Source organism: Dreissena polymorpha, chromosome 7 (genome assembly GCF_020536995.1).
Source record: "Dreissena polymorpha isolate Duluth1 chromosome 7, UMN_Dpol_1.0, whole genome shotgun sequence".
In the NCBI taxonomy this organism is placed as follows: domain Eukaryota; kingdom Metazoa; phylum Mollusca; class Bivalvia; order Myida; family Dreissenidae; genus Dreissena; species Dreissena polymorpha.
In genome coordinates this window covers 83,589,545-83,661,633 of record NC_068361.1, presented here as the reverse complement: position 1 = coordinate 83,661,633, position 72,089 = coordinate 83,589,545, and the positions used below count along the sequence as shown (strand labels likewise).

At 35.5% G+C, this 72,089-nt stretch overlaps 1 protein-coding gene across 1 annotated transcript; it reads right to left on the bottom strand.

Moving 5' to 3' along the window:
* Window positions 1-20,159: 20,159 nt before the first annotated feature.
* LOC127839885 (5'-3' exoribonuclease 1-like) lies at window positions 20,160-71,809 on the bottom strand. Its single transcript, XM_052368277.1, has 22 exons — window positions 71,541-71,809; window positions 68,951-69,210; window positions 57,523-57,590; window positions 55,611-55,674; window positions 54,830-54,979; window positions 54,287-54,404; window positions 53,051-53,140; window positions 52,199-52,355; window positions 50,752-50,871; window positions 45,574-45,743; window positions 44,164-44,284; window positions 38,331-38,527; window positions 37,326-37,451; window positions 36,796-36,870; window positions 35,504-35,597; window positions 33,350-33,556; window positions 31,957-32,099; window positions 28,712-28,843; window positions 26,567-26,702; window positions 25,967-26,038; window positions 23,214-23,416; window positions 20,160-20,280 (listed from the first exon to the last, which is right to left on the bottom strand). The coding sequence occupies exons 1-22, from the start codon at window positions 71,807-71,809 to the stop codon at window positions 20,160-20,162; spliced, it is 3,093 nt and encodes a 1,030-aa protein (XP_052224237.1).
* Between the last annotated feature and the right edge of the window lie 280 nt (window positions 71,810-72,089).

Below are 72,089 nucleotides of genomic sequence, written 5' to 3'. Positions count from 1 at the left end.
CATTTTGGACGCTATATTGGTTATTTTAGTATGAAAACAAGCGATTTGTAAAAGTTTGGTATTATATCCTTATTTCAAAAGATTTAGAAGAGTTATACTTTTAAAGAAATAATCTTATAAGTGCTCATAGTATCAAAATAGACGCCATATTGGACGCCATCTTGGATTCTGAGGTTTCCCGGATGGGAATTTTCGGGAACTTTGTGATTTCAGAATCTACAAGCTATGACCTTTCAGAAAATATAAGTTTCAAATCTGTTCCAATTTTGTCTGGGTATACCCTTCCACAGCCTCTACTATAAAGTGATATTTTATAATGGCATACAGTATATGATGAGAACACATGAAAGCATATTATAATCATATTATATAAATGGTTCAATTCACAACTCTGTAAATACTGAGTTTTAGCTTCTTTGTTTCTGGTCTTTAACGTTCATGTATTGTATTTGTTATAGAGGGCACTCCCTCCTAGACATACATAAATATACTGATGTGCTTTTCAAAAATGAAATGAATTATAACCAAAGCAAACGTATGTGTGCTTTTCGTTAATGAACCCAAAGTTAATATCTGGGGCTTATTGTTATAACATCATTTTTGCAATGAATTTTTGAGCTGAACATTAACATGTTCTTAATCTATATCTATATTGATATTGAGAACATGCGCAGACTTTATGGTCCACGGTGGAATTGAACTTAAGGTGTGTGACTGTTGTTCAAGCTTTCTCACCTTTACATGATAGATAATGCTGATTTATTTTAAAATTCCATGATGCAAAATAAAATAATGGTCAAACATTATCATATACTTTCACTTCATACACTTAAAAGAGAATATGCACACTCTTCCACTGTCCACAGTGAATGTGAACTTAAACTTAGCACACAGATTGTGCATGCGCTACATCGTTTCTTGCTCAAAAGATATGTACCAGATACCAACTTGTACTTGCACTGTGTCTAATATAAAAGGAACAATAAGTGTCTAATGTGCCTTGCACCAAATGGAGAAAGACGGTTGTTACTAGCAAAACCTCATCTTGATAGATTATTTTGCCAACTTATTACAAAATCCCATCAAGTACATAATTAAAGACCAGGTACAAAATATGGACAAGCAACAACAGCTAATCAATATGTAATATCCCTTAATATGGGGGATAAAATCAAGACAGGGAACGATTAAAGAATAGTTTGTTCTTTAATATTAATAAGAATGTTTCATTTTTTTCTTGGTGTAATTTATTTTTAGTTAGAATAACTTGAAGAAAATAATAGATATTATGGATGTTATGACAAAAAGGACACTGGACTGCACATATCTTGTCTGCTTCCCCATCTTGGAAGTTTTTAATTACTAAGCAAGTTTTTAGCTTTGTGAGATAGTTTTTTCATGCACATGCAGGTCCATAGGTAAAGAATTATTTTCAATCTTTAATTCAAACAAATGCAAGTGTAATTCATATCATTGTAATATTTTAAAATTTTGACAACCTATTTTATGGTAAAATTTAAGCTTTCACTGTTATATGTGACCTTGACCTTTTAGGTTGGGAGACGGTTGTTACACATGACTAGCAGTCGCAAAATGGGGGAAACTTGTGATAAATTGTTTTTTAATTGCATGATGCATTTAGAAGATATAGTCCTGACAAGTTGTTTGATGGCCAATTTTACCTTTGAAATTAAAGTTTGACCTGACTTTGAGAAGAGAAAGATTTTACATAAATGCATTTTTGGTAAGATACTTTAATATGGCATGATGATTGCCCAAGTTACAGATGGGAATACCTGTTATATGGCAAACGTTTACCTTTGGCCTATATATGCTAGTTTCACATTTTAGGTAATGTTTCCTTTGACCTTTAAGTGCTAGTTTCACATTTGAGGTAATGTTACCTCTGACTGATAAGTGCTAGTTTCACATTTGAGGTAATGTTACCTTTGACCTATAAGTGCTAGTTTCACATTTGAGGTAATATGATGGGTGTTGCCAGCAACCATCTAACTCCTGATATAGATCATATTAAAATTGAATGATGAAAGACATAGTAAGAGTCTGGAAAGTTGTCTAATGGGAATTTGAATTTAAACCTCTAAGTGTACCTTGGCCGCCGAGGTAGAGGACAGTTGTTACACTGTGACACGCAGTCTTCTCCTAGTGGTCATAAGTAATGATTTTTACATTGTATAGCTTAACCATTTTCCACTCAGAAACACATTTTGACACATTTGAAGTCCTTTAGAAAATCAAATTAAATTTAAGTCCTTTCTTAATAAATTCAAATTTGAAAGGCTTCATTTCCAACCCTTAGATACTGATGAGCAGCAAACAGCATTAAACCTGAACAGTCTGCCAGTTACTCTCAGGCTGTTCTGGTTTTATGCTTTTTGCACATAGCCATTTTCACTATGCTTCCGAGTGGGAAAGGGTTCACAACAAAGTTCAAGTCTTAACAAGCTGTTTTATCTCCAGATTTGACATTTGACCTACATAATATAAAAATATTATAAAATGTATATATTATAAAAATGTCTTTTTGTTATGCATAATGCATAATAAATATTTTTTTGATGCATTTTAACCTTTATGAGTGTTGGTGAATGCAATTACAAAGTCCAAAGTTCAATAATTATGGAAAACATGTGTATTTACTTCTTTAATAACATGTTCCTGACATTTTTCACGACACAAATGTTAAATTTAAAACAGCAATACACACTTTTAAGTAACTCACATAAATACATGTATACTTCTGTTCACATTCTATTAAAGAAAAGAAATTGGTTAAAATGAAAGGTAAAACATCTCATCCACATATTGTGAACAAGGCTCAATAAAAATTCATAATAATGTCAGACCTTCAAATACAAAAGCTCGGTTCTTTAAATGTCCAACATTAATGATAAGGAAAAACAATCTTGACATGGTACTTACAATTGTAGAAACAAATAGTGGGGGACATATTGTTTTTGCCCTGTCTGTCTGTTGGTCTGTCTGTCTGCGCCAACTTTAACATTTTGCAATAACTTTTGCTATATTGAAGATAGCAACTACTATTTGGCATGCATGTGTTTCTCATGAAGCTGCACATTTTGAGTGGTGAAAGGTCAAGGTCAAGGTCATCCTTCAAGGTCAGAGGTCAAATATATGTGGCCAAAATCGCTCATTTTATGAATACTTTTGCAATATTAAAGATAGCAACTTGATATTTGGCATGCATGTGTATCTCATGGAGCTGCACATTTTGAGTGGTGAAAGGTCAAGGTCAAGGTCATCCTTCAAGGTCAGAGGTCAATTACATGTGGCCAAAATCGCTCATTTTATGAATACTTTTGCAATATTGAAGATAGCAACTTGATATTTGGCATGCATGTGCATCTCATGGAGCTGCTCATTTTGAGTGGTGAAAGGTCAAGGTCAAGGTCATCCTTCAAGGTCAGAGGTAAAATATATGTGGCCCAAATCGCTTATTTTATGAATACTTTTGCAATATTGAAGATAGCAACTTGATATTTGGCATGCATGTGTATCTCATGGAGCTGCACATTTTGAGTGGTGAAAGGTCAAGGTCATCCTTCACAAGGTCAAGGTCATCCTACAATGTCAAACATCATATAGGGGGACATTGTGTTTCACAAACACATCTTGTTTAGAAATAAAGACAAATTTACCATTGTTTATTACACAATGTCTTTGACTTTTAATGTGCATAATTATAAAGCATGGGGGCATAAGATCATGTTTTAAATGATACAAATTAGAATGACAAATTGGTTGATAAACATTATTCAGTGTCACAAGACTAACATATTTTTTTGCAAACAAATGTAGATAATTCTTTACTATGCTCTTTGTCTCTTGCAAAATCTGCAGTTTGTCATAAGTTTGTGCTCAATACATGCTTTATACGGGTAACTGTTTAGGTTTTATCCGTTAAACCTTTTGAACCTAAAGAAATAACAATAGAAAAGAATTTTAAAAACAATACTTATATTCATACATTTTTCATAGGTTCAAGTATACATATAAGAATTTCATACAGAGTATGTTAGATGAAGCACTTTATTAGTTTTAGTTAAAACATATTTATTTTAGCTCGATTGCATCGAAAACCTAGGGCTTATATAAACGCTCTCGAGTCCGTTTCCTGGATCTACACGGTGAGGATCGAACCCGTAACCTCCCGGTCGCTAGGCGGACACCATACACCACGGCGACCTGCAATAAACAGTTTATTGAATTAAAAGTGCAGACTCTACTGAGATGGGTTGTTCAAACTAAATCGTAAAAATGTTATAAAGAAACTAAAAACTATTACATTTATGTCAAGATGCCTACTTTTACTACATATACAAAAACCACAATAAACAAGCACTTATTTAACAAACATATTTGTGTTTAATCCAACATTACTCACAATCTCAATATATTACTTTAAAATGTGTTTGGGCTATCTACATTTTTACAGATAATTGCACAGTTGGATTGGTCAAAAGTTTTCTATCTAACAATATTAAGAAGTGAAACTACAGCTGCTGGACCATTATTTTTCTTGAATGAAGCCCTTATAGTTTAAGCTAGCAGATGATAACTTCAGCAACATTGATTGTTTGCAGCTATTTTTAGCAATATATTAAGCACTGTTTCAGTGAATAAATGTATTAAGCTCACGATAACGTAACAATGTGTTACCATAAATTATCATGTGTTGTATTTGTTGCTATGGTTGTCAACTGTTTGCACAGTTTTATAAAGGTGTTAACAATTAATACAGGCAACAAGCTAAAAAATTAGAGTAGGTAGGTAAACAGTAGATGGTCAACTATTGATTCTGAAACTGAAATAATATTCAAAATATATTGATGCTATCATGGATCATCAGTTCTAAATAGATGCTATCAAAACACGGATTCTAGATGACACAATACGCTCCGTGATCAAAACCAGTAAACCAGCAAATTTCGATTAATCCGAATAAAAACTCTATACAAAAACAATATCTGAACCAGAGCACCGCATGACGGGTGCCACGCTCGGCTTCAAAAGCTTGTCAGAATATTTTTTTTAGAGGTCACAGTGACCTTGACCTTTGACCTAGTGACCCAAAATGGGTGTGGCGTGTAGAACTCATCAAGGCGCATCTACATATGATGTTTCAAAGTTGTAGGTGGAAGCACTTTGATTTTAGAGCGAATGTAGAGGTTTATGTTAATGTTTTATATTAGAGGTCACAGTGACCTTGACCTTTGACCTAGTGACTTAAAAATGGGTGTGGCTTGAAGAACTCATCAAGGTGCATCTACATATGAAGTCTCAAAGTTGTAGGTGGAAGCACTTTGATTTTAGAGCCAATGTTAAGGTTTTAGCATGACGCCTACGTCGGACGTTGGACGACGAGATGGCTATGACAATACCTCATGTTTTCTCCGAAAACAGCTGAGCTAAAAATCATATATAATTGTTCTAGGGCAGGTTTGATTAGGTTTGACTGGTAAACCTGGAACCATCATGTTTTCAATCATTATGAATGTTAATTCTCCTAATCTGCTGCATTACCAAAGTTTTCCGGCAGCCTTCATTTTGACTTCTTGGCAGACTTTCCAGCAGAAGAGGGGGCTGGTCTCTCCTTGGGTGTTTTTGGTGGGGTTGTCTGCTCCTGTGTATGCGAGTCCTGGCGAGCAGATGTCACAGATCTGGGGCAGCTGTCCTGACTGTTTGATGCTCCACCACTGCAGGCCCCACTTACACCATTCACATTAAAATAAGTATTTGGGCTGCTTTCAGTATCTTCTTTCAAGCAACTGTCATCGGTTACAGATTCTTTTCTGATTTTTGGAAGAGTTTGTTTCCGAGTTACCTTTAAACAAATGGAATTAAAGGGGCCTTTTCACAGATTTTGGCATATTGGTTCTTAAAAGCTCCAGTAAAAAATCAAGAATAAAATTTAAAAAAGGGGAAAAAAAGTAGCCGCCACCAGGGCTCGAACCAGTGACCCCGGAGTCCTGGAGTAAAACCAATTAGACCGCTTGGCCATCCTGCCAATTATATATGTGGGGCGTATTTTATACTTTATATAAGCAATCTTCGTAGTTTCACAAAAGTAAACGACAGCAACAGAATCTCCAAATTATTCAATTATTTCGCGTTGCAAAGCTTTTTAATTTTCAGGTTTTTAAATCGTCAAAAATGCATATAATGGCTATATTAGACCATGGTAAATGTTCAGTATTACTGTTTCCCTACAAAAATCCTGAATAAAACGAAAATTTAAGATTATGAAACAACCTTGAAGTAGTCGTTGTTTGACCATCTGCTGCCACCGCGACCTCCGCCCCCTCGGCTCCCTCCACGGCCTCTACCACCTACAGACACGATAACAACCATCATCATCAGTTTATCATCACAGCATAGAATAATCACTATTATCACCAGTAAATCATTAACACATTACCATTTACATCAGCACATCAAGGAATATCAGAATCACTGTTTAAATTGGGATGGATTCGCTGGACCATCAAACAAGCAAATAAACAGTCCGCCCAGCATAAGATAAGCTGGGATTTTTCTCACTCATTTTATTTTTTGTTTAATTCATCCACAATATTTACCTCTGTATCCACCACCATCATCATATCCTCCCCCACCATAACCGCCCCCGTAGCTGCCACCACCTGAGCTGTAGTCACCACCACCACCTCCGTAACCACCGCCTCTACTGCTGTTACCATTGCCATATGACTGAAATAGACAAAAGTGTAAAAAATAATGAGTGCTTTTTCAACATATATCAGGTAAACTGTGGTAAAATTGTGCTTTCATCTTAAGGAGAAAATTACTAGATAGTAACTGTCCCCCAGTACGAAGTTGGTGTCGGGCTGTAACATACATCATCCTGTTATGCATAATTTGTTTAGTTTGTAATCATTTCAAAGCTACCGTATGTGAATCTAAACCTACAGTTACAATGAAATAACACTCATCACAAAGCCACAAACTTCAACTGATTTGGTGTGAGTGATTTCAATAAACTATCTATTATCTGTATCGTAAGACATATTGCAATTGTGGCATCAAAGTGACATGAAAGAGCTAAAAGGTTTGATCTATGCCAAAACATAGAAATCAAACCAGAAATTGTGCCTTCCACTTCCTTACAATGGAAAACAGCATTTCAATCGCTTCATTTTAGGAGTTTGTGTGCTACTTACAAAAGGCCCGAATCAAACGGACCCGATCCCAAACCGAAATTGTACTTAATCCCAATTTTATAAACGTCTAACAATGTATGACACTAATTTATACGATTTTAATATTAGTGTCATGATGTGTAAATATTTCATTCTTTTGATAAAAAAATCCAAATTTGGCCCATTGACCAATTTGACCATAAAAATCAAAACTTACCATTATATCAATTAAAACAATCCATTTTGACTCCTTTTCCCAATATGACTCGACAAAAAAACTGCAATCATTTTTGCTAAATCAATATCAATACAAGACAAAGTTCCACTTCAACGCTCGCACAACAAAATACAATAACTATGTATGAAGATGAAAATCGGAAGGTCACCCTTTATGTACCAGTCCTCTCATGAACCACCCCTTTATGTACCACTATCTGACCCTTTATGTACCATATATATAATATATAGAGATATATAATATATGGTTTAATATGAATGTGTGTTAACAATGAAATGTATTTTGTGACATATTATTTATGAATTTAGACTAATATATTGTCATAGATTATATTTTATGCCAGATTGTGTGTCAGTGATTGTCTTAGAATAATTTATTAGCCCCAGTAGTAATGAATGATTCATATTCTTACCTTAAATTGAAATAAATTACAAAAATCCATTTGACACTATCTTATCCTGACTAAGTCAAACTAAAATGTTTGTATTTCCTATTGTACAAGGGCTGTTTGTAAAACATGCATGCCCCCCATATGGGCTCTCCGTTGTAGTGACAGCCATTGTGTGAATATGTTTTTTGTCACTGTGACCTTGACCTTTGATCTAGTGACCTGAAAATCTATAGGGGTCATCTGCCAGTCATAATCAATGTACCTATGAAGTTTCATGATCCTAGCCATAAGCGTTCTTGAGTTATCATCCAGAAACCATTTTACTATTTCGGGTCACCGTGACCTTGACCTTTGACCTAGTGACCTGAAAATCAATAGGGGTCATCTGCGAGTCATGATCAATCTACCTATCAAGTTTCAGGATCCTAGGAATAAGCGTTCTTCAGTTATCATCTGGAAACCATTTAACTATTTCGGGTCACCGTGAACTTGACCTTTGACCTAGTGACCTCAAAATGGATAGAAGTCATCTGCGAGTCATGATCAATGTACCTATAAAGTTTCATGATCCTAGGCATAAGCGTTCTTGAGTTATCATCCGGAAACCATTTTACTATTTCGGGCCACCATGACCTTGATCTTTGACCTAGTGACCTCAAAATCAATAGGGGTCACTTGCGAGTCATGATCAATGTACCTATGAAATTTTATGATCGTAGCCATTAGCGTTCTTGAGTTATCATCCGGAAACCATTTTACTATTTCAGATCACTGTGACCTTGACCTTTGACCTAGTGACCTGAAAATCAATAAGGGTCAAGTGCGAGTCATGATCAATCCACCTGTCAAGTTTCATGATCCTAGGCATAAGCGTTCTTGAATTATCATCCGGAAACCATTTTACTATTTCAGGTCACCATGACCTTGACCTTTGACCTGAAAAGCAATATGGGTCATCTGCCAGCCATTATCAATCTACCTACGAAGTTTCATGATCCTAGGCATAAGCGTTCTTGAGTTATCATCCGGAAACCATTTTACTATTTCAGGTCACTGTGACATTGACCTTTGACCTAGTGACCTGAAAATCTATAGGGGTCATCTGCAAGTCATGATCAATCTACCTATCAAGTTTCATGATCCTAGCCATAAGCGTTCTTGAGTTATCATCCGGAAACCATTTTACTATTTCGGGTCACCGTGACCTTGACCTTTTACCTAGTGACTCAAAATCAAAAGGGGTCACTTGCGAGTCATGATCAATGTACCTATGAAGTTTTATGATCGTAGCCATTAGCGTTCTTGAGTTATCATCCGGAAACCATTTTACTATTTCAGATCACTGTGACCTTGACCTTTGACCTAGTGACCTGAAAATCAATAAGGGTCAAGTGCGAGTCATGATCAATCCACCTGTCAAGTTTCATGATCCTAGGCATAAGCGTTCTTGAATTATCATCCGGAAACCATTTTACTATTTCAGGTCACCATGACCTTGACCTTTGACCTGAAAAGCAATATGGGTCATCTGCCAGCCATTATCAATCTACCTACGAAGTTTCATGATCCTAGGCATAAGCGTTCTTGAGTTATCATCCGGAAACCATTTTACTATTTCAGGTCACTGTGACATTGACCTTTGACCTAGTGACCTGAAAATCTATAGGGGTCATCTGCAAGTCATGATCAATCTACCTATCAAGTTTCATGATCCTAGCCATAAGCGTTCTTGAGTTATCATCCGGAAACCATTTTACTATTTCGGGTCACCGTGACCTTGACCTTTTACCTAGTGACTCAAAATCAAAAGGGGTCATCTGCGAGTCATGATCAATGTACCTATGAAGTTTAATGATCATAGGCCCAAGCGTTCTTGAGTTATCATCCGGAAACCACCTGGAGGAAGGACCGACAGACCGACTGACAGACCGACATGAGCAAAGCAATATACCCCCTCTTCTTCGAAGGGGGGGGGGGCATAATTAAGATAACCATGACATTCAGCCACTGTTAACCACACACTCTCTAACAACTACTGTGAATAGCCGAAAGGTATATATATATATATATATATATATATATATATATATATATATATATATATATATATATATATATATATATATATATATATATATATATATATATATATATATATATATGAATGTTCAAAAATTGAAAAAAAATTAGTAGATAATGGTTGCATATACCAAAGCGTTAAGAATTAATAATACAATTCATTAGAGTTAGAGATTGTTCTAGGAGGTATGCCATGAAACAATCCAGCTTTTAGTAACAAATTACCCTTGTTGGAGTCAACAGTCGGCAGCTATACAGGTAAAAGACGCCATATGAAAAACATAAGCTTTGTCAAAATATAGCTGCTGGCTGTTAACTCCTGTGATTGAAAACCTGTGAAAGCTGCAATGTCTTTGTTCTATAGGATCTATTTAATCCACCTTAGGAAAATAAGACACACACAATAATGCACTTTTTACTATATAATACATTTATTAACACTGTCTAGTTATTTAAATATTTCACACACTACTATACTTTTGATATATAGCATCACGGACTCTAGATTACACGGATATGAAACGGGACCGTTACGCCAAATATCTTGTTGTGTCTAAGTCACGTGACCGTGTCGTAACTATCGATCTTCTATCGAAGCGCCGAGGTTATAAATTTGATGTACCCACTCACGTATTTTGTTAAATTATAGTTTCATTTCTCGGCCGATTTTGACAAATTATATATCATTACAAAGCTTACGTAACGTAGTTTTCAGATATATAAATATATATTAAGTTTTTCTTCTGATTTCGGCAGCCCGGCGAGTTATAACTTTAACTTTTGCAAATAACATACCGTTTTGGAGTTTTAGAATCTAGATTTACGGTTGACATGTTCGTACTTTATACATAATTGTAGCGTTTATATTTGGAGTTCAGTTTTAAAAATAACATCTTGCTTAGGAGAATAGAATTCTGTATACGATAGAAAAAAAAATTGTTTAAAACGAAAGTAATTAAGGAATGAAGGCGGGAAAATGTAGCGCGCGTTCCTTACGCACTGAACTGATGCTGCGGTCTTGGCGATTATGCATTTGTTTAGATACCGGCCATTGAATTTCCTTTGCCATGATTATTATATTTTTTATGAAATATATTGAAATATTTTGTTCTAGAGACATATCCATAAAGCTAAGTATTAATGAAGCTTAATAAATTTACGATTTCATCTCTTGATTATAACACAGAAAGGGTGTTAATTTTATGATGAAACAGCGTATACAAATGTATAGCGGACCCTCTTGATATTTTTCGGCTTTGCATACTTCAAATATAATGGGTGTCAAAACATTCATCGTTTGTTGTTTATTATCAAAAAGGTAATTATGTAAAATTATATGAAAGGTTATTAACCATAAATTATCAATTAATTAAAATTATTTAAAGATTCTTGAAAATCACCGTCAACTGTTTATGCATGTATATTGAAATATCTTTATAAGTTAACAGAGTTATAAATATATAGAATTCTAAATTAAAACTCTGTATTATTTGTATTTTTCGGAAAGATTATTTAACCCTGTTGTGGTCAAATGAGAATGCTGTTTTTAATTATGTTGTTCCGTACACTACCATACACTCTTTATAGGACTACGAAATGACGGAGTTTTTTTACCGGTACCCGCTAAATACGTTAAATGTGAAGTATTAGATTTTTTAAAGGTTTAAAATGTACATGTATAGGTATTAAGCACTTATAATTATTGTGATTTAGCTGGCTGACATCTATACAGTATTTAGTTTATGGCAATCTGTATGGGCAGATGACTATAAATGTTTTCAATACGCTACATATCTTATAAACGCAAAATTTAGTATTTGGCGTTACATTACTCCAAGAAATGACCACTAATACCACGAGAAGACATGGAGGTATCATAAAAAGTGTAAACTGACCAGACATTGCCACCTGTGGTTAGGGACCAATATACAAGTATAGGTCCCTGCTGTGGCGTATGACACCATAGTGTTATTTAGTATTGGTCGGCACAGTATCTGATCATAACGAGATAATTGGCTTGTGCTGAACACAGGGGCAATAAAACCACAGATCTATCAATAAACAAGATAATTGAGATATCTTTTATTGAACACCGCGATAAAAATGCTCAAACCATGGACTCTAGATTACACGGATAAAAAACATGGCAACATTCTCAGAATCATCACTGCTATATGTGTAATCACCTAACAATTCGTCTTAAAATAATTTATATATTTGAGTTGAAGACGATGTACTGTTGTTTAAAGCCTCTATAAAGGTGAAGATACGCAATTATTTACAGATTTTTAAATATTTGTTTCATATTTTATTTATAAAGGTTATCGAAAAACAATATATACATGCTATTGGACATAATATTAAAAAATGAGCAATACAACTTGTTTTGAGCTCAAAATAAAGTGTCCTCCAAGTCAATTGTGTTTACAAACAATCAGTTTATTTACATCGCTGTTTACTCGCGAAAGAGAAAGTGAAAGTGACTCAGGTCACCAAAAATATAACGATGACTTTTAAGGTTTTCCGGTATCACTGACAAAGTAGGTCTTTTCTAAATGGTTAAAACGTTTGTAGTGATCTAATAAGTTACTTTCTGCTGGTAAAAAGTTGTTAAAATGGAATTAAAATTGATTTTTTTTCGGCTATTTTTAGCATATGTCAACGCTCTGAGGCTACACATCACGTTAGTTGCAAAAATGTAAACATTTCTTCCAATTATGAAACGGGTTTATCTTCCATAATTCTTGACAACATTGTACCTAAGCTGTGTTATTAGCAGTTTTTATGCAAGAGTAACTGAAATCCGGTAAAAATAAGACCATTTGATAATGCCTTATAATTGGATTTGTGACCTTTATAGAGCCTTTAAGTCTGAATAAACTATCTGTCTGCCTGTCTAAATCCAAGCCATCATCGTCCCGGTGAAAAAAAATCTGATTTTCAATAGTTGGACATGATGCCCTGATGTCAAAATACGAAATGACCCGCGTAACACGGACCGTGATTTTCAAGAATCTTTAATAAATTGATAATTTAAGGTAAATAACATTTCAAATAATTATACATAATTACCTTGTTGATAATAAACAGCAAACGATGAATGTTTTTGACACCCATTTTATTTCAAGTATGCATGCAAAACCGAATAATATCGAGAGGGTCCGCTATATACGCTGTTTCATCATAAATTTTACACCCTTTCTGTGTTATAAACAAGAGCTGAAATCGTTAATTTATTAAGATTAATTTATAATAAGCTTTATTGATATGTTTCGTGAACAAAATACTACAATATATTCCCTAAAAAATATAATAAGATGGCAAAAGAAATTAAATGGCCGGTTTCTAAACAAAAGCATAATCGCCAAGACCGTAGCATCAGTTCAGTGCGTTAGGAACGCGCGCTACATTTTCCCGCCTTCATTCCTTAATTACTTTCGTTTTTAAACAAATTTTTTTTCTATCGTATACAGAATTCTATTCTCCTAAGCAAGATGTAATTTTTAAAACTGAACTCCAAATATAAACGCTACAAATTGGTATTAAGTACGAACATGTCAACCGTAAATCTAGATTCTAAAACTCCAAAACGGTATGATATTTGCAAAAGTTTAAGTTATAACTCGCCGGGCTGTCGAAATCAGAAGAAAAACTTAATATATATTGATATATCTGTTTACTATGTAACGTAAGCTTTCTAATGATATATAATTTGTCAAAATCGGCCGAGAAATGAAACTATAATTTAACAAAAGACGTGAGTGGGTACATCAAAATGTATAACCTCGGCACTTCGCTGTACGCTAATCGTAAAAGATCGATAGCCACAACACGTTAAAACGCGCGGTGGTAAAACATAAAATGTGTATTTCTTGTGTTTAACTCGCTATAAATCCATTAATAACAACGGGAATATACTAAAAGTTATATTTTTTTGAAAGAGGAATTAATAAGCAACAAGATAACGTATAAACCAATAAAATCGGATGAATAGGTCTTGCATAAGATTGAATTTACTACAGTAAGGGTCAAATACTCGATTCATCTCCTGTCAATATACACTCCGTGATAGCATTAAACAACTATTTTCCATTGTTTCTTTAAAAAAAAAAATCCATGTATATCCTTTCCCTATGAAACAAACAAGGTACAAAATTGTCACACAACCGGGTTTTCAGTTGAAAAAAGTCTGATTGTGATCTTGACCTTGGAGATATTGATGTTATTCTTTCGCGAGACACACCGTCTAATGATGGTGAACAAATGTGCCAAATAATTTTAAAATCTGACAATTAACGACAAAGTTATGGCCCAGACAAGCTCATTTATGGCCATTTTTGACCTTCAAACTCAAATTGTGACCTTGACCCTTAAGATATTGACGTAATTTTGTCGCGTGACACGCCGTCTAATAATGGTGAACAAATGAGCCAAATGATTTTAAAATCTGAAAATGAACGACAAAGTTATGGCCCGGACAAGCTTGTTCTGCCCGCCAGCCCGCCCGCCAACATTCGCCAATCTAATAACCAGTTTTTTTTCTTTGAAAAACCTGGTTAAAAACTTAACTAAACTGCTGGTCTATCAAAGCTTATTCTAACAGCTCTTTAAATGTCGAACACCTATTCATGAAATCAATTTGCTGCAGCATGGTAAAATTAATGCTCTTTCAACAGCCTGATATTAATGTAAACAATCTGGCAACACAATATTTTTTATAAACTTCATGGTAACAATTTTCCATCAGAACAGTCTTGAAAGATAACTTCATGAAAAAGGAGTCTGAAACTGAATTATGTTAAAAATAGGGTAACATTTCATAAGTCACCTCCATAAAGAGTAAACCTAATCCCCCAGCCACTTCCTCCCCCCCCCCCCCCCCAAAAAAAAAAAAAGCTTAAATTAAGTCGAAAGAAACCAGAATGTCACAAGTACTGAATTTTAATTAAATGTTTATGTCATTAAATAGTACACAGTATTTAAAAAAATCTGAAAGTGCCAAAGCAGTTATCTGTCACAGTACCCATGTAATTATAAAAGCATATGCATGGATGATTATGAGTATATATGTACATGTATTGACGCAATAATAACTTACCTACAATTAAAAAGTAGTGCCAACGTCAAATATGCAAAGTCTTTAAGATGAATGGCGATGACTACAGCATGTTTTTTGCAAATAAAATACCCGGAAACAAAATGCCGACTGTAAATTTACACAGAATTTTGCAAAAGTTAAATTTGAAAAGTAGTCAAAATGAATGACAATAAATACGGTATGTATTATGCAAATAAAATATCCGGAAATAAAATGACAACTGTAAATTTCCTAAATAAGTAAATAAAAATATAGCAGGACATAAAATGCCGATAAAAAACAACAACAAGAGGGCCATGATGGCCCTGAATCGCTCACCTGACTAACCTTGCAACATCAACTTAAATTCTATCTGATCCATATACAATCCCAAGCCAGATTTCATTAATTAATAAATTCTGACAAAATTTCATTAAGACATGATGAAAACTGTGACCTTTCATCTACACAAGGTTTTACTAGAATTGGCCCGGTGACCTAATGTTTGACCCCAGATGACCCTTATACGATCCAAAATCAGATATTATTAAGATTAACATTCTGACCAAATTTCATAAACATCTGAAGAAAACTGTGACCTCTAATGTCAACACAAGGTTTTTCTATTATTTGACCTAGTGACTTAGATTTTGACCCCAGATGATCTAAATACAATCCCAACCCAGATTTCACCAAGATAAACATTCTGACCAAAATTTCATAAAGATTGGATGAAAACTGTGACATCTATTGTCTACACAAGGGTTTTCAATTATTTGACCTTATGATCTAGATTTTTACCCCAGATGACCCAAATACAATCCCAACCCAAATTTCATCAACAAACATTCTGACCAAATTTCATAAAGATATGATGAAAACTGTAACCTCTATTGTCAACACAAGGTTTTTCTATTATTTGACCTAGTGACCTAGTTTTTGACCCATGATGACCCAAATACAATCACAACCCAGAACATATCAAGATAAACATTCTGACCAAAGTTCATAAAGATTGGATGAAAACTGTGACCTCTGTTGTCTACACAAGGTTTTTCTATTATTTGAAATAGCATCTCCAGCTAAAAAGTGTTTATACAATAATGATTGTTTGCATATATTATGAAAGTACTCATTGAAAAAACGCAGAACACTTTGAATTTTTCAAATATCTCTAATACATCTAAAGTTATGAGATTTTAAAGTTTCGAATTTTCCCCAAACTTTTGCCAATTTTTTGGTCTCTAGAAGACTGATTTCGCAGGAATTCGCCGCACAGACACAGATGATATTTTAGTGTAAACAAGCAAATTCACCCGCCATGATATCCCCCGCCATTATACTCTTGGACACAAAAGATACAGCTACGGAGACACAAAAAAAAGGATTTTTTTCAAGATACAAAGGGCCATAACTCTGTTATTATCCGATGGTGTTCAATGCCATTTGGCGTGCATCATCCTCTTATCCACATATATACTCATACCAAGTTTCAATTCAACCCGCCAAAGCACTTCCAAGATATGGCTCCAGACACAAAAGTGCCGGACAGAAGGACGGAAAGACAGACGGACGGACAACGCCAAACAAAATCCCTCCACTTAGGCGAGGGATAATTATTAATTTTTTTGTATTTATTGAGATATCTTCATGAAACGTGGTATGCGTATGTTAAATGACATGCTCCTTTAATTTTTAAGGTCCATTTTTCTCTATCTGCAAGTGCAAATATTTTTTCCTATAAAAACCATTCATGTCATTTTTGTTGTTGTTATTTCAAATTAATAACTGTATGTCGCATAACTTTAATATCATTCCCAAACTGCTTTTGTCTATTTAAATTTTTACATAAAAGTTAACATATAAAACATGTCAAAATAAGTAAAATCATTAAACAAACAAACATGTGGTTGAACAGAATACATTTATTGCCACAAAGTGACCACCTGACCTAGTTTTTGACCCATATTCAAACTTGACCTAGAAATCATCTAGATGCAACTTCTGACCAAGTTTGGTGAAGATCGGATAAAAACAACTTGAAATAGAGGGCGGACACTTAATACGAACTGACAGACAGACCGACAGACAAGTTCACTCCTATATACACCATAAAACTTCGTTTGTGGGGGTATAATTAAGCTGTTTAATCTGTTTGTATAACTTTAGTCCTTTATCAACAATTCTTATTGAGTTACTAGAAACACAGTGAAAACATGTATAAATATTAATAAACAAGAGCTGTCCCCATTGGAAGACATATTCCCCCCAAAAAATGCTTTTTCAAAACCTATACGCAGATTTGAAACCTGAACGCGGACCCTAAGTTCAAGGTCAAAGGGGTCAAAATTTGTGTGCCTATGGAAAGGCTTTGTCCATATACACATGCATACCAAATATGAAGGTAACATCTGCATCGACATAGAAATTATGAGCATTTTTTGAAACCTGAACACAAAAGTTTGACAAACAGACAGAATGACGGATAGTGCGACTGCTACATGTATATGCCATCTTACCAACGCATAAAACAAGAGCTGTCAGAGGACAACTCGCTCGACTATTCGAGTTCTTGACAGTGTTATACATGTGTAAGCCATCATGGGGAAATTGTTCATATTCAATAATTTATTGGACGATCTTTCAAAAGTAAAAAAAAGGAAAAAAAAAGTGTGGGGTTTAATGTGGAATGTGGTCATTTATAAGACAATCTTTCAAAAATAAAAAAAGGAAAAAAAAAATTTGGGGGGGGGGGGGGAAAGGGGGGTATAATGTGGGGTGTGGTCATTTATTTGATGATATTTAATAAATAAAACAAGGGACAAAATTGTCACAAAACCAGGTTTTCATTGTGAAAAAAAATCTGATAAAGGGAGAAAACTCAAACTGAACTTTTGAAATGACCAAAAAAAATTAACCCCCTTTGTAAGTTTTTTTTTTTTTTTAAATCTATTTTTAGTCGTGGCGACCTTGACATTGGAGATATTGACGTGATTCTTTCGTGGGACACACCGTCCCATGATGGTGAACAAATGTGCCAAATGATTTTAAAATCTCACAATGAATGACATAGTTATGGCCAGGACAAGCTCATTTATGGCCATTTTTGACCTTTGAACTCAAAGTGTGACCTTGACCTTGGAGATATCGACGTAATTATTTCGCGCGACACACCGTCCAATGATGGTGAACAAATGTGCCAAATGATTTTAAAATCTGACGATGAACGACATAGTTATGGCTCGGACAAGCTCATTTATGGCCATTTTTGACCTTTGAACTCAAAGTGTGACCTTGACCTTGGAGATATCGACGTAATTATTTCGCGCGACACACCGTCCAATGATGGTGAACAAATGTGCCAAATGATTTTAAAATCTGACAATGAACGACATAGTTATGGCCCGGACAAGCTTATTCCGCCAGCCCGCCAGCCCGCCCAGCCAGCCAGCCAGCCCGCCAGCCCGCCCGCATTCGCCAATCTAATAACCAGTTTTTTCCTTCGGAAAACCTGGTTAAAAAGGAAAAAACACAATGCCCCCTACTGCGCCGCTTTGAAATAAAATTTATATTTATCATTTGGCAGGTATAGAAATCAGCTCCCTTAAAAGCTTATTACTTCCCTTGGATTTTGTCCAATCCAACCAGGGGGTGTGTGTGTGTGGGGGGGGGGGTAACATCACTGACAACCAAGGTCTGTGGTTTAACAAAGAGATCAAAGCCAGAGTTCATAATGTACCTATAGACAAAAGTTCATAGGTATGTAATCAATCCTACCTTTCACAAATTAGTACAATAAAGAAATTATAATTATATCATTAAAAAAATAACCTTTAACAAATCATTCGAGTAATCAATAATCTAAATAATAAATCTGTACAGTTACTGTGAAAAGAAGTTAAATTCTTGGTAAGGAAATATATAATATGAGATTTATAATTATATAAATTACTTCCCTTGAAAATAATTGTCTCTAACAAATCTCTATTTTTAGTAGCAAATAATTAAAAGCCACTCTCTATTTTAGTCGCAAATAATAAAAAGCCACTACTGTGACTGTAGATTCACCACCCAAAATGTGCAGCTCCATGAGATACACATGCATGCCAAATATCAAGTTGCTATGTTCAATATTGAATCAATATCTCCATTTAAAGCTTATTACTTCCCTTGGATTTGTATTTTTGACCTTAGACCTTGAAGGATGACCATGACCTTGACCTTTTACCACAATGTGTTTGTCAGAAAGACAATGCCGCCTACTGGGCTGGTTTGATTTATTTACAACAAGGTACAAAATTGTCACAAAACCAGGTTTTCGGTTGAAAAAAGTCCATTTATGGCCATTTTTGACCTTCAAACTCAAATTGTGACCTTGACCTTGGAGATATCAGATTTCGCGCGACACACCGTCTAATGATGGTGGAGAAATGTGCTAAATGATTTTAAAATCTGACAATGAACGACAAAGTTATGGCCATGACAAGCTTATTCATGCCCATTTTTGACCTTCAAACTCAAATTGTGACCTTGACCTTGGAGATATTGATGTAATTCTTTCGCGCAACACACCGTCTAATGATGGTAAACAAATGTGCCAAATGATTTTAAAATCTGACAATGAAAGACAAAGCTATGGTCCGGACAAGCTTTTTCCGCCAGCCCGCCCGCCGACATTCGCCAATCTAATAACCAGTTTTTTTCTTCGAAAAACTTGGTTAAAAATATAAACGTTGGTAGGTCAGATAATTATGTCCATTTAAAGCTTATAAGTTCCCTTGGATTTGTTTTTTTGACCCTGTGACCTTGTTTTTGACCCGGCATCACCTATATTCAAACTTGACCTAGATATTGTCTAGATACAACTTCTGACCAAGTTTGGTAAAGATCGGATGACAATTGCTTGACTTATTGAGCGTAAACTAATCCCGATGGACAGACTGACTGACTAACGGACGGTGCGATTTTAATATGCTACCTATGTTCTGGGGGCATAAAAAGGGACCTTTACTCCATTTGTGTCAAATCTCTAAGCCACAATATGGAGCTGCACAACTTGAAGTGGTGGATTACATATTCACAAAGTTTAATCACTATTGCCCCAATAGTGGGGACAGAAAAACTGCAAATCCAGACTAAAAACCACACTCTTGAAAAATAGAATACCAACCTTGTTTACGGGCCAAGAATATTGTCTCTGGCCAGTTGCTCTGTACGAGCCCCGACCTGTATTCCCTTCATTGTTACCTCCCCTGTTGTCACGATATCCTGATCTACCTGGCTGGATCTGCTGACCCTGAGAACGATTTACACTTGTATCATCGTATGCATTTTGGGCAGGGGCCTCTGATATATTGCCTGGTTTGGAACCATTATTGCGCTGGCCATGAGACAGATTCAGAAGAGCTGATGGTGGCATTCTGTAGCCCCTCATAGAAGAATTCCTGTGATTTGAAAGAATTAATTTTAAACAAGCAAATTCGTTGAATTGATATCCCCCTCCAATACACTTATGAATACAAACCGTTGTCTGGACAGATGGACAACGCCAACATGCATCATCCTCTTATCCATATATATACTACTACCAAGTTTCAATGAAATACGTCAAAGCACTTCCAAGATATGGCTCCAGACACACAAAAAAAAGCATTTTTTCAAGATACAAAGGGCCATAACTCCGTTATTATCCGATGGCGTACAATGCAATTTGGCGTGCATCATCCTCTTATCCATATATATACTCATACCAATGAAATCGGCCTAAGCACTTTCAAGATATTGCTTCGGCCACATTTTTTTTTCAAGATACAAAGGGCCATTTCTTCGTTATTAACAGATGGTGTACAATGCCACTTGGCGTGCATCATCCTCTTATACATATATATATATACTCCTACCAAGTTTCAATGAAATTGGCCAAAGCACTTCCAAGATATGGCTCCGGACACAAAAGTGCCGTACAGACGGACGGAAATATGGAAAGACGGAAAGAAGGACAACGCCTTTGGCGGGGGATAACTATACCATTTAAGTTTTTATTGTGCCAGGAAATATACAGCAAATAGCGCAATATATTTTTATATCATGCAAGTAATGAATATTTTCAGGAAATAAAACTTAAATGTAGACCTTTACATAATTATTTAAAAATAACAACTTTCGGCAAGTTCTCAAGAAAAAATGTATAAGTTATAAAATGTTTATATTGTTTTAATAATATATTAAACATGAGCTATCACCATAGGATGAAATATGCCCCCCAAGAATGCTTTGATAGCAGTAAAGAGCCTTTTTCAAAACTTAAATGCAGATTTCGAAACCTAAATGTGGACCCTAAGTTCAAGGTCAAGGTCAAAGGGGTCAAAATTTGTGTGCACATGGAAAGGCCTTGTCCTTGTACACATGCATACCAAATATGCAGGTTTCATCTGAAGCGACATAGAAGTTATGAGCAATTTTTCGAAACTAAATGCAAAGTGTGATGGACAGACAGACACAAGGACGGATAGTGCGATCACTATATGCCCTCTTTCGGGTGCATAACAATTGTTTGTTGGCCTATGCATATCCAGCGTTGCTGGTATTAGGTAGGTAAGCAAATTTATATATATATATATATAAATATATATATATCAGGGATCATATTTTCTCGCAACATCAATCGGTCCAGATATAAATGGGGAAAAGTATCCGAAAATGTGTATCCGAAATCATGACAAATTACGTTAAAATATATACAATTGATTTTGCCATTCATGAAGGTGGTATAATACATGTACAAGTAAAATTCCTTTAGGCATTTTTTTTTAAAACGGAACGAGCTTTCTCAACTGGTTTTATCATTTGGTATTTCATTGTTGTTTCGTGTGCTGTTTTATCAGACTTTTTTCATCGATGTCAATATTATTAATCTGTGTAAGTCTATACTGATGTTTTAAATTGTTGTCGACTCGATAATACCTTACAAACATGCACTGAACCAAACAAATGTTTGTGCGTAGGTTGGCTACTGACAACAACAAACCAAATAATTAAGAAATAATTTGTTGTCAAATAACCCGCGTCCGATAGTTAAGATGCGCAGGGATTTAAACACGAGAGCGAAGCATTTGAAACCACGCATATAATTTTCCGGTCGTGAGTTATTCAACAACAAAGTATAAAGTACACGAATTATTTCGATTCTAACACGGTTTTACTAAAGATTTATTCAATGTATATTGTTTTTCTTGTGTACTATTTTCTGTGAAGTTCCGCCCATAAAAATAACTTTCGGCTGTTCTGTCGATCAGATCCGCGACTTTCATTCATAATTATATTACAGGATTAATACGCTGGTGGAAAATGTATCGGCATGTTTTGTTTAGTTACAACGCGTGCATTCAGACGCGTCTTTTCGGATGCGTCTTTAATCTGCTGTACACAAGTTTTTGATTCTTGGTCTGACGTGCAATAAACCGGTCCTGACCGGATTAGAGACTGCAGCGAATGGTTTATCACACCTAATCGAGATAAGAATGTCATTAGGGTGTGTTAGCATGTACACTGTGTAATCGATTCATGACATGGGAATTTTAATAGCAAACAAAATCGGACCGACTGTTTGGGATTTCCAATCGGTCTTTCAAGACTCCAATCGGTCTAGGACCGACAAAACCGAAAAAAATATGATCCCTGATATATATATATATATATATATAAATATATACATATATAAAAGACATCGATTCTGATACTGTAATAAAGTGAATTTGGAATAGAAACCATCTCAACATTAAATCACTTCATTTATTTGAAATCTGTGGAATTCAATTTACTATACACAGATTGATCTTAGTCAAATTAGACATTAGACATCGATCAAATTATGAGAAAAAGACATCCAAGATACTTTGAGGTAAACACTGAAGATTCTATGTTTTTACAACATTATTACTATGATATTCCCCACTTCTGTTATTGTTCATGCAGGATGCCTTTCGTCATTTAAAGCGTGCTTACATAACCATTTTTTTAAAGGATAGTCTAAGACACTGACATTATGCATTAACATGTGGCCTATAACAAGCAAGCATCTAGACAAAATAGTTTACTAATAACATTTGTCCCAAAGAAAAGATATTTTTAATGCTGGCCCTATTTTATCGAATGATCAAATGATGCCATGGTATAATTTTTTTCAAAGTCAAGTTTAAAATGTTCTGAACAAATAGTATGGTGTTGTACCTGATAGCGATACCACCAGCAAAATCTTCATCAAACAGCACGTCGTACATTATGTTCACTTCCACCTCTGCTAAATAAATGCCCACAACCGTACCACGGAGTCCAAAAGGTACTGTGAATCCCTGGCGCGTGTTTACGACCCGATCAAACAGCTCGTAGGTGGCGCTGGAGTCAGGAATCAGAGCCCCACTTGTAATCATCGGCTACAACAGATGTGTGGGGGATTGCCATTTGAACAGCTGACACTATTTTGTAAAAGCAACATTCAATCTCAAGTGAAACACCAAGTTATCCTAATTTTATTAATATTATTCCGATTGCCTTTAAAAAAAAAAGGCAATCTGTCTGTTACTAGTTTGTGTAGTAAACAGTTAACTATTTGGTTTAAATATCAGTATAACTTTATACTAAGATTACATAAATATTTGTTATTCTCTCATAATTTCTTATAAGGAGAGGAAATATAATTGATTAGCACATATGATATTTTTGACACTTTCAATATTTGTGGTGACCAAGACCATAACTTGGGTTATGGGTTATGGTTATGAGTTGAAATGGATTTGTCCTTTCTAGGCCTATAGCTGTTCTGCTGATTCACCTATTAGTTCTTAATTATAAGCGAAGGGTTCAAATATCCTGTTTTTTGTTACCAAACCATTGATGCGTACATTCTTATTTATACTGGCATAACATAAATGCATTTCCATGATTCAAGTAATACTAATACATTTTGAATATTGTCGCACAATTTCAGAAATTATCAAAGGCATTTTAAGTTATAAAATCCATGTGTGTATTTTGAAGTTTTGTTTGGACTCTGTATGCACCCAAAAGCAACATACTCAACCATGTCGAGTAACCTTTGTAATGCAGAACACTAAATGCAACACAAGCTTTAAATACAACTTAACAAAAACACAATAACAGGATATTGATTCTCAAAGTTGACATTAAGCGTGATGAGTTCAAGCTCCAATCCGCAATAACAATGTAAGAGTGTCCATGTCATGTGCGTTGTGTCAAGTTGATGTCCCAACCAAAAAAAGGTGGAAGTAATACCTGAGCGGTTCACAGAAAACCAAATCACTGTTTTTAGTATCAAATGTGTTTTTTTACATTTTTCTTGACAATTTCAATCCTTTTAGGATATATTTATAAAAGGGGCCTTTTCACAAATTTTGGCATTTTTTGAAGTTTGTCATTAAATGCTTTATATTGATAAATATAAACATTGGATCTTAAAAGCTCAAGTAAAAAATCAAGAATAAAATTAAAACAAGGAAAAAAAGTAGCCGGTACCAGGGCTCGAACCAGTGACCCCCGGAGTCCTGGAGTTAGTCTGAAGTAAAAACGCTTTAGCCCTCTCGGCTATTCTGCCGAGTACACACTGTTGAAGTATTTTATACCTTATATAAGCAATCTTCGTAGTTTCGTAAATTTAAACGACAACAACAGAACTCTCCAAATTATTCAATCGTTTCGCGTTGCAACGCTTTATAATTTTTAGGTTTTCAAATAGTCAAAAGATACATATAATGGCTATATTAGACTATGGTAAATGTTCAGTAATACTGTTTCCTCACAAATATCAACTAAAACGAAAATTTGCGAATCTGAAACAACTTTTTTTCAATTTTGTCAATTTACCAAACCGTGAAAAGATCCATTTAATGGAAAAGCAATTTCCGTTTTAAAAACGTCAGTTCTCCTTTAAGTTAATTAAAATGCAATAAGTGTATAGGACATCCATATGATCCAAAGATAAAATGAAGGTTGAATCTTGGTGTTTATAATTGAAATTTTGAATATCTTTAATACAGGAAACAAATATTTAAATATGGTTTCACGATTCATTTCCATCCCTAAAATGGGATTTTAACAAATTTTTGACTTTACATTACCATTTATCAATATAATGGGCACATAATTATTTGATTACAACAATGTATTTGAGAGTGACAAGCCTGGCAGTCAACTGTTTTGAGTCTAATGTATTTGATTTTTATCCAACACTTGTTTTATATTCTCTGAAAACTTGCATGTGCAAGGTTTGTGTGAGTGAATGCTACAATAGTAGATAACAGGTAGTCCTGATATGGTGCAGTACTTCATAAAACAAAACGTCGCCACAGGGCATGGATGGAGCCTCATTCAGCTTTTGTGTAATGCAATTATGACATGACAAAATAATGGCTTAAACTGGAAATTTTACCTTAGATTTGCTAGTGTGACGTTGACATTTGAGCTTAGGAAACAAGTGCTCCATATGATATATTGTCTTATCATTGTGCATTAAAATCCATTAAAATGTTGCAAAGTTATGGCTAAGACAGGCAACTGCTCATAGAGGAAGAAACAGACAGACAGACAGACATTGAAACGGCTATACACCAGTGATACACCTTGTTAATATGTAATCTGATTTTTATGAGATGGAAAGCTTGCCAGATGCGTCCTACATCGCAGTAACAACTACAAACAAGAACAAGTAATGCTTTACTTGAACCCTGAAACTAGATTACTAAAATTACCTGATACAAAGATGAGGCTTCACTTGAACCCTGAGTCTAGATCACTAAACTTACCCGATACAGACGGTGAGGCTTCACTTGAACCCTGAGTCTAGATCACAAAACTTACCCGATACAGACGGTGAGGCTTCACTTGAACCCTGAGTCTAGATCACAAAACTTACCCGATACAGAAGATGAGGCTTTACTTAAACCCTGAGACTAGATCACTAAACTTACCTTATACAGAAGGTGAGGCTCCACTGTCACAATCCTCATTTCAATCCACCACTGGCGTAGTCTGTTTATCTCCTGCAATTAACCACCAAAATTAATAATTAATGATAAAATTATTGAGTAAACTTGTATCAGTTATAAAAATGTTTTTCACCCACTTGTGGTAATATAAACAAGCCTATAGAGACAACTTTGTAACAGGAAAGTGTTGTTGTCTGCGTTTTAGCTGCAAAATGAAACGCATAATTCAAGCATTACCATTATAAAGCTCATGTTAGGATTTGCAATAATATAACACTCTAAATTTACGTTTTGAAAAAACTGTTTTGGTGTTGGCTTAAAAATAAAAAAAATTAAAGTCTTCAATAAACAAAAAAAGACTCACAAGTGGGGTTATAAGCCTAAGGCTTTCAATACAACATAGCTTCAATAAATAGGTTTACAAGCCAAGTCTTGTCTGGACATCAGATCAGAGTGAGCTTCATTATGTTTTAAAACATACAATAATGATGATGACTTTATTCATGTAACTATCTTTTCTAAAGCATGAAAGCTTCACAATAAGAACATTTCCCCCCAAAAAAAACCTAGTAATTTCCTAACCACAACCTTGTTGGTCTCACTCTGCAGGGCCAGTATCACCCTCTCAGACAAGAAGTCGGCCCCTATCTTCTGTTTTTCAATGTTCGTGCATGCCAGTCCCTTGATGTACTCCTGTACATCCTTCAAGTTGTAGGTGCTGAATATGGCAAAATCATGCTTTACATAATAAAAAACCTTTGTTGAGAATATGCTTAATTTATGTGCGAAGTATAATGTAAACAGTATAATATAATTTTGGTGCAGTAAAATATTAATAACATTCCATGGACAATGAAGCTGTTTTCATTTCTAGGTTCCAATTACCAATAATTTGTTATTCAGTGATCAAAAAAAAAGATACACAATGTACTTTCTCACAATGTTCATGGCTGTCTCACATAATTAGTATTGAGAGAAAAGGGTGCTTTGCATTTTACGAACAAAAATATACTTGTACCCAGTATTATCAGACTGTAGACAAGTTGTGCTTAGGTGAATTTAGTTTTTTGTATTTGTTGGCTGTTTTGCCATTTTTTAACAGTATTTCAGTCATATCTATGTTAGCCATTTCATCAACAAATTGCTTTTATATTATTTTGGAAAGTTTGTAATATTAAATAATGTGGTATATTTTCACAATCACAATTTAAATACACCAGGTATTGAATAATAGGCTGCAGACTAATACATCAAACATTTATCAATGTTAATTGGCAGCAGACTAATACATCAAAGATTTACCAATGTTAATATGCTGCAGACTAATTCATCAACCATTTACCAATAACATCAATCATATCAATGTTGATAGGCTGCAGACTTATACATCAAACATTTACATATGTTTTTTTTTTTTAGTCTACAGCCTATTTACATTGGTAAATTTTTTATGTATTAGTCTCTAGCCTTTTGGTAAATGTTTGATGTATTAGTCTGCAGCCAATACATCAAACAATTACCAATGTTAATAGGCTGGAGACAAAAACATCAAACATTACCCATGTTAATTGGCTTGAGACTAATACATCAAACATTTACCCATGTTAATAGGCTGCAGACTAATACATCTAACATTTACCAATGTAAAAAGGCTGCAGACTAATACATCTAACATTGACCAATTTAAATAGGCTGCAGACTAATACATCAAACATTTTTCAATGTTAATAGGCTGCAGACTAATACATCAAACATTTACCAATGTGCAGGTATCACTTCAGACTCATAGAGGTTATCGATTCTTTCTGATAAAATCTCAAACATTTCAGGAAACCTGGAAAGTCAAAATGTACATGTTTGTATTTTCTGTATGGTATTTTACAATAAACACTGCATTAGATATGGTCAGACTTCAATAATCAGTGGTGCAACTGTTCTTACTGCTGCTTTTTACCTGTCTAATTAATTTTCAGCTTGTGACAAAGCATGTAAAAGGGAGAAACAAACTGCTGCATTGGATAAAAGCATACGTCTCTAGTAGAAGCTTTGTAAGTAATAAATAATTGGCCCATTTCAAGTCTTAGTATATTCTCAAAGTCAAAATGAGGTCAGGGGATTTTTGTGTGTTGGAAGTGTTCATAGACATCATCCAGTATCAAAGCATTGCAGCAGGAAGTATTGATGTTAGACAAAACACGTGCATTTGAGTTACCCAAGAATCTGGACATACTGAATTATTTCATGTTCAAAAATAGGTCAATGCCAAGGTAAAAAAATAAGATAAAGAAATTTGGGTGAATTAAAAAACAGACTTCCGGAATAATGGCTTTATCATATGCCTCCAGTACATCTGTAAATGCCAGACCTATAAAAATACGCCTCATAAGCCACTGCCTCTCATTCATCTCATAGGGTTAACCTTTACTAGTCACACTGAAAAAAGTGGCAGCATTGACAGTCTTTTTCTTGTTGCAATACATGACATGTTGCTTTTATAACACTTTTATAAGTCAAGTATAAGAGAAAGTGTCGGCTTAATGCGTGTGCTTACAGTGTCGTCCAAGTCCACATAGGCTAATCAGGGAGGAACTTTTCTGCGTTGAGATTGTAAAGTAGAAAGCTTGCTAAGATAGCAATATTTTTTTTTGTAATTCTATAAAAAAAATCACTTGAATTTATTCAATAGATAATATTTTGTTGAATAAATGGCCACTTTGACATACTTACTTCTTTATGTACTCATCGAGAATCTCTACACATTTATTAGAGTAGAGCCACTTGTTCCCTTTTGCAAACCTGGTGAAGCCTGGTACCTCCTCCTGGTGTTTCGTTAACTTCAAGTTCAAACCCACATTTACTCTGAAAAGGTGCAAACAAGTCTGGCATGTAAATGTAAAGTTTAAGAACAATATTCCCATTGAAACTCAAGTTTTTAAGTGGAAACAAGTTTTCTATTTTAAACAAGATGTGTTTGTGAAACACTATGTCCCCATATATTTGACCTTGAGGATGAGCTTGACCTTTCACCACTCAAAATGTGCAGCTCCGTGAGATACACATGCATGCCAATTATCAAGTTGCTATCTTAAATATTGCAAAAGTGTACATTAAATGAGCGATTTTGACCCATATATTGACCTTTGACCTTGAAGGATGACCTTAACCTTTCACAACTCAAAATGTGCAGCTCATGAGATACACATGCATGTCAAATATGAAGTTGCTGTCTTCAATACTGCAAAAGTTATGGCAAATGTTAAAGTTTCAGGCAAACATACAAACACACAAACAAACAAACAAAGCAACAAACCAACAGACTGGGCAAAATCAATATGTCCCCAACTATAGTAAACAAGAGCTGTTAGAGGACTATTCGAGTGCTTGACAGTACAACGTAAGCAATCATGGGGAAAATCAATAGTTCATTAAAAGATCTTTCAAACATAAAAAAAGGGAAAAAAAATATAAAAAAAATATATTTTTTTTTTGGGGGGGGGGTGGGGGTGTGTGAGTTAGGGGGGCGGGTTGAGAGTGGGGTATAATGTGGGGTGTGGTCATTTATTAGACATTCTTTGAACAAGAGGGCCATGATAACCCTTAATCGCTCACCTGACTAACCAAATACAATCCCAACAAAGATTTCATCAAGATAAACATTCTGACCAATTTTCATAAAGATTTGATAAAAACTGTGACCTCTATTGTCTACACAAGGTTTTTCTATTACTTGACCTAGTGACCTAGTTTTTGACCCCAGGTGACCCAAATACAATCCCAATCCAGATTTCATCAAGATAAACATTCTTTTAAAATTTTATAAAGATTGGATGAAAACTGTGACCTCTATAGTCTACACAAGGTTTTTCTATTATTTGACCTAGTTACCTAATTTTTAACCCCAGATGACCCAAATACAATCCCAACCCAGATTTCATTAAGAGACATTCTGACCAAATTTCATAAAGATTGGATGAAAACTGTGGCCTCTACTGTCTACACAAACAAATTTTTGACGGTTTTTCTATTATTTGACCTAGTAACCTAGTTGTTGACCTCAGATGACCCAAATACAATCCCAACTCAGATTTTATCAAGATAAACATTCTGACCAAATTTCATAAAGATTGGATGAAAACTGCCACCTGTATTGTCAACACAAGGTTTGTGCTATTATTTGACCTAGTTTTTTACCTATTGACCTCGTTTTTGACCCCAGATGACCCAAATACAATCCCAACCCAGATTATATCAAGATAAACATTCTGACCATATTTCATATAGATTGGATGAAAACTGTGACCTCTACTGTCTACACAAGGTTTTTCTATTATTTGACCTAGTTTTTGACCTAGTGACCTAGTTTTTGACCCCAGATGACCCAAATACAATCCCAACCCAGATTTCATCAAGATTTACATTCTGACCAAATTTCATAAAGATTGGATGAAAACTGTGGCCTCTACTGTCTACACAAGGTTTTTCTATTATTTGACCTAGTTTTTGACCTAGTGACCTAGTTTTTGACCCCAGATGACCCAAATACAATCTTAACCCAGATTTTATCAATATAAACATTCTGACCAAATTTAACAAAGATTGGATGAAAACTGTGACCTCTTCTGTCTACACAAACAAATTGTTGACGGACGCACGCACACACGCACATACGGACGCCGGACACCACACAGTCACATAAGTTCACCATGTCACTTCGTGACAGGTGAGCTAAAAATAAAAAAGGAAAAAATTTTGGGGCAGGGGGGGGGGGGGGGGGGTGAGAGGGGGGTATAATGTGTGGTGTGGCCATTTATTAGATGATCTTTCAGGGGGGGGGCAGGGATTCTGGGTTGGGGTGTGGAGTATTGGTTGGGTGGAATCAATTGTGGTATTTAGGTAAGTGTTGTTTTGTCAAAGTATAAAATCTGATCATAAATAAACAAGTTATGGCAATTTAAGCAAAATGTTCAATTATCTAAGTATAAAAGAGGCCATAATTCTGTCATAATGCTTGCTGTAGTTGTCTGCTCTTGTTTATAGGTTGTGGTCATGTTGGTAAACAAGAATGCAAAATATGAAAGCAATATGTAAAGGGACACAGGAAATATTTGGGGTAGAGCGCAAACTTAAACATAGATTTATCAATAATATGCATATTCTAAGTATAAAAGGGGCAATAATTCTGTCAAAATGCTTGATACAGTTGTTTGCTCTTGTTTATAGATTGGGGTCATGATGGTAAACATGTATGCAAAATATGAAAGCAATATGTCAAGGAATATTGGAAATATTTGGGGTAGTACGCAAACTTTAACATTTGCACGCTCACTCAAAATGGAACGCCAACGCCAACGCTGACGTGAGCAGGATAGCTCCACTATATTTATTTCATATATAATAGTCGAGCTTAAAACAGTGACCTCGACCCAACTGGTTCCAAATGCAGCCCAAATGTAGGTCTCCATGAAAGCTTCATTCAGATTTATCAATAAAAACTATATCCACCAAAAACCACCTAATAATAACTTTTCAAGGTCAGCTCTTGATTTTTAAGCTAACGAATTTGACACAAGTGCTGATTCAAACCAAACACAACAATTAAATACCGTTATTCAACTGTCCTCAAAATAACAAATAACATTAGCTCCATTTTAACATATTGTTCATTTCTGATTTCATATGAAAATTATCTGTTGAAAGCCAGAAAGGCTTATCAACCGTCTTTGCACAAATGCTGATGGGCTCTTTTGGCTTTCATGAAATCTTAACCCTTTCCTGCTTAGATGCACATTGAAAATGGACATATGCAACCAGCATAAAACCAGAGTAACTCACAGTCTGTCCAGGTTTTATGCTGTTTGCTGCTCACCAGTAAAATTAAACCTTAAAAACTTTAATATTGTTTAAATGAGTTAAATTTGATTTTCTCAGGGACTCCAAAATGTGTATCTGAGTGGTAAAGGGTGACTACTCACTTGTAAGGGTTGTGCTGTTGACTTGCAACCTCAGCAACTCCGGTGGTGATTAATACACTGCCAGTGAGTTGAGAGAACAGTTGGCTGCTGATGCCAAGTCTCTGAGCAAGCTCATACCCTTGGAAGTACTGCTCATCATGGTCCTGTGAGAATACACATACTATTTAAAGTGACATGAATAAATATTTGACTTAATTTTATGCTTTTAGGTGATTTATAGAGAAATATTAGTGAAATAAAACTGGTATGTCATTGTTTCAAACAGTGAAAATAACAGTGAAAAATAACGATATTTTTTACTGTTTAACTGTGAAATGATGTCATTTTTTCGACGCAATGACGTCATAATTCACTCGTGATCATAAACAATACATATTTTCGCTCGTGTCTGCGCAACTCGTAAAAATATTATTGTATATGATCACTCATGAAATAAAATTGATATTCCATTGAATCCAACAAATATCCTCTATCTATTTTAGACAACAAGTTTGGTGCAGAAAAATACATTTGAGCCTCTCTCTGGGAAAACAAGGTTTGATGCACGTGCGTTAAGTGTTTTCTCAGACTAGCCAATCAGGGACAACAATTCCAGCCTTAACAGGATCTTTGGAAAAAATGATTTCATTTAAACAAATTACCATAAAACAGTAAGTGTATTCATGAATTCACATTAATGCATTAAACCTTATTTTATCAGAGCGCGGCTCATTTACTACCATTGAATGTTTTTTTTTAATTTTGGTCATTTAAGTCTTTTGGTAGGGTCTTTTACCAAAAAAGTCAAAGTTTCGATGTACAAATTATCTTAAAATTGTCAACTATTTCCTAAACTGGCATGAATATTTTTCAACATTTAAAGTTACATACCTGAGCAAAATAACTGAATATCTGCAGCTCAAAAGATAATCATATCATGAACCAAGGTGGCAAAGTAAAAATAAGGTTCAAAACAATGTCGTCATTTGCATATTAAGAGTACCAAGGGTACTTCATCATTTTAGCCCAGTAACACAATATGAGCAGTTAATCCAAATGTACAAGACATTTTGCGTTATTCATCTTTATTCATGCAGGGATGACATAAGAAGGGGCTCACTAGCAAATGCAACTACCATTCGTTGTGATTACACAGATCTTTTGACGATTCTTATGTCATCTTCACAACAAGTATTTAAAAAACAAGTGAAAGCAAAAATGTGTCTAAAAATTTAACAGTTATTTTTTTCCAAAATTATTGAATTTTGGAAATCTTCCCTTGGCAGTGACTAAAATATACTTTTTAATTTTTTGAATTGGTGCAAATAATAGCCCAAAATTCAACCAAAAAAACAACACTGGTTAGTTATGTTAGCCCTAACATATGAACAGAACAAACACTTCTGGCACAAACCGCCTTGTTGTGGATCACATCATTCAATTCAGGCTCCTTGAGGATTGAGAGGTTGATTCTGACCAGGCCACTCTGCAGATCAGTGCTTAGCACCTCTCCCTGGCAGCCGTAGTTGGGCCAGCCCAGCATGAACACCTGGCAGCCTGCCGGCAGGTAGTCAGTCAGGGAGGTGAACTGGCAGAAACTAGAGTCATGCACTTTCAAGTCCTGTAACAAAGTTAATTGTGTATCAAAGTACAACTGTTTACTTATGAGCCTATTTCTGGGAAAACTGGGATTAATGCAATAAGTGTAGTCCCAGAAAACCTGTGCAGTCATGAAGGCTTATCTAAGTCGAAACTTAATCCATAAACTGGATTTTGCCTAGAAGACACTTCTTAAAAAACAAAAACAACTAGACCTTTGTCACAGACGTGACGTATACCCCCACGTGCCGCATTGACACAGAATATTTTGCATGCTGTTTTCACAAAACAAGAGAATCTAATAAATGGCGATTTTTAAGAATTATTATGCCATTATCATTTATATCCATTTTGACCTTTGAACTATTGAATTCTTTCACATGACACGCTGTCCAATGACTGTGAACAAAATTAATGTACAGAGTCATTTTAAAAACTCACAATGAATTACATAGTTATGGCCCGGACAAGCTCATTTATGGCCATTTTTAACCTTTGAATTCAAAGTGTGACCTTGACCTTGGAGATATCAACGTAATTCTTTCGCGCGACACAACGTCCAATGATGGTGACCAAATAAGCCAAATGATTTCAAAATCTCACAATAAATGACATAGTTATGGCCCGGACTTGATAATTTATGGCCATTTTTGACCTTTGAACTCAGTGTGACCTTGACCTTAGAGATATCGACATTATTCTTTCACGCGACACACTGTCAAATGATGGTGAACATATGTGCCAAATGATTTTTAAATCTCACAAAGAACGACATATTTATGGCCCGACAAGCTCATTTATGGCCATTTTTGACCTTTGACCTCAACGTTTGACCTTGACCTTGGAGATATCGACATAATTCTTTTGTGTGACACACCGTCCAATGATGGTGAACAAATGTGCCATATGATTTTCAATTCTCACAATTAACAACAAAGTTATGGCCCGGACAAGCTCATTGATGGCCATTTTTGACCTTTGAACTTTAACTGTGACCTTGACCTCGGAGATATCGACGTTATTCTTTCGTGCAACACACCGTCAAATGATGGTGAACAAATGTGCCAAATGATTTTAAAATCTTACAATGAATGACATATTTATGGCCTGGACAAGCTCATTTATGATCGTTGCACTCAAAGTGTGACCTTTACCTTGGAGATATTGACGTAATTCTTTTGGGCGACACACCATCCAATGATGGTGAACAAATTTGCCTTATGATTTTAAAATCTCACAATAAATGACAAAGTTATGGCCCGGACAAGCATTTGACCTTTGAACTCCAAGTGTGACCTTGACCTTTGAGATATAGACGTACTTTTTTCACACAACACACCATCTCATAATGGTGAACAAATGTACAAAGTCATTTTAAAATCTAACAATAAATGACATCGTTATGGTCCGAACAAACTTTCTGTTTAAAACGCACTTAATGACCCCGTTTTTGACCTGGCATGACCCATATTCAAACTTGACCTAGACATCACCTAGATACAACTTCTGACCAAGTTTGGTGAAGATCGGATGAAATTTCGAGACAGACCGTCGGACCGACAAAGTGACTCCTTTATAGCCCTCATTACCAATGGTAATGGGGGTATAAACAAACTTTGTGTCATACCTGATTAGCCTGTGAGGACTGCACTTGCTAATCTGGAAATACTCCTTTCACACATGCATTAAACACCGTTTTCTCACAACTTACACTTACATGTTCACATAATGACCTCAAATACCACCCTCAACATTTTTAAAAAACCAAAATCCATTAGAATAATAAAGGAATACAGTTTATTTCAAAGCTGCAGGTCAACTAACCATGAGAGGCCTTTTAAAAATAAATATACATGTACATCATTATATACATATGACGCTAAATGGATGCATGCAAGGTGCATGATAATCCCATTTATTTTGTACTTAAATTTTCAAATCTCCAAAAAGAAACAAGAACTGTTCCCACCTTAACTTTAACTGTTGCTTGTAAAGCAAATGCCACTGGCTGGTTCCCAAACTGCTTTTCCATAGTGACATTTCCATTTGATGACAGGATATATCTAAAGCAAAACATTGAAGCATTTGAGCCACATTCTTCGGATACTGGGCTTTATGCGTGTGCATAGGCAGATCCAGGGGGTGGTGGGGGGGTGGGGGGGGGGGGGGGGGCGCGGATGCGGCGTATGCTCCCCCTTAAATTGCCGAAGTAAAGTCAATTCATTTGATGTTTCACACTTAACAAGATCTAAATCACCTATTTAAACTTGTCAAAGCCTTCAAAATCACTAAAATCGTGGAGCTTCCGGGGGGCTTGACCCCCAAAACTATTCTCTATGCACTTTTTTGGCATTATAAGAAGGTACTTTGATGAAAGTATATAAGGCGTGACATGATTGAGAAGAGGTTGTCAAAGCACCAAAATCATTAACATCGTGGAGCTTTGTCCCCCTGGACCCCCCTTAACTACAAACTATGCACTTTTCAGGCATTATAAGAAGGTACTTTGATGAAAGAATATAAGGCCTGAGATGCTCGAGAAGTGGTTGTCAATGCCTTCAAAATCACTAAAATTATGGAGCTTACGGACCCCAAGCAAATCTTTCAATATACCTAACCCCCCCCCCCCCCCCCCCCCTCCCCCAACTGAAATCCTGGTTCCACCCCTGGTGTGCACATGCTAATCAGGAACAACACTTTCCCCTTTTAATTATTTGTTTACAAATTAAGGAAGTATCTCATAAACAAAAATCCAGTTAAGGTGAAAAGTGTTGTCCCTGATTTGATTGTGCAGACAGCACAGGCTAATCTGGAACCACCCTTAATGAAGTTGCTTTGTGCCCAATTTTCCCAGTACAAGACCCATTTACTATTAATACTATCAATATCAAACACACTTCAATATTTCCTATTGATATTTCTCAAATAATTTTCTTTAAAAAAATGACATGAAATGATTCAGAATTATATGACACTTATATCCAAACATGCAGCAAAACTTGATTACAGTTTTCTTCGTACAATGGTTCCATATCAATTCAAAGAATTGATAACAGACATACTTCTGTACCCCTCCTTTCAGAATGTCAACAACTGGGTTCGTAAAAGGATTCAGAAAATTCAATTTGTGCCAACTAGATGCAAATAAGAGACAAGAAACACAACCCTGTAAAAAAATCATTGTCATTTAAAATGTACAAGATTTACTTTAGCTAACAACATCTGTCAAACTAGAATGTATGAGTGTTAATGCAAGCTTACTTCCTGCCAGTCCTGGGGAGAGCTCTCAGCAGAATCTTGGTATTGCCAACCACCACCCCCAGCTGATCCTTGTATCTGAAAAAATGAATCTCACATTTAACTAAAATGCTATATACAAATATGTATGTCACAAGACACAAAGAAAAACATGTGTGAAAGTAAAGACATTCAAATTTATGTAAACCGTCAATTTGTAGTTGTTTGCATTTAATTTGTTTACCCACATACAAAATCATTGCCTGGACACATTTTTCATCCGTATTTTAACCTCAGGTGGTATAATATACAGATTGATAGTAACTTTGGACTTGGGTGGGCCATAAAACACAAACACATTTGGCTTTTTGGGCTGATGTTGTGTTTTGTTTCTTGTGAAACTTAACAAATCTGACAATTTTGTAAAATGTTGACCCACCGACATATGAGTGGAAAGACTTATGACTGAGTTTAAATGGTAAGCATTAAATACAATAGAACAGTTACTCCGCACTTAGATGGGACAAGCTTATAAGCCAAGCCTCTGTACTGACCTTTCAGCGATTGAATCCCTCTCCTTGTTCCATTTGTTGGCCATCAGATGATCCTGCTTCACACGATTAATGCCTGGACTTGTCGTACCTGATTTGGTGGACTTGTCACCCTCAACATACTTGTAACTGTTATGAAATGAAGTTCAAGTGATTGAATATGTCAATTGTATGAACTATTCACTTCTTTAAAAGGTTTAACTATTACATCTGTACCTCTCTGTAAGCCATTTTCAATGCAAATAACATAGAAAATGAGCGGATAAATGATGAATACAAAAATGTCTTGCACATCTAAACTTCATAGGGATGAAATAAATGAACTGTTGATTTAATCACTTGCAAAATGCTGAGAAAATTTTGCTTCACAAACTTAATATTTTCAGCTACCACCATGCAATTGTCAGAGTTCAAGAAAACATATCAAATCATGTGGATTATTGGACATGAAAAAGTGTATAACCCATGATAATGATAAATGTGAGGTTATTAATTCAAGGACTGAGAAATGTAATGGCTATAAATGATGATATATTTTAATTTTCATTTTATTTTTTTGAGAAATGTAGATTTTGTTTACTAAATCATATCATTTTATGTGGCCTTACATACATAAAAATAGACAGGAAAGACTCTAATATATCCATAATCAAACTTTGCTTTAACATTATATTACTTCCCAAAGTGAAAATTTGTTAACATCACAAATATAAATACCACACAATCAGTGTCACTTTGGGAGACTAAAGCAGTTTCTTGGAAAACTTGGATAACCATATTTGTGTATAGTGTTGTCCGAGATTAGCCTGTGCAGTCTGCAGAGACTTATCAGACCAAACTTAATTCTGCCTAGACTGGATTTTTATTTAAAAGAGGCCTCCTATAACAAACCTTTCCATAAAAGCAGAAAGTGTTGTCCCTGTTTAGCTTGTGATGACTGCACAGGCTAATCTGAGACAACACTTGACACACATGCAGAAAGCTAAGTTTTTCCAAGAAGCAACATACCTCCAGCAGTTATCACAGACCTCCTCGACCTTGGCCTCATACAGGTGGGGCCAGTTGACGTAGACCTCCTTACCGAGGTATTCCTTCGCCACCTGGTCTATAGCCTTGCTACACCAATCATCCTCCACATGCAGCATCATGTTGTAACCACAACTACTGGCCTTGAACACCTTCACACCTTCCTTGCTGAGCTTTGCCTGTAACAGTCAGAATAATACATACATGGGACAGCAATACAAATATACAAGAAAATAATGTGGAGGTCACAATATAAGCCCCATTTTCATGGTGCCAATAAGGGTGCATTTTCAGGTTGTATAAAAAGAATGGTTGATTGATATGATATTCAGTACATAAAAGGGATGAATACTATTTAACCTTAAGTGATCTTCTCATTTAGAACAGTCGATACAATTAGTTTAACAGAGATCACATTATACAAACATTTGTAAAATAATTTGAATATTAAGCACTCACATTAAACAAGAGGGCCTAAAAGGCCCAAAGTCGCTCACCTGAGATAACAAGATATTATTGGGACAAATCTTCTGACCAAGTTTCATTAAGATCGGAAAATAAATGTGGCCTCTAGAGTTTTAACAAGGTTTTACTATAGCCATATAAGGAAAAATGCCCCGCCCTCTGGCAGCCATGTTTTTCAACCAACCGGCATCATTTTTGAACTCGTCCAAGATATTATCGGGATGAATCTTCTGACCAAGTTTCATGAAGATCGGACAGTAAATGTGGCCTCTTGAGTGTTAACAAGATTTTACTATAGCCATATAAGGAAAATACCCTGCCACTTGGAAGCCATGTTTTCAAGCAAACATAATTATTTTCGAACTCATCCAAGATATCATTGAGACCAATCTTCTCACCAAATTTCATGAAGATTGGACAATAAATGAGGCCTCTAGAGTGTTAACAAGGTTTTACTATAGCCATATAAGGAAAAATGCCCCGCCCCCTGTTGGCCATGTTTTTTAAGCAACCAAAACCATTTTCGAACTCATTCAAGATATCATTGGGGCACATCTTCTGACCAAGTTTCATCAAGATTCGACAATAAATGTGGCCTCTAGAGTGTTAACAAGGTTTTACTCAAGCCATATAAGGAAAAATGCCCGCCCCCGGAACGGCCATGCTTTTCAACCAACCGGCATAATTTTCTAACTCGTCCAAGATATTATTGGGATGAATCTTCTGACCAAGTTTCATGAAGATTGGACAATAAATGTGGCCTCTACAGTGTTAACAAGATTTTACTATAGCCAAATATAGTCATATAAGGAAAATGCCCGGCCCCATGGCAGCCATGTTTTTTAGAGCAAAGGTTACCATTTTTAAATTATCCAAGATATCATTGAGACAAATCTTCTGAGCAAGTTTCATGAAGATCAGAAAATAAATGTGGCCTCTAGAGAGTTAACAAGGTTTTACTATAGCCATATAAGGAAAAATGCCCCGCCCCCTGGCAGCCATGTTTTTCAACCAACTGGCATCATTTTCGAACTCGTCCAAGATATTATTGGGATGAATCTTCTGACCAAGTTTCATGAAGATTGTACAATAAATGTGGCCTCTAGAGTGTTAACAAGATTTTACTATAGCCATATATAGCCATATAAGGAAAAATGCCCCGCCCCTTGACAGCCATGTTTTTCAAGCAAAGGTTACCATTTTTGAACTCATCCAAGATATCATTGGGACAAATCTTCTGAGCAAATTTCATGAAGATCGGAAAATAAATGTAGCCTCTAGAGTGTTAACAAGGTTTACTATAGCCATATAAGGAAAAATGCCCCGCCCCCTGGCGGCCATGTTTTTCAACCAACTAGCATCATTTTCGAACTCATCCAAGATATTATTGGGATGAATCTTCTGACTCATTGAGACAAATCTTCTGATCAAGTTTCATGAAGATCAGACAATAAATGTGGCCTCTAGAGTGTTTTCAAGATTTTTCTATAGCCATATATAGCCATATAAGGAAAAATGCCCCGCCCCTTGGCAACCATGTTTTTCAAGCAAACGTTTCCATTTTCGAACTCATCCAAGATATCATTGAGACCAATCTTCTGACCGAATTTCATGAAGATTGGACAATAAATGTGGCCTCTAGAGAGTTAACAAGGCAAATGTTGACGCCGCACAACGCACAACCCACGACGGATGATGGATCACAAAAGCTCACCATGAGCACGTTGTGCTCCGGTGAGCTAAAAAATAATTCTGTTATACTTTTTTCTTTTGACACATGATCAAAGTTTCTAGGATTCCAGCTTGCATTTTGTGCAATTGAGCAAACCCGATTGAATCATTTTGGCAAATGACCATCTAATGAAAAAGTGTTAAATAATTGGATTAAAAGTAGGGATGCAAGAGGTTAACCTACCGAACGACCAGTTAACCGGTTACATTTTCAGCAAAAGGTTAACCTTGAAAAATATATTTGATTATGATTTTGTTTTTCATCGAATAACTTGTACGTTTTTACTTTTTTCGCGTGACATACTGCCAAATTGCGCTGGCGACTAGTTAAAACAACATGCCGCACAGTCGACGGTAATAAATAACGTGTCAACAAACACAGCAATAAAGCAATAAATCAATACCTTTATAATAACAAATAGGGTTACGTTTTGATAATTGGCACCATTGTTTTGTTTGACTCGCGAAAATTTAACTAGCAAACTGCGGGGAGTGGGGGCTATTAGCGAAGACGTAATTGACACGTTTATCGAACTCGCGATAAAAAACAGTTTAGACAATGCACGGCTTTTTTTGATGTTTTGTTAACCAATATCCAACACTGATTGCTCGCGAAAATACCGTGTTTTATAAGAAACAATTTTCCGAATAAATGCATTCGTAGTTAAAATCTTGTCAAGTAAACGTCGTATTTGCTTCTGAGAAATTACTATCATTATTGTAATTTACGTCACCAACGATGCCACCATTACCGTCCGAGGTATGGAAACACTTCAGAAAATCGGCAGACAAGAGCACTGCATCTTGTCTGTTATGCAGTGCAACAATTCAACTGCATGGCGGCACCTCAAATCTGCGAAATCATATAAAATTTAAGCATCCGTCCGTTGACAACAACAAGGCCAGTCCGGATGTGGCAAAGCAACAGACGTTACACCAGGTTTTTGCCCCCCGTCCTTCGTCGAGCGAGACGATCAACCAGGCCCTTGCAAATTTCGTGGTCCAGGCATACGTGCCCATGATTTATTCTGCAGACAGAACTAGAAACTGTGAATAAAAAATTAACTCAGAATCTGAGTTTGTGTTCTTTATTTTACCCACATTTAAATGTAAAATGAACATTAAACAATAATAATTCGGCTACAGACGCTAAAATGCAAATAACAAAATAATTGAAAATATGCAATTATCCAATAAAGAGAGATGCGGATTCGTTGAGACACATGACCCTCTATACGTCAACCAGAAAGGAAAAAAACATGTTAATATAAGGATATAAGGTCAATTTGAGCTTTAAAAATGGAAACATAATTAACAAAGAAACACACGTTTTTGTGAGCGATATGACGCGAACGTAATATAAGCGGCCCAATGAAAAATAAAATGATGACGCAAGCGATCTCAAATTAGAAATTACTTTCGTGTCTATAGAGCGGTTCGAGGGGTATGACATTTTTATGTACTCTAACATTGAAACTACCTAAAGCGTTTCGGTTAACCGGTTAATAACCGGTTACTGCAAAATGTTAACCGGTTACAGATTTTTGTAACCTCTTGCATCCCTAATTAAAAGACAACGGCTTCAAGGTGTTTTTCTAATCTGTAGCTATGGTTGACATCTTGTGCAGTAAAGAGGATATACATGTATGTGCATATGTTTAGTAGAGGAAGCTCCAAGGAGCATCTGTGTACATTATCATGAATATTGGTTCAGAACTTAAGCAAAATATGTCAAATATACACAAATTAAGCACAAATTCCATGTTATGCTTGTCTGCTTGAGTTTAAGAAATACTTTTGTATAATTTTGGCAGATGACCACCTATTGAACATTTTAGCCAAATTATTTAGACATAGGATTTGGAAAAATGTTTTTTCTAACAATTTTTTTTTATCTATGGTGACAGAATTGTGCAAATGTTTGTAACACCTGGGTAAATTTTCATGAATATTGAATACGAAATTTAGAAAGTTGGGCAGGAAAACAAAATATTGATAAATTATTTTAGACAGAACACCAACCAAATAAGACTCAATAGCATTTTAATAAGCCTTAGTCTTTGATTAAATGGAGATTAAACAAGAGCACCGCATAACGGGTGCCACGCTTGGCTGCGAAGGTTGTCAGATTATTTTTTTTTAGAGGTCAGTGACCTTGACCTATGACCTAGTGACCCAAAATGGTCGTGGCTTGTAAAACTCATCAAGGTGCATCTACATATGAAGTTTGAAAGTTGTAGGTGGAACCACTTTGATTTTAGAGCGAATTTAGAGGTTTATGTTAAAGTTTTATATTAGAGGTCACAGTGACCTTGACCTTTGACCTAGTAACCCAAAAATGGGTGTGGCGTGAAGAACACATCAAGGTGCATCTACATATGGAGTTTCAAATTTGTAGATGAAAGCACTTTGATTTGAGAGCCTATGTTAAAGATTTATATTAGAGGTCACAGTGAATTTGACTTTTGACCTAGTGACTCCAAAATGGGTGTGGCGTGTAGAACTCATCAAGGTGCATCTACATATGAAGTTTCAAATACTAAGGTGGAAGCACTTTGATTTTAGAGCCAATGTTAAGGTTTTAGCACGACGCCTACGGCAGACGTTGGACGACAAGCTGGCTATGACAATACCTCGGGTTTTCTCCAAAAACAGCCGAACTAAAAATGGGTTCTTAACTACCTAGGTAACACTCAAAGTGATTATTGAAACACATGGTCTCACTGTTTTGGGTATAAATTCCACTGTGTGGTCTCACCTGATCATGAAATGCTATTGAGTCCATTTTCTGGGAAGAACCAGTACTTGGTGTCTTTGGGGATCTTAAGAACACTCCCCAATGACGATTAAACCTGTGACCTCCCAGTCGATATGCAGACACCATATCCTTTACGCCACAGAAACCTTTCAGCATACCATATGAGTTATGTGTTTGAGGGCAGTGCAGTGTTACCTTGTGAGGTATTTGTTTGAGGGTAGGGCAGTGTTACCTTGTGAGGTATGTGTATGAGGGTAGTGCAGTATTACCTTGTGAGGTATGTGTTTGAGGGTAGGGCAGTGTTACCTTATGAGGTATGTGTTTGAGGGTAGTGCAGTGTTACCATATGAGTTATGTGTTTGAGGGCAGTGCAGTGTTACCTTGTGAGGTATTTGTTTGAGGGTAGGGCAGTGTTACCTTGTGAGGTATTTGTTTGAGGGTAGGGCAGTGTTACCTTGTGAGGTATGTGTTTGAGAGTAGTGCAGTATTACCTTGTGAGGTATGTGTTTGAGGGTAGGGCAGTGTTACCTTATGAGGTATGTGTATGAGGGTAGTGCAGTATTACCTTGTGAGGTATGTGTTTGAGGGTAGGGCAGTGTTACCTTATGAGGTATGTGTTTGAGGGTAGTGCAGTGTTACCTTATGAGGTATGTGTTTGAGGGTAGTGCAGTGTTACCTTATGAGGTATGTGTTTGAGGGTAGTGCAGTGTTACCTTGTGAGGTATGTGTATGAGGGTAGGGCAGTGTTACCTTATGAGGTATGTGTTTGAGGGTAGTGCAGTGTTACCTTATGAGGTATGTGTTTGAGGGTAGTGCAGTGTTACCTTGTGAGGTATGTGTTTGAGGGTAGGGCAGTGTTACCTTGTAAGGTATGTGTATGAGGGTAGGGAAGCCTGGATAGAAGATATCCAACCTGGCCCCTGAAAGCAGCCCCTTCCTCAGCTCACTAGAGGCAAGGTGGAACGCAGCCTTCTTCGTTAACCTGCAGGAGTACATGTCCAAAATAGTGAATTCTGTTGCAATGTGTTGCCGACAAGTTGCTATAGATCCATTGCATCAACACAATCTATGTTTCGAAAATGAGTAAATGATAAAAGATAAATTATTAACAGACAAACAGGGCCCTCAATCCATTTTAGGGGAAGCGGGTTGCTACCCTCATGAGGGGGGATTTTCGCGGCGTTTCGCTTTTGGGGGGATTTTTTTTCTTACTCTCTCATTATTACATTTGTACATTTTGCACTATATTCATTTTATTTTTCATAATTTAGTATGTTTGACAAGATTAAATTGAAATAGAATTGAGATATAATAATCATGAGACACATCTTATTAAAAAAAAAAAAATAAAATAAAAAAAAAACATTTTTAGTTTTTTTATTTCAGGGGGAATTTTTCCCCCAAAAGGGGAAAAAGAGTATACTTTTCAGGTGGGGGACTGCAGCCGAAATTCGGCCGCAGATTTGATAGATTGAGGGCCCTGACTGTAAAGTGTTGTTTCAATAGCTCGAAAAAAGGATTTTTTTTTTTAAATACCAAAAACTTAAATGTGATATTTTTACAAAACCAAAGTTGTGATTGACAAGCAATTTAAGGGGAGGAAAATTCTGTTGAATTATTTTGGAAAACCTAATGTGCTGACAAACCTCGCCGAACAGATATAAAATTGAACAATGAGTTGAATTAAACAAGATTTACTTCTAAAAAACTTTTACATATCATACTAAAATGCACACTATAACAGTATTAATTGGGGGTTAATTCGGTAATGTTCGTTTCCCTGTGAAACATGCTGGCAATCTATAATTTTTCACTTTTTTTTCAGCCACATACATTCAGCTCTTATACAGTGTTCAATAAACGGCACTTTTATGCGTGACCCGTAGTGCATTATTTTCACACATGGCATAACCTTCACCTCACCAAATACCAGGATGGTCAATCTTCCTTAATCATTCGGTAACTGGTATTGCTTTCTAATTTATATCAACAATAGCTTCTCCCCATTCCTGTTTAAATGTGATTTTCACTAATTTGTCTATGACTGTGATTTGATGAGAGTAAGACAGAACAATGTCATTTGCAAACAAATCAACCACAAGAATCACATTCCTGAAAACACATTTTTTTTCTTCAAAATAATACAATTCAATTTGTCTATCTTTGACCCACAATGGTAAAACCATACTGATTATACACTTCTTTATATGTCCATTTCCTGAGAAGAACCAATGCAACATGGACACCATATCAATTAAACTTGCGCCCTACCTGGCATGGTTGACTGCAATGTCTGGGAAGGTGCCGGGTAGAGAGGTCGGGTAGGTGTCACCAGGGGTCTCAGAGTGCGTGTACAGCAGGTGGGGGCCGTGTATGTTACGAGACTTATCCTCCTCCGTCAGCAAGTGGGACACTTTCCTGATGGCTTCTAGAAGAAGGTTCTGTAATGAAACACATGATATATGCAGACCTGATGGCTTCTAGAAGACGGTTCTGTAATGAAACACATTATATGTATATATGCAGACCTGATGTCTTCTAGAAGACAGTTCCGTAATGAAACACATTATATATGTAGACCTGATGGCTTCTAGAAGACCGTTCAGTAATAAAACAGAGCGTTGGGGGGCTGAACAATGCAATTGAGCATTTAAGCATCTCTACAAAGTTTCTGTAAAAAAAATATATCAAGGAATATTAAAGTGATATCATGGGCATTTTTCACTGTTGAATTGAGCTTAAAAGAATTAGCAGGTAAAAAGAGTAAGTTAAAATGTGGTTATTGACCAATTATCTGCAACTCATCTTACTTCCAGTTGTTTATTAAAAATATAATTTATATTTGATATTTTACATGACTCACCCAGTCCTCCAAGTCGAAATGATCCGTAAAACAAAATTGTGTCTTTGTGTCGTATGAACGAATCTGCACAAAAACTAAATTTAGGTTCACATCGTTAATGCATAATCAGTTGTGAAACGAAAGTACGGTTGATATTCAAATGCATTATTTTTCTCTTTCCGGGATATTGTTTTAGTATGTTGATGCTGCATTAACATATTGTAAGTGTCTATGAAGTGAAAACACCAAAAATAAACAACGGTTGCGATAGACACCTATTAACTGCTAGATGCCCATAATACCACTTTAAATATTAAATGGTCAAATCTGATTTCCAACATGAACATTGCGACATATCAGATTTCATGTCAATAAGTTTCACTACAAGCTTTTTGTAACAAATTTCTATTTTTTTTCCTTCAAAACACAATTGGCAATTAGTTTTTGACAATATGATCTAACATTTACTTACATGAGCTTTTATTTTGGGCATCTATAACTCTCAGCTTTTCTTATTCAAATTAATAGTCATCATAAATTCACATTTTCACATCTTTTGTAACCATTTATTGTCTATCAACAGATGGATGATGATAATTCATTTTGTTTCAACCAGTTTTAAAACTCCTGCCTTTGAGTCTCATTATACAATTTTTTCTTGCTAAGGCACAATTTAACTGAGTGTTGAGGATTAAATTATGATATGTGACACATAGCCATTACAATACATACCAGTGTATCAAGATTTTCTGCCTTAAAAGACCACCTGTACTTGTTATTTATACAATTTTGGATAATAAAACTTCTCTCACACTCCACATGGCTAATTGAGAAACACACAGCTATCTTGCATAGCATAACACATTCTGATAAGTCTGCTTGCATCAAGATTACACTTTTACACAGATTCCTTTAACTTATTTGTACCTTTTAAACAAATGTTGCACTTTAAGCAATCTCCTTACCCTCTAAATAAATGACGAACCATTGGAAATTATCTTTCCACAATTTTATTAGTTTTTTGGAATCACAGACAATGAATCATTATGGTGTTTAGGCACAAATATTTCAGAAGCGGCCACCACCTGTGCTCTTAAATCTGCGTGTATACTCTTCACAACGTTTTTTTCAGATAGTTCAGCCACGTAACGAATTGTGAAATATTTGGCCCCCAAACTGTTTATTAACGTTTCTTAGACATTCTGCATTTAGCTGCTGACATTTGCCGCAATGGAAGTAACTTTTGTATAACTTTATAATAAATTTAATAATTTACCGGCTCAAAACCAGTGTTTATTTATACTTTCTACTAGTAATACAGCCCTACTAAAGGTCACTGTATACTGACTCAAATCAAATGCGGTACAAATGGGAAAGGTACAATGAAAATAATAAAGCGATTGTTATTCCTTTTTTCATTTTCATGATCGTTTTCTGTGCGTATGATTTTTTAAATTTAAAATTGTTTTCTGTCAAATACAAAACAATAAAACAAATCTTATCTGTTGCCCTGCATTGATATACTAAATCAATTTTACTAAGCTTTGAAGGACCTTTGAGGAATTTCTCAATTATATACCATGATCAAGCAAAGTGTAAGAAACCACTTGTACAACAGTAAAATAACCTGTTGGGATGAGTCTGGCATAGAAATTCCACAGCCCTAGGCAATGTTACTTGTACAATGACAGAGGCAGATATTACATAATCCCTTTAATGGGAACTATACCTACATCAATAATGAGGGAAAAGGATATCTCTTCAAAGCTGGAAAATGTTTCCCCATCCATTGAAGTGATTCTGTTACCAGATCAACTAGAGCTTTATCACAGACGTGACGAATACCCCACATGCCGCATTGACACATAATATTTTGCATGTCGTCTTCACAAAAAACAGCGGACACCATGCTCAATTTTTTAAACGCACTAAGTGACCTCTTGACCTAGTTTTTGACCCAGAAAGGCCCATGTTCTAACTTGGCCTTAAGATCATCTCCATAAAACTTCTGACCAAGTTTGGTGAAGATCGGATGTAAACTACTTGAATTAGAGAGCGGACACCATGCTGAATGTTAAAAAACGCACTAAGTGACCCTGTGACCTAGTTTTAGGCCCGGAATGGCCCATGTTCAAACTTGTCCTAGAGATCATTTAGATAAAACTTGTGACCAAGTTTGGTGAGGATTGGATGAAAACTACTTGAATTAGAGAGCGGACAACATGGTGAGGTTTAAAACGCACTACAATACACCTTGACCTAGTTTTTGACCCGGCATGACCCATATTCAAACTTGACCTAGACATCATCTAGATACAACTTCTGACCAAGTTTGGTGAAGATTGGATGAAAACTACTTGAAATAGAGAGCGGACAACATTGTGATGTTTAAAACGCACTAAGTGACCCCGTGACCTTGTTTTTGACCCGGCATGACCCATATTCAAACTTGCCCTAGACATTATTAAGATACAACTTCTGACCAATTTTGGTGAAGATTGGATAAAAACTACTTGAATTAGAGAGCGGACAACATGGTGAGGTTAAAAACACACTAAGTGACCCCGTGACCTAGTTTTTGACCCGGCATGGCCCATGTTCGAACTTGACCTACAGTTACAACTTCTGACCAAGTATGGTGAAGATCAGATTTAAACTACTTGAAATAGAGAGCGGACACCATGCTCAATTTGTGAAACGTACTAAGTGACCCTGTGACCTAGTTTTTGATCTTGCATGGCCCATGTTAGAACTTGGCCTTCAGATCATCTAGATAAAACTTCTGACCAAGTTTGGTGAAGATCGGATAAAAACTACTTGAATAAGAGAGAGGACACCATGCTGAATGTTAAAAAACGCACTAAGTGACCCCATGACCTAGTTTTTGACTCGGCAAGGCCCATGTTCGAACTTGGCCTTAAGATCATCTAGATACAACTTCTGACCAAGTTTGGTGAAGATCGGATGAAAACTACTTGAATTAGAGAGCGGACAACATGCTGCATGTTTAAAACGCACTAAGTGACCCCGTGACCTAGTTTTTGACCCGGCAAGGCCCATGTTCGAACTTTGCCTAGACATCATGTAGATACAACTTCTGACCAAGTTTGGTGAAGATCGGATGAAAACTACTTGAATTAGAGAGCGGACACTAAATACAGACCGACAGACAAGTTCACTCCTATATACCCCCCTAAACTTCGTTTGTGGGGGTATAATATAGTGGAAATGCTACCTCATCAATTTAGTGGAAATGTCAGCCTATCAACTTAACGGCAATGTCACCATATCAAAAAAGGGTAAATGTTCATTATCAATGAAGATGAAATGTTACCGAATCAGAAATAGGGAAAGAAAAACTCATCAATGAATGAGGAAATGGATAAAAAGGTATTATCTCACCCAACATTGAAGGGGGAAATAGATATAATGAATGAATTAAGCAAAAATATTTCATCATCAATTAAGGCACAATGGATTATGGAAAAATATTACCTCATCAACAAGACTATTGCCAAGCAATAAAAGTCCCCTACAGGCTCCACCATTGTCAGAAATTCCACCATTGTCAGAATATTTTTTTTATTTGTTGCCATAGCAACCACAATTTTTGACGTAGGAACAAAATGAAATGTCGTGCATAATGTCCATATTGCCATCGATCCATGTTCCAAGTTTCATTAAAAAATATTAAGAACTTTTAAAGTTATCGCAGGATCCAGAAAAACACCATTTTCAGCAGTATTTCTAGTCTATTTGTTGCCAAATCAACCAGAATTTTAGACGTAGGAACAAAATAAAATGACGTGCATAATGTCCATTTTAGCATCTATCCATGTTCCAAGTTTCATGAAAAAATATTTAGAACTTTTAAGGTTATCACAGGATCCAGAAAACCACCATTTTCAGCATTATTTGTAGTCTATTTGTTGCCATAGCAACCACAATTTTTGACATAGGAAAAAAATGAAATGACGTGCATAATGCCCATATTGCCATCTATCCATGTTTCAAGTTTCATGAAAAAATATTAAGAACTTTTAGTTATCGCAGGATCCAGAAAAAACACCATTTTCAGCAGTATTTCTAGTCTATTTGTTGCTATAGCAACCACAATTTTTGACGTAGGAACAAAATGAAATGACGTGCATAATGTCCATATTGCCATCTATCCATGTTTCAAGTTTCATGAAAAAAAAAGAACTTTTAGAGTTATCGCAGGATCCAGAAAAGTGTAACGGACTGACGGATACAAAACCATAAGTCCGCTCCGGTGAAACCGGTAGGGGACTAATAAAGGGGGAAATTGATTCATGTAAAGTATAACCTGATCAATGAAAATGCCTATGGATGAATGCACAGTATTACCTCATCAATTAAGGGGCAAATTGATTCATTTACAGTATCACCTGATCAATGCAAAGGCCAGTGGTTAAATGTACAGTATTACATAAAGGGGCAAATTGATTCATGTAAAGTATTACCTGATCAATGAAAAGGATTGTGGATGAATGTACTGTATTACCTCGTCAATAAAGGGGCAAATTGATTCATGTACAGTATCACCTGATCAATGAAAAGGCCAGTGGATGAATGTACAGTATTACCTCGTCAATAAAGGGGATGAGCACGACAGCCTCCCAGTCTTGCTGCTTTCCATTGAGATCTGTCTCAAACTGAGGGGGGTAGAAATCAATCACTGGAGACGAGTCATTGATCATCAAGCTCTGAAATGATATTGTGGATAACATTACAATCAATGAAATGGAATAGATGCTCCCAAATGATACATTTTGAAGATATAAGGGTTGTGTGAAAACTAACAAGTGTACAAGGGGTAATTACTCACTGAAAACTCACTCGAGCGTAATGACACGTAAACGTCCACACTGTTTGGTTACTGCATTTACTATTAATAAAATTTGGATCATAAGTTCCTGTGATATAACTCAGAAACATAAATTTCACTTGAAAATGTAAACAGGTGTATATGACATGTCATTAGTGTCCAAGATATAACACAGAAAGGAATTATAATTCAAAAGCCAATAACCCTTATAAATGAATTAAGTGGAACGACCTTACAATAGGATGTGCATATGATGTCCACCATAAAAGGAAAGTGCAGATAAAGTTTAAAGACATGTTCATCATTACTTCCTGAGATTTTGCATGGAAACAAATGAAATATTAATAACCATAGAGCAATAACTCACTAACAAATCATTGGACTGGAACAACCTGACTAAGATACAAATGTCAACCCTACAGAAATGTCACTTATAAAAGTTTAATCAACTTAGAAACATTAGTGTCTTGAGATATCTTGCTGAAACAAAAGCATTTAATAATCATAGGGCAGAAACTCCCTGAAAAATCACTGGCATGGAACGTCCTGACAGGGACACCCATGTCCTACATTTATGGATGCCGCAAATCAAGTTTCATCAAAGTCTGAACTTTAAGTGTCTAAGATCTCACATGGAAACAACAAGTAGCCTATTAAAAGTCAAAGGGAAATAACTCCTAGAAAAATTATTGAACTGGAACAACCTGCAAAGGATGGGCATTTTTAACAATCTATCCCTATGTGATAAAATCATGGGGCTGGAATGGCACTATAAAATGTATTGTACTTGACACATTATAATTAAGCTGAAATAATAAACAATCAATAAACTGCAAATATATCCTTACTTTTAACTCACTCAATTGAACCTCATTCTCAGAAGACTGGGCTTAATGCATGTGTGGAAAGTGTCAGCACAGATTAGCCTGTGCAAACAACACAGGCTAATATTAAGGGACAACACTTTCTGCCCAAACTGGATTTTGTGTGAGAAGAGACTTAGTTTAAATGAAAACTTCCATGAAAAAGGAAAGTGTAGTCCCTGATTCAACTTTGTAAACTGCACAGGCTTATCTGGGACGACACTTAAAAGTATAAAAGCCCTGTTTTCCCAGTGCGAACTGGTTCAATAAATACCTTACATTGAACTTGCCTAATTTAACAAAATTAAACAATCGCAACTCAGTAAATTGATGTGTACCCACCTGATATGGCGGTGGCAGGAGATCTTTACTGGCTGCAGGCAGCACGGCCATGAGCTGCTCAAATGGCAGGAACGGGGTGCCCAGGTCAAAGGTCAAGGACATATCCTTGAAGTCCTTAACGTCACTCATGTATGGTGCATAGTGGTGTGGGTAGAACCTGGAAAACAGGGAAAATATCATTGATATCTTGCAGTTAACAAGAAACCTCCAAAAACTTTAGTTTGCATGTATTAGACTTTTTAATCTACTGAGTACAATTTTACAATAACAGCATCAATTATGTGTATAACAAATTTTTCCCTAAGATTACTTATGTAACTATGACACATTTGAACGGACATTATACACTTAAATTATTGGTTCAGTACATAATGTCCAGAAATTCTTTGTACCAAAGTAGTCTATAACCGCAAACATTTATTGAATGGCTTAAATGGTAACATTCTTTTTAACAAAAAAGGTTTGTGTGATATAGGTCAAACCTAGATCCGCTTTAGAAAACCAATGTATTATGCAAATAAATGCAAGCAAAAGCACTTGCAGCAGTAATATCTTATGTTTTATTTGTTCCACGGTTGAATGCCTTGCTTTAAGAAAACATGGCTTCAAGCATGTGAGTTAAGTGTTCATCTGTTAAGTCCACAAAGGCTTATCAGGGACAACACTTCCGGTTTTATAGAACTATAGAATAATTCATTAGCAAAAATTTGGTATATAGGGGAAGTACATTCCCTGATAAGAGTGTGTGGAGTGCAAAGACTAATCTGAGACAACACTTTCTGCTCATGCATTAAGCGCAGTATTCCAAAAGCGCGACTGATATATGATTTTTTTTTGCAGGATCGTGCATACCAACTCCAAGAAGGCACCCCTTCATAGTAATACAGCAGAATCCACTGAATGCCTCTCACATAGCCTTCTGCTTGGTCACGCAGTACCTCACTGAATAGACAGCGTTCAGGGGAATTAAACATGTGAGCTGGATATGAAACTAGACAATTGTTTTCATCTATTTAAGGAAAAATTCTACATCCATTCAATCATATCAATTTGTTTAATATATATGTAACAGATAAGAAATAGCCTTTCTTTAAATATTATAAGAATAATGCCAAATAGCTGCTGGACAATGTGGACACACATTTCCCCCTCCCTAACATCATGGTCCCCTGCTGGACAATGTGGACACACATTTCCCCCTCCCTAACATCATGGTCCCCTGATAGACAATGAGGACACACATTTCCCCCTCCCTAACATCATGGTCCCCTGCTGGACAATGAGGACACACATTTCCTCCTCCCTAACATCATGGTCCCCTGCTGCACAATTAGGACACACATTTCCCCCTCCCTAACATGATGGTCCCCTGCTGGACAATGTGGACACACATTTCCCTCTCCCCAACATGATGGTCCCCTGCTCGAAAATGAGGATGCACATTTCCCCCTCCCTAACATCATGGTCCCCTGCTGGACAATGAGGATGCACATTTCCCCCTCCCTAACATCATGGTCCCCTGCTGGACAATGTAGACACACATTTCCCCCTCCCTAACATCATGGTCCCCTGCTGGACAATGAGGACACACATTTCCCTCTCCCTAACATCATGGTCCCCTGCTGGACAATGAGGATGCACATTTCCCCCTCCCTAACATCATGGTCCCCTGCTGGACAATGTGGATGCACATTTCCCCCTCCCAAACATCATGGTCCCCTGCTGGACAATGTGGATGCACATTTCCCCCTCCCTAACATGATGGTCCCCTGCTGGACAATGAGGACACACATTTCCCCCCCCCCCCCCCCCAACATGATGGTCCCCTGCTGGACAATGAGGACACACATTTCCCCCTCCCCAACACGATGGTCCATTCATTGCTGGACAATGAGGATACACATTTCCCCCTCCTCTTGACAAAGTCTGATCTGCCTGGATGACCACCCACCTGTCCGCTTAGGATATCCAATAATTTGGTGTACTTTTTTAAACAGGGGCAAACAAGTCCAGGTATAAGTTTCTTATGTTTGTAAACTGTCTCCTTTGTTTTTGGAGTTTGTGACCTAATAATTTTACTTCACTTACGGAGTGACATGTTCATACTTCATCTTGGTCATGTAATAGTTCCTCTTGTATTTATTGTACAATGTGTCCTCATCTGAATATTTCTCTGAGAAATCATCTGCAACAGACACACAATCATCTAGAACAGAAACACAATCATCTGCAACAGACACACAGTGAGAAATCATCTGCAACAAACACAAAATCATCTGCAACAGACACATAATCATCTGCAACAAACACACAATCATCAGCAACAAACACACAATCATCTGCAACAAACACACAATCATCTGCATTAGACACTCAAAGAGTGAGAAATCATCTGCAACAGACACACAATCATCTGCAACAGACACACAAACAGTGAGAAATTATCTGCAACAGACACACACTCATCTGCAACAGAACACAATCATCTGCAACTGACACACAAACAGTGAGAAATCATCTTCAACAGACACACAAACAGTGAGAAATATCTGCAACAAACACACAATCATCTGCAACAGACACACACTCATCTGCAACAAACACACAATCATCTGCATTAGACACACAAACAGTGAGAAATCATCTGCAGCAGACACACAATCATCTGAAACAGACACACAAACAGTGAGAAATTATCTGCAACAGACACATATTCATCTGCAACAGACACATAATCATCTGCAACAGACACACAATCATCTGCAACAGTCACACAATCATCTGCAACAGACACACAATCATCTGCAACAGACAAACAATCATCTGCAACAGACACACAATCAGCAATTATTTGGAACCAATTCAAGTACTGCTGGGTAACTTAAGGCATTAAAAGAATGTTTTTGAATGTTTTGTCAATTCTAAGTCTAAAATTTAGGGACATCTGAAACTACTGACCATTATAGCCAGTTACATTAAAGAAAGTACTATTTTTATTGGCTTAAGACATTTGCTCAAATATTTATCATATTTATGCAAAATAATCTGCAATGCTATCCAATGACAACACTTTGATATCACATAAAGGTGTACCCATTTAACACAAACAATCATGCAGTAAAGTTTGTTACCGTAATGATATTTTCAAAGAATGTATTTTTTAATCCTATTACTTATTATTTTCAAAAGAAAGGGTCGTATAAACCAAAGCTTTAATTCAGGGTTCATACAGATTTTCTCCAATAAAAATCAAGCATTTTTTAAGCACTTTTCAAGGGAAAAATCAAAATTCAAGCAATTTTTAGTCCAACCTACTGAAAACTGTATATTATTCTGTGTCCAATAATGACAACATTTTCGCTAAATTGGTATCTTCTCGCTTAACATTCTATGTGACTTACAAGTCACTTACAAGCTTTCTTTGACTCCCGCAACTTGAGATCCCCAGCCTGCTGAGAGAACGTGTCAAAGTCAAACTGAAACAAACACGGCATACAGTTGTGTAGATAGTATGAGCATTGCTCTGGAAAAAAGGGTTTACTATTTGTGCAAAAAGTAATGTCCCAGATTAGCCTGTGCAGTTTGCACACACTTATCAGGGACGACACTTTCTGCCTAAACTGGGTTTTCACTAGGAAGAGCCTTCTTTAAACCAGCAGATATAGTTGTCACTGACTGCAGAGGCTAATCTGGGACCATCCTTTATGCAAATGCATCAGGTCACAATTTCCCAGAGTACTACCAGTTTTCACTAGGCTTCTCAGTAAAATCCTTACTTATGTTGTACACAACTTTTTTTTAACCAAATTCTTTATTCGGCAACCAATGTTTATTGCTAACATAAACAAGAGGGCCATGATGGCCATGAATCGCTCACCTGACTAACCAAATACGATCCCAACCCAGATTTCATAAAGATAAACATTCTGACCAAATTTCATAAAGATTGGATGAAAACTGTGACTTCTATTGTCTTCACAATGTTTTTCTATTATTTGACCTAGTGACCTAGTTTTTAACACCAGATGACCCAAATACAATCCCAACCCAGATTTCATCAAGACAAACATTCTGACCAAATTTCATGAAGATTGGATGAAAACTGTGACCTCTATGGCCTACACAAGGTTTTTCTATTATTTGACCTAGCGACCTAGTTTTTGACCCAACATGACTCAAATACAATCCCAACCCAGATTTCATCAACATAAACATTCTGACCAAATTTCATAAAGATTGGATGAAAACTGCAACCTCTATTGTCTATACAAGGTTTTTCTATTATTTGACCTAGTGACCTAGTTTTTGAACTAGTGACCCAGTTTTTGACCCCAGATGACCCAAATACAATCCCAACCCAGATTTCATCAAGATAAACATTCTGACCAAATTTCATAAATATTGGATGAAAACTGTGACCTCTACGGTCCACACAAACAAATTGTTGGCGGTTTTTCTATTATTTGACCTAGTGACCTAGTATTTGACCTCAGATGGCCCAAATACAATCCCAGCCCAGATTTCATGAAGATAAACATTCTGACCAAATTTCAAAAAGATTGGATGAAAAGTGTGACATCTATCGTCTACACAAAGTGTTTCTATTATTTGACCTGGTTTTTGACCTAGTGACCTAGTTTTTGACCTCAGATGACCCAAATACAATCCAAACCCAGATTTCATCAAGATAAACATTCTGACCAAATTTCATAAAGATTAGATGACAACTGCGACCTCTATTGTCTACACAAGGTTTTTCTATTAATTGACCTAGTTTTTGAGCTAGTGACCTAGTTTATGACCCCAGATGACCCAAATACAATCCCAACCCAGATTTCATCAGGATAAACATTCTGACCAAATTTCATAAAGATTGGATGAAAACTGCGACCTCTATTGTCTACACAAGGTTTTCCAATTATTTTACTTAGTTTTTGACCTAGTGACCTATTTTTTGACCCCAGATGACCCAAATACAATCCAAACCCAGATTTCATCAAGATAAACATTCTGACCAAATTTCATAAAGATTGGATGAAAACTGTGACCTCTACTGTCTACACAAGCAAATTGTGGACGAACACACACACGCACATACGGACGCCGGACATTATACGGTCACATAAGCTCACCATGTCACTTCGTAACAAGTGAGCTAAAAATACTTAAATTATTTTGGAAAAAATTCCATACTACAAGTTCACATATTATACAAATTATTTTGGCTAAACTACTGTTTCAGTCAAAAGTCTTGAAAAGGCAATCGAATCTTGGCTGAGCAAATGTCATCATAGCTGACATTAACTTAAGGAAACTGGACGTACCTTTGAGAGTTCAGCGAGGTATTTTTCAAACCTTTCTAAGTTCAGCCTTCCACCATTGTTAATGTATCCTGAAATAAACATTTCAAGGATAATGCGAAATTATTGATTAATCTTGAAGAAGATATTTCAATTATAATCCCCATATTTAATGTATCCTGAAATACACATTACAATAATTATCATAGTTTGTTAATGTATCTTGATAATGATATTTCAATGACAATCATCAATTGTTTATGAATCCTGGAAACAAAATTAAATGATCCAACAAAATTGTATAAGTATCCTCAAGTAGACTTTACAGTGATATTCCTCATTTATTTATTTATGTATCTTGACAGAGACATTATGATGATAATCCAACATTTTTATTGCATCCTAAAAAAGACATTTCAATGATTACTGTGACTGTTTCATTAAATGCATCCCAAAAATATTCATTTTAAACATGTCAATATTTTGTTTACATGAATGAGCAAGAATAATGGAATTAGGGTAGTTGTCAAGCTTGTCAGTTGTCACACTTAACTCCATGCATGTCCTTGTACCCATAAATATTTCAATGAAATTCAAGATAACTATAGATGCAAAGCATTAAAGGGCGTTGGGAATTTCAGTGTATAAGGCACTCAATAAAGTTACATGGAATGATTTTTTTCTACTGTAAATATTAATATAATGGCCGATTATTTCAAACAAAATAGAAAAAGATACTGGTATTATCTATGATTTTGTGTTGAAAACCCCAAATATTTCATAGTTCATTTTATTTACATTGGTTTCCTTTTTTTACTGGCATCTGTGTGCAGTTTTCATGAATGGAACAGAACTGTGTAAGTTTTAAAAAATCTGCTTCATCTTGTAAGCCTAATTTCATATTTTTCGCAACTTCAAGGGGAGATGATTCTTAACTTATTCTTACGTTGCTCATTTACGATAGGGGTTGAGTACTCATTGATATGAAAACACTGTAAAAGTTTTAATGTGTTTATGACCCCCCCCCACCCTTTCTCAAATATATTTCATGGGCATAATGAAAACAGAATGTTTTTTTGTTTGTTTTTTTAAAAGACTTATTTTCTTCGTAAGATATTACAGGCATAAATACATAACATACATACAAGCATACAAAGCATATATTATAAAAAGTATTTTACGAACATGTATTAGAGGGGTACATAAAACTATTCTATCTGTGAGATACAGCAAACATACATTTAAGCATGTTATTTACAGAAAATTTAAGTACAACTATTTGAGTACAGCATATATGAGGTTATGAAACATACATTCATTTTACAATTTATACAGTGTACTATTTCAAGCATTATACCCTACCAATTTGCTTATACATATTATAAGACTTATGTTGTAGGTATGTATGTAAATACATAAAAAAAAATCAGACTTCACAAAATATTTGGCGGTTTAACAATATTTAAAGTATGTAGTTAATGTGTTATGTATGATTAGTGTTGTCATTATGGGAGATGTCTACAAATATTTTTATATATAAGGGACCAGTATCTTAATTCATCATCTGTTTTAAGTGTGGTTTTATATATATAACATAGTGCTTCATACTATTTACATGCCCAAAAGTTGAGGGGGTTGTGTTTTTCTTCTGACAATGAAAAATATACCGTTAAATTTCCAGACACAGAATGTTTAGATGGTTCATTTTTGGGGTCGTGATTCCAAGTATTAAATCTTGACATGTTATATCAATATTTGCACTTGGTCTTCCTCTATTAATAGTTTCAACAACATATTTAACAATTTCTTGGGAATATGGACAATACCAAAACAAGTGTACAGTATTTTCTACTTCATTATTACAAAAAGTACATAGATTATTGGCAGCAATTTTCATTTTAAACATAAGCAATTTTGTTCCTAAGATTCTATGGACTATTCTGCACTGGAACCATCTAATATATGTATCTTTAGTTAGTTTAAAAACAAGTTCATATGTGTTTTTCCAGTCAATATTAAAAAATTCTGAATTCCATTTTGTTTGACATGCTGGAACGTCGTTGTTTTTTATTAATATTTTATAAATATGTTTATCTTCTTTTGGGCTGCTTACTATTTTCTTCATATATATGTTGGTAATATAGGCCCTTGAATTTTATTGTCAAAAATCGCCATATCTTCAAAATTTTCTATATATTTACTTATTTTGTTTATAAATCCTTGGTAAAACAAAAAAATTATGTTTGTTCCGACATGTTCGTCCAAAGATTCTTTGGAATTAAAGCAATTTCTTTCTGTCATAATATCTCTCACAAAATGAATACCTCTTTCATATAGACTTTTAATATAAATATGACGGTTGTTAATTTTAAAATTATGATTGTAAAATAGAGGCATATCAAGAATATCATTACAACTTATTATAGGCAGCTTTTCAATATACAAAGCATTGTTTAAGAACATCAAGCCAAAATTTATTTTTCAGGTGTAAACATATTTTCTCTGCATACATTTTGCCAGTATTAAACATAGTTTTAAAATATATTATCGATTTAACTAGTGTATAACCATTTCCCTCTCCTGAAAATAATCTTTTAAGCCATGTTATTTTTATGTATTTTTCAAAAGAAAATACATCTATCATATCAAGCCCACCTTCATTGTATTTCTTAACAATTACACTAGCTTTTATTTTGCTTTTTCCTGCCCAAATGAAGTCATAAAATTGTTGATTAATTGTTTTCATGATGTCTATTCTTGGAGTGGGTAGTGATACAAAATAAGTGAGTGATTAAAGGTAGAAGAAGTGATTTGACAATAGCTATCTTTTCAAGTGGTGTTATATTTCTACGGTTCCAATGACTTATTGTACTTTTTATACTTTCAATTTTGTTTTCGAAATTTATCATTATCATGTTTTCTAAGTTAACATCAAACAATATTCCAAGAACTTTAAAAGAAGAAGCTCCCCATGTCAGTTTGAATTTGGTTTTTATTGATCGTGTACTATATTTCATAGAACCTATCCAAATTAAATAAGTTTTTTCATAGTTAATGTTAAGTCCAGAATGTCTTGAAAATTCATAAAGCACATCTAATGTACAATTAAGGGATGATTCTGACCCATCAAGAAGTAGAGATGTATCATCTGCAAATTGAGATATTTTATATTCTATGTCTTTTATTGTAATGCCTTTTATTTCTTAGTTTTTCCTTATTTCAATAGCAAGAATTTCTGCACATATAATGAAAATGTAAGCACTGATGGGGTCTCCTTGACGACAGCCCCTCTCTATATAGGAAGTGTTAGACAAGAATCCATTGATTTGTATTGAGGCCATAGTATTATGCATAAACATAGATTCTTTTTTGAAACATTGGCCGAAAATTAAAAAAGCTAATGGCTGTTTCTATAAACTTAAACAACAAGGTATCGAATGCTTTCTCAAAATCGATAGTCATAAGTAATCCAGGTAAATTATTATCTTCAGCATATTTTAATATATCATAAAGTAATCTAGTGTTTTCACCAATAAATTGACCTTTAAAGAAACCAGTTTGATTTTTAGAGATTAAAATATCAAGTACTGTTTTTAACCTATTTGCAATTGAGCCTGATGCTAGTTTGTATACTACATTTAATAAAGTTAATGGTCGCAGGTTTTTCAAATAACATCTCGGCTTGTTTTCTTTTGGAATGCAAGTTATAATGCAATGCTTTTGTGTTATTGACAAGGAGTTTATCATAAAAGCATAATTTACACTTCTAACTATGAAGTGACCTAATTTATTCCAAAATACCTTAAAGAATTCAGCAGTGAAACCATCCGAGCCTGGACTTTTGTCATTTTTCATATTTTTAAGTGTGGTAGATACTTCTTTGATATTAAGCAGTCCTTCTAATGAATCAGATTGAACTTTACTCAATTTTGGTATATTTACATTTGATAAATCAGCTTTTATATCATATTCAATTTCATAGTCATTTTTTTTGTATAGTGTTTTATAGAATGTAACAGCTTCATTTAAAATTTCATTGTGCTCATTTAACTTAGCACCATTTTCTAGTTCAATAAAAGGTATCGACTTGTTTGTATAATGGTTTGATTCAAGAGAGCAAAAGTATTTAGAGGGTTTTTCACCATCTTCAATCCATTTAGCTCTAGAACGAATAAATGCCCCTTCAAGCTTATTTTCCCGAACATTTTCTAATTTATTTTGTAAGGCAAGAAGTTGGTCTGCATTAGTTTCATTTAATGATTTTTGAAGTATATCAATCTCTTTAATTAAAGTAGATTCATGGTTTTTGTTGAGTTTAGTTTTATATGATGAAAAAGAAATAGTTTTTCCTGTTATTGAGACCCCTACAGTTGTAAGAGATAAATTTAAGACTATCCATTTACATTAAGGCATGATGAAAAATGTGCTTTAACATGTATATTACTAAACAGGTATCTAGGTAGACAATATACAATATTTCTATCTTTTAACTTCTGCATATTACAATGCGAGCCATTCAGCAAAATAAACATAAACATACAAAGGAACAGAATGTACAAATGGAGTTTTGACAAAAGGATTGATTGTTGCAACAATCAAACATTTAAACTAATTTACATCTAAATTCATGATTTTACAACATATATTTTACATTTTATTGTATTTGAGGTGTATCAAATTTCTCAAATCCGAAAGTGTACATACAGCTTAAGTTCTCGAGACAAGACATTATATTGTTACATATAAATGCTTTGAAGCATATGGTATTGTCTTAGCTCTAAGTTAAACTGAAATATCAGCCGAGATACCAAAAGAGTGTTTGTTTTAAGTCTTCATAGTTCACAAAATACCTAGCCTAGCTAAAAAAAATTAATATAAGTGTAAATAAAAAGTAAAGTTCATGTGACAATACGTTTTATTGTTTAATATAAATGCTTAAAAGCATATGGTATTTGTTTTTGATCTTAATTAAATACAATAAAAAAACTGAAAAAGTAGCACTAAATATGTTGGATATAGACAGTCATGATATATACGGACGTCTTAATTGTTAAACATGCACTCAGGCTCGTTTAAATTACATATGTAATAAACATCTTAAATAAAAGAGAACAATACATCATAATACATAGCATAATTACATAATACACTGCAATGTAAGAGTTGTGTCCTCGATATATAACACAATAACATCAAAATTAATTATACAGTTTCAAAAGTTGTGTTATTTCAAATTTCCAAAGGCGAATGGCCGACTCGTCGGAACTCCTAAGACATAAGATCCGTTTTCGCAATACACGGCTCAGTTTTAAAAGCACGACTAATAACATTACAACAGTATTTGTATAAATGCAAAAGAAAAGCCTTGTTAACAATTACAATGATTATCAAAAATTAAAAAACAAGTTGGAACTCAGAACTACAAAGACATAAGACCCGTTTTCGCAACACGCGGCTCAGTTTTAAAAGCACGTCCAATAACATTACAACAGTATTCATATAAATGAAAAAAGAAGTCTTGATAACAATATATACTAAGGATCATGAATAATATAAGAACAGCAGTAAAGCAATGTATATATCTGTTATAATGTGCAACAGCATCAAATGAGAAAGAACACTACAGTTTTGATAATTGACCTCTACATGTATGTTCATGTATTTGAGAAAAAGTTGTTCAGCCTGAATATATTAAGTTGAGAAATATTCATGCCAAGATTTTGTTATTATTTTTTACTAAAAAGGTCGAGACATTATTTAAGCGATAACTTTCTTATATTTATCACAAGTTGGGGTTGATTATTTCATGTTTGCTATTATGTTAAGAGAAGTAAGAATGTTTTATAGTGATACTTAAGTAAATATTACCATCTGTTCAATAACATAAAATTAAGTATTTTTGCATATTACTTGCAACATTTTTGACAAGGTTGTATTTTTCTTAAATTATTATTTTGTTTCGACTTTGGTATATTTTCATTCTTCGCATTTACAAATGCTTAACAAATGATGGATTAAATTAGATTGGATAGTGAGTATAGTAGACATGTATGGTTTTGAGCATTCTCAACAAGGAACAGACTATACACACGAAGTACGAATTAAGAACAGACTTTCTATAAGTAACAAGAATGACATACAATGACCAGTATATAAACAACAGCATACAAGTAACAGAAAAGGTACAAGATAGTTTATTATGTGTAGTTATTATTCACTATTGTACAAAGGTATAATTATATTCTTCATATGCAATTATTCATTACACATAATGACCTCCTAAGTTAAACCAGATAAGGACTATATCAATCTATTTGACCAAATATTATATCCTGTTGCTAACTATAGACATTGGATTTCTAAAGCCAACTTTTAACTCTATAGTCTATTCTCAAGGTAAATGCTTGCCATTGTATACTGTTACATGTAGTTTAGAAGGTTGTTTACTTATTCAATTATTTATATTTAAATTTAATTCCTAAATGTGAAAAGGGTTCTTATTTTCTCTACTTAATTTGTTTTAAACTGTACTGGATAGTACTTCCAAAATATTTACTTTAACAAATTATGTATTCTAGAGGTGAATTTCTGTTAAGTATGCAAAAATAGTGTTTAGATACAACAACAACAACAAAAAAAAAACAAACTAAACAAATTGCACTGGTTAATAAACTCATGAGATATCTATGTAATTTGTATTTAACAAATTTGGATAATATACTTAAATGACTCATATGTAAATAGGGACATACCAGTTTCTTTATCACTGTGTTCAGTTTATCATAGAAATGTTCATAGTTTTCTCTATTGTCTGCTCACACCTGATCTTCTGAAACGCCTGAACTCTTCTATCACATTGTTCACATAGTCATAAATATCAAATTCGATTCTTTCATCAGCAACAGTTTGTCCATACAATGACCCATTGAAATACCAGGCGCTTCTTATGTCTAGGTGTAGATGGAGCCTGTTGATAAGCCCCTGGTTCGCCTTTGTGACGTCATCAACCAGTTTGTAACCACCATTCTTCAGGGGGGCCCTTTTCTGCATAATGTTGGACTTTGACGAATTGTTCCTCAATTTTATAAGAACTGGCCTGGTTTGTCCCCTTTTAGTGGGGATACGGTGGATGGCCACTATATCAGTAAGGAGTAGGTCAACCCCTGCTTGTTTCTTTAGGATTGATGTTACTTCTTTGGTAATTGAATATTCGGTTTCCTCTCTATTTTCTTGTATATTTAATATTTTTAAGTTATTTTTCCTTGAATATTGTTCATTATAATTTGCTTTCATGTGGGCTAGTTTGCTAAGTTCATAGGTTTTTTCTATTTGCTCATGCATTGATTTGTCGTTGGTATTTGTTTTGTCTTCTAGAATTTGTATTTTGTCTTTGAGATTTTTGTTGTCATAATCCAATGAATCTTATTTAGCTTGCATTTCAACAAGTTTTTCACTGACTAATTGTTCAACCTTATCATTAATGTTTTGTGTAATTTTGTTCATTAGGGTTGTGATAGTGTTTGTAACCAGTTGCTCAACTTCTTCCTTCCTCAACATACCCTTGAGATCATCCCTCAAACTTGTTATTGTATCGGTCATTGCTTGTAGATGTGTTTGAATTAATTGAAATTCTTCCATGCTGGAGTTGCTAGCTTCCCTATCCGGGCGAGATTTTTTCGCAGCCTGTTTTGTTTGGGGTTCAACCCCTGAGAAGCTTAGTTTAGGCTGGGCTTTTGATGCAACTTCACTCATTGTGATAATTGACAAGTACAGTTATTGTCACACTATTTGGTTTTGTTAGTCTAGCAATTATTTTGCCATACAGTTATGTTTTAAAAACAAAAAATGGTTACAATAAAACAGCATATTTATTTAAACTAAAATGTCTACATCAAAACAAAAAGTTAACATAGAACACAAATACAATAATTTGATTCTACTGGGGCTTGAACCTTGGGCCTCTCGCATGTGAAGCGAACGTGTAACCACTACACTACGGAACCGCTTGAAAAATCACCTTCTACATTGTAACTAAGTTTTAATAAGTGAATGTAGTGTAACAGTTATCAATAAAACAATAAACCGTGTTATCTCTGTCGTCTCCAAAAATTGAGGAAAATACGCGTTAACCTAAACTCAAACAGCAAAAGTCTGTGCTATTGTTACAAAAACCACAAAATAAATATATTTTGATTATGTTTTGTTTTTATACAAAACCAGAAAGTTTCCAGGGTTTGCGAATATGCCCAGTCCCTGTGATCTTTTATTATTGCCCAGTCCCTGTGATCAGTTATTAATTAAAAGAATTAGCTTTGCATTATTTGCAATAAATGTTGTAGAAAATGTAATAGGCACAAATGCAGTACTTATTAACACTAATTTACACAAAAAATCACCACTATGCAAGATATTCTGACAACGAAAATATATACATTGATCCGTAAAATGACTTCTACTCCCATAAGCGAAAAACAAACGTATTACATACGAGTCGCCACACTTCAGTGCGACACCAATAAAAACTAGAAAACAACTATTGCGCATTTCACTTCTGCATGTCACAGTGCAATTTTAGCTTGGTTAAACAACAAAAGGGCAATAACTCTTCCTAAAACTTAAACTTTCTGCAATAAATAATTGAAGGAAGAGTTGTGGTTCTTCAGGGCCATAATTCCTCTAAATGATGCAAATGAAGTTAATAACTCTAGTAATTTATTCGATATGACCCTAAACAAAATTGGAACATGAAATTTAACAATATGTTATAGTGTCTTACTAATCCAAATTCCAATTTAATTGCCACATAACAAGTAGGTGCTTTAAAACAGTCTTCACTAATAAGAAACTTATTGACCTGAAGTTTTCAATAGATTTGAAAGGCAGTTCATTAGGTATGTTTAACCGCAGCAATTTCTATTGCCAATTTTGTTAAGAATTGGAACAGCCCAAATTGGCTAAAATCATAAGCACTAAAATCCCTCCTGAAATTCAGAAAATTCATGTTATGTTCTTCAGATTTTGATTAATGGGTTATTTTTATTGCGTAATACTTATTGCACAAACCCATCTTAATAGTCTTTCAAATTCCTTTGACCTAAAACACCTATTCAGTTTTAGAGGCTGTGCTCATTTTATTTGTTCATTTGCATATATAAAGGATCTGGCATGAGTTGTCATATCATACCATATTTTATGAAACAATCTAAGAAATTTTGTTAGTAAGCGAGCCTTTGGCGAGCTTACTAACGAATTTCCTGGACGAGTTTAATAAAATATGGAATGATATGACAACGAGTGTCAGATCTTTTTTATCACATGCTTTTATATGAGCAAATTAAATAAATATATATTCAAACATAATGAAAAATCCCAAATGTTGTTGACATTTCGTGACGTCATTTCAGCAAAATAACAAAATGCGATTGGTCAATAAACGAAAACTAAGCCAATCAAAACGCTTAAAAATGTTGAATTACACATGTGTAATAAAAAAAAATATAATGGTTATATTTCATGGCAAACAGTGTATGGCATGTGATAACAAGAAATGTGTTTGTCAGAAACACTGTCCTCTTCTGCGCCACTTTGATTTAGTTTTTTTTACCTTTAACCTTGACGGATGACCTAGATCTTGACCTTTTACCACTCAAAATGTGCAGCTCCATGAGATTTACATGCATGCCAAATATAAAGTTGCTATCTTCAATATAGCAAAACAGACCAACTTACAGAAAAACAGACAGACAGGGCAAAAACAATATGTCCCCAATTATAGTGGTGTGGGAAATAAAAAGAGCTTTTGAAACCAAATTGAGGCAGTGTTTCTAAACTTTGGGAATTTTTCAAACGCAATAGGGATTTTTTCCTTTTTCCATTTTAGGGAAAAGATTTTTACTGGTCATCAAAGAGAAGGAAAAAAGGGCTGAAGTGTTGCTGGCCTATGGCTGACCTGGCGACAACATACCTCCACACTGTGGCAGCACCTCACTATAGTGCTGGCCAATGCCTGACCTGGCGACTTCATACCTCCATACTGTGGCAGCACCTCCCTATAGTGCTGGCCAATGCCTGACCTGGTGACAACATACCTCCACACTGTGGCAGAACCTCCATATAGTGCTGGCCAATGGCTGACCTGGCGACTACATACCTCCACACTGTGGCAGCACCTTCATATTGTGCTGGCCAATGCCTGACCTGGCGACTACATACCTCCACACTGTGGCAGCACCTCCATATAGTGCTGGCCTATGCCTGACGTGGCGACAACATACCTCCACACTGTGGCAGCACCTCTATATAGTGCTTGCCAATGCCTGACCTGGCGACTACATACCTCCACACTGTGGCAGCACCTCCATATAGTGCTGGCCTATGCCTGACCTGGCGACAACATACCTCCACACTGTGGCAGCACCTCCATATAGTGCTGGCCTATGCCTGACCTGGCGACTACATACCTCCACACTGTGGCAGCACCTCCATATAGTACTGATCAATGGCTGACCTGGCGACAACATACCTCCACACTGTGGCAGCACCTTCATATAGTGCTGGCCTATGCCTGACCTGGCAACAACATACCTCCACACTGTGGCAGCATCTCCATATAGTGCTGGCCAATGGCTGACCTGGCGACTACATACCTCCACACTGTGGCAGCACCTCCATATAGTGCTGGCCAATGCCTGACCTGGCAACAACATACCTCCACACTGTGGCAGTACCTCCCTATAGTGCTGGCCTATGCCTGACCTGGCGACAACATACCTCCACACTGAGGCAGCACCTCCCTATAGTGCTGGCCAATGCCTCACCTGGCGACAACATACCTCCACACTGTGGCAGCACCTCCCTATAGTGCCGGCCTATGCCTGACCTGGCGACAACATACCTCCACACTGTGGCAGCACCTCCATATGGTGCTGGCCAATGCCTGACCTGGCGACTACATACCTCCACACTGTGGCAGCACCTCCATATAGTGCTAGCCAATGCCTGACCTGGCGACTACATACCTCCACACTGTGGCAGCACCTCCATATAGTGCTGGCCAATGTCTGACCTGGCGACTACATACCTCCACACTGTGGCAGCACCTCCCTATAGTGCTGGCCAATGCCTGACCTGGCAACAACATACCCCCACACTGTGGCAGCACCTCCATATAGTGCTGGCCAATGCCTGACCTGGTGACTACATACCTCCACACTGTGGCAGCACCTCCATATAGTGCTGGCCAATGCCTGACCTGGTGACAACATACCTCCACACTGATGCAGCACCTCCATATAGTGGTGGCCTATGCCTGACCTGGCGACAACATACCTCCACACTGTGGCAGCACCTCCATATAGTGCTGGCCTATGGCTGACCTGATGACTACATACCTCCACACTGTGGCAGCACCTCCATATAGTGCTGGCCAATGCCTGTCCTGGCGACTACATACCTCCACAATGAGGCAGCACCTCCATATAGGTCCTCCACAGAAGGTGCAAGGCATCATTGTTGATATCTAGGTTGGGCAGGTGGGGTATGAAGTCGTTGCCCACCAAAAAACCCATGAGAACCAAGTCATCAATCACATTCTCCAGGTTGTAATCGAAGTCTGTCAACGTATCACGGAGGGCATAGAACTCAATATCCAGGTACTCCCGGAACAGGGACAGGTGCAGGAGATGGAATGTGGTTTCTTCAAGTGTCTGGGGTCTACAAGTGTCATAACACAGAGTAGTCAAGATTCCCACTGAAAATTGTCATTTCCCACACATTGCTCAACTCTGCTTAAGATTTTTTTCAACCACGTCTTTTTCCCCATAGATACCCATAAAAAAAGAGAATTTTGCCAAAGTAATTACAAATAAGTGAGGGCCCCTGATAGTTGTTATCAATACCTCAATACTTTGGAAATAGTTACCGAATTCACATTTACAAACAGTGCTGACTCGTTTTTTGTACAAATAGTAGATATATTTAAATAGTTATTCTTGCTTGGGCATGGGAATTTGTGGATTTTAAATGTGTTAGCTTTGTTTGTATCTCTAGATAAGCCATAGTGGACGTTCCTTAGATCAAGAACATTCCGGAGAAGTCTGATATGCATCTAAAATGGGCATTAAATGTAGGAATCTGACAGGCAGAATGATTCTGCATTCTGAGGAAAAAGACTGGTTGGCTAAAAAATCTCAGTGAAACTGGCTCCAGTAGCTACCCTAAAGCTCAACTCATCTAGTAGATGATACATTATAGCATATAAGATATAACTATTTACTAGCTTCTCTAAATGCTACCGTATTTAAGATCATTGGGAGTATTTCAAAGTTGTGTTCAGTTTAATAATATTGGTTATGAATCATTAGAAAATGTCACAACATGTACGATGTACAATCTTCTAATAAACACAGAACAGCTCTTAATACATGATTGATCATATAAAAATAATCAATTAAATTCTACTGTAATGTACTAACTAAATTTGTGTAATGTTTATTAAAAAAATGTGTAAAGGACTAGGTTCACTTAGGGTCGAAAATGGCCCTATGGAGTATAAACAAAAATTACCTGAAATAATTATTTAATGTGTGTAGATTTGAAAAACATGTATTAAAACCGTAACAACATATATGGTATGGTTGCCATGGCAACACATTCACACATACCCATTTTTACATAATAAGTGAATAATGCAACATGTATCCATTATTTATGTATGTTAACTAGCAATATTAAGAACAATAAATATTATTGTCAATACAAATATCAAATGTGAATTGTAAGCATAGTAATTTACATTCTAAAACCTCCGTTTCCATGGCAACCATTTTTTTTTGCTGAGACAAATACATATTAAAGGCTCTATAAAGGTTAGAAATTAAATTATTACGCATATAAACTGGTCTATTTTTTACCGGATTTCAGTTTCCTGTGCATAAAAAATGCTCATAACACAGCTTAAGTGCAACGTTGTCAAGACTTATGGAAGATATACCCGTTTTTCATAATTGGTAGAAATGTTTACAACTTTGCAACTAACGTGATGTGTAGCCTCAAAGCGTTTACGTATGCTAAAAATAGCCGAAAGAAAATTAAATTTTAATTCTGTTTTAAACAATTTTTTACCAGCAGAAATTTACTTATTCGATCACTACAAATGTTTTAACCATTTAGAAGAGACCAACTTTGTGAGTGATACCGGAAAACGTTGAAAATCAACGATATATTTTTGGTCACCTGAGTGACTTTCACTTTCACTTTCCGAGTAAACAGCGATGTAAATAAACTGATTGTTTGTAAACACAATTGACTTGGAGGACACTATATTTTGAGCTCAAAACAAGTTGCATTGCTTATTTTTGCATGGTAATGTCCAATTGCATATACATATTGTTTTTTGATAACCTTTATAAAAAAAATATGAACATCAATAATTAAAAACCGGTAAATAATTACGGATCGTGACCTTTATAGAGCTTTTAATTGAGTTGTCGATACTTAACATTTATCAAATGACAATTTTCAAGCGCAGTCATTATACTCTCATGAATATGTCAATAAATATGGCTGTTGCTGCATCAAATGTTTATATTTAACAAAATACATATAATAACCAGCATTGCGCTTATAAACGACATTCTTCATGAGCAGTAACACAAGTTACAAACTCAAAACTTTATAAATGGTCAACAAAGATACAATCGTCCCTTGCACTAAAAACAACAACATATTGTTAACAAAGTTGATGTGAAAATAAACATTATAACATGGTTGCTATCGTAACTTTATCCACTGAAATACATGTCATATAAGCCGGAGATAAATAAATACGGCAAACAGTATATTATACAAGTTTAATGAATACACTTCAATAACAAACTACAATAAAGTCTGATTGAAAGAAATTGATTTTTATCGCACAACTAAACAATATGTAATAGGAACATTTTGATTTATTTTATTTACAAAGTTGATGTGTAAATAAATATTATTAAATGGGTGCTTTAATATCAGAAACCACAAAATATTTGTTATTTGTCTGCAACCTGACTCTTATTAACCCCTCCATCTCTCGGTACAGCTGAAGATTGCAGTCACTGCCTAGGTACTCTTGGATGTAACTGCCTGTGAATTTTAACTGGTAAGTACCTAGAGTCAATAACCGCAGTGTGTTGTCATCTAGAGATGGAAAGTCGAGATACTCATGGTTGGTATCAACCCACTTGGAGACACTTCGCCGTTCCAGGTTGTTTTCAAATACAAATTGCTGAAGCTGGTTTGAATGGCTCAGCAACTCTCGCATGCGTGCAGCCATATATAGGTCCTCCTCGTTATTCTTTGTTGCATTGATGGGAGTAAATTACTTATTTGAAATGGCGCATACTATGCGCATATAGTCCCCTATAAACGGGATCTGAGTTGTTGGAAGAACCTTATCCAGATACTTCCAACGTTTTATTTGTGCATTGGCAGCCTCTACGACCCATCGGACATGCAAGACAATGTTCAATGTAAAAAAACGCTTTTTATTAAAGAAATAATTCGTGTACGTTATAGTTTGTTGTCGAATAACCCATGGCCGGAAGTTAAGATGC

Bases quoted from the DNA above. Each gene is read 5' to 3' on its own strand.
- LOC127839885 (XM_052368277.1), bottom strand. From the start codon at position 71,809: ATGGCTGCACGCATGCGAGAGTTGCTGAGCCATTCAAACCAGCTTCAG. The intron at 54,405-54,829 runs GTTTGTGTGTCT...TTTCTGTTCTAG, and splicing joins GCTGCAGATGATTTCTCACT to ATGATTGTGTGTCTGTTGCA. The intron at 44,285-45,573 runs GTAGGGCGCAAG...GTACTCCTGCAG, and splicing joins ATTGCAGTCAACCATGCCAG to GTTAACGAAGAAGGCTGCGT.